The following is a 72,089-nucleotide window of genomic DNA, read 5'->3' on the forward strand; positions in this document are numbered from 1 at the left end:
TAGAGGAGAAAGCTGGGAGAGAGGCCACTTTGGACTGGGATGCTCAGTCCATGAAAATGGGATTTGAGCTATGTATGTAATGGGAGGTGTAAACTGTGAGGTTGGTCATGCAGAAAACTATCAATATCAGATTTTTAGGCACTGGAAAGTCAGCAGAAATATTATGAGAAGCCTAATTTGGATTGGAGAAAGATTGGAGGCAGAGTATGCAGTAAAGAATTATTAGAAAATATAGATTCAAAACTTTAGAAGTGCGTTAAATAGCTAGATCTCATTTAGGGATAAGAGAAAACTGTGACCCAAAGACATAAAGATAATTGCCTAAGAACACAGTGTAAGGCTTTTACTTTTGTTTTCAATTTTTAATTTTATTTCCGGATCATAAATTTGTGATTTTGAACAAATTTTGTTATGCTTTAAATTGAATTTAAAAGAAAAACACTGAGTCAAGGGCAATTCTACCAACTATCAAAGTATATTTTGGGGCTAGAAACATTAAAGGGCATAATGGAACTGATAGGAAAAAAAGCCTCAAGACTTGGCTATGCAGTATGTTATTTGTCTGAGATATTAAAACATCCTTTTACATTTATGGAAAACAGTATGCTAATAAATAACTCCTAGCTCTATTGCATTATTTGACAACCAGTCCCATGTTATTTTCATTACTTTAAATGGTAGCAGTAAACATGAAAATGATGTCTCATAATGCATTGATAAACTTTATCATTTTCTTGCTGAATTTATCACTAAGACAGCTCACATCATTTTCACTTCATTTAGTAGATTCAACATGTTCTCAAGGCTACTGACATTTCTGTTGGTTTTGAGTGGCTTCTAATGTTTATTTGCACTTGAGTAGGGACTGAAAAATCTCATTAAAAGACAGTTGCTCATTTCCATTAAGGGGCCATGAAATACAGATGGTGATATTTTTTTCATCTGAGTCCAAGGTGAACAAGAAGAAAGAATACTCATAGATCTGAAATACTGACCCATTTGCTCAAGAAATTTCCTGAGTGGTAATAACTTCTACCTGTTATTTCATTTGTTTTGAAATATGTGATAATTTCCAATGGCCAAAGATGACCAACAGAGAGTGATCTTAAACAAAGACCAGTTGCAATTTAACTTGCTGGAAAAGTATTCCAGAGTTTCTGCAATGTTGTTAAACTTCTTGGATATCATTTAAAGCATAAAATTGTATGAAATTTTATGTTTATGTGTTTATTCATTTATTCATATTTTTATCCAGTGACTGTTTATGGACTGCCTAAATAACTGTGATGTAAGATAAAAAAGTGAAAAATCAAAAAGAGAGATATATGGATAAAATGTTAATGGAAATAAAAACCCTGATGCTCTAAGTGTTCATGGCTGGAGGCTTAGGGACTTCTTTCCTAAACTCCTGTGAAATTATGAAAGTCCCTCAATTCTTTCACCAGGCCATATGGAAGTGATCTGGAAGAGTTCATGGACATTTGCAGTGTTGGTACACATCTAAGTGTTAAGTGCACTATTTGAAAGTATACTAGGAAAATGAAGACATTATCAAGGTCAATACTTAAGCTGCTAGCTCACAGCGATTTCTCTCTTTCTGCACATGTCATTGTAGTTAAGATCAAAAGTTTTGCCGTTTCTAGCCAAATTTGAAATTTGGGAGAAATGCTATAAAGATGGTTTGATGAAAATTTGGCCAACTTTGTTTAACTTGAAAATTAGTAACCTTGGACTGGAGTCAAAAAGATGTATGTGTGCATACATACATACAGAATTGTGGGGACTGAAGTCTTGCAGTTTTTATGGAAATGTGGATGAACGTTCTGGGCCTGCAAAGTGCACTAAGCCTCTATCTTCCAAGCAGCTTAATCCAAGAAAACTGTACCCCTAAATCCGTGTGTGTGTGTGTGTGTGTGTGTGTATGTGTACATGTTTGTGTGTGTGCACATGTGTGCATGCACTTTCCTTAGAGGCATGGTGAGTACTTCCCCTGAGTATCATTGATAAAGGGCTTTACAATATGCTTTGTCAGGTCTAATGCCTTAGGTTGATGACATTTCTGATTCAAATATGATTATTCTGAGAAGATTTTAGAATTTAGTTATGACAAGCCTATTCCACTTTTCCTTCCTTCCTTCCTTCCTTCCTTCCTTCCTTCCTTCCTTCTTTTTCTCTTTTTCTTTCCTTTCTTTCTTCCTTTTTCCTCTGCCCCCACCTTTTTCTTTTTTATTTACAAAACTTTGCCATAAGGGTATTATGAATGTAGGCAAAGGATATTGTCTAAAGATAAAGCAGGATTGGGGCGCCTGGGTGGCTCAGTCGGTTAAGCGGCCAACTTCGGCTCAGGTCATGATCTCACGGTCCACGGGTTCGAGCCCCGAGTTGGGCTCTGTGCTGACAGCTCAGAGCCTGGAGCCTGTTTCAGATTCTGTGTCTCCCTCTCTCTGACCCTCCCCCGTTCATGCTCTGTCTCTCTCTGTCTCAAAAATAAATAAATGTTAAAAAAAAAAATTTTTAAAGATAAATCAGGATTAAATTAGTTAAGAAAGACTGTGTAAAGATTAATTTAGTATTTTCTATTCAATTTCTACCTTATTATTATTCAGATATTTAATCCAGAAGTTGTTTGGGAATGTAAATTATCATTATTTTGGTACTTTACTGTATTTATTATGTAAAAACAGTCACCAAATGAAACTTTTAATGTACCAAAAATTATACAGAATACATGCATCACAGAAATTATTATTGAATATATTTATGGAAGTAATCATACTATGTACTATGTGCTATTGGGGCATACCCAAGGACAATCAGAAATTTCTGGACTGCTGTAAAGTACTTATCTTTTGTTTAAAAATCAAGATTTTTAGTTACTTTCAATACTTTTAAAAGGCTATACCCAATATATAGATAAATTAGATTTGAATACAAAGTGAGGAAAATTTTACCTCAAATTTTTCTCAGTACTTTGCCGTTAATTTGAGAAATGAAAATCAAAAGACCATGTTTACTATTATAATAAAAATATTTATTATAAAAATGGTTACATCTCATTGTACATAGAAACAAAAACACAATTTATACATCAATAACTTAAGTGGGCCTGAACATTCAGTATCCAACTGCTAGAATCCTAAAGTTCTTCCGCAGATTTTACAAATACCAATGTAGACTGTTTCTATTTCATAGAACTCCATTTACCCAGTTGATGTTATTGAGATATTAACATTTTTTTCTCTAGTATTTTAAAGATAGTTCACAGTGTTTGGGTTACTTAATCAACTGCTTTAAATCTTTGGTAAATACAAGTATTTATATGCAACGTTTAAATTTCAGTAAGTAAAAACTGAAAAGTCAAATAACCTATTGTAAATAGTTTTGTGTAATCGATAAATGCATGAGCCAGAGTCCCACCATCAAGAAAAGTTGCTATGCAGGACTTCTCATGATAAGTCTGACATCCACAACAAATTGTTTGAGGCCCTTTTGGCCACTACAAGAAACACCACAACTCTAAGCCACAAGAAAATTACACAAAAATGTTAAATTCAACATATACAAACATTACCGATTATTTAACAATGCAGAAGATTCTATATTTTTCTCTAAATCCTGGTTTATACATCAATTTGAACAGGTGAGTTTATTACCTCATTAAAGCCTATTATCTCACAAGAGTGAGAGAACCATTTAAAGAAGCCATTGTGTTTTGAAAGACATCCATTCATCCTCTTGCCAGTAATTTATCTATGAAAATATAGATAATTTCTTGAAATAATTTGTAGGGAAAAAAGCAAGATGCCTGCCTTCTGTTTCCTTCCTTCCTCCCTTTCTTTTCTCCTTCCCTCTTTCTTCCTTCTTTCCTTCCTTCCTTCTTTCCTTCCTTCCTTCATTTTTCCATTCCTTTTGTGGGAGTTATATAGTAGACTGGCCTGTCAACCTGCATATTATATTTGAGCTCCACAAATTTCCATATGCATTACAACTTTCATTTACCAGCCCTCTCTCAATGATTCAAATGAAAGTATCCTGGCATGAAAACCTCTTACTCCCAGGCTATTTGTTAAAAATATCCCCAAAAGTATTTAAATTCTAATGTTCTCAAGCCATTTGAAAATTAGAAATTGTTTTTATAGACATAGTAATGCAGGAGTGTAGAGGATATAATTAAATATAACAAAAATATATCTTGTTAAGCCTAGAAAATGGATACCATCATTGGATTACCACCACTACAGGGTAGAGAACAGCCCCTGCTACCGAGTTAGGTTCTGAATGCATGATTTCTTTCCCTAACATTGGCTTTTCCAACCTACCATTTCATTTAAAAATAAAGCAAGGTGAGAGATATCGTTGTTATCACTTTGGCAATTCTCCTCCCCTGCTAATTGCCGACATCCTGAATTCAGTGCATATTTTAAAACTCACTCAAGACTAGGCAGGCACCTGGCAATATTGTGTTGTTCACTTATTACATGAAGTGTGAACAGGAAAGCAGCATAATGAAGACACTATATCAGAAGAGGTTTTCTTCTGAGGTTTTTACACGGGCCCAATGCCTTGGGTGCAACTTTGAATGAAATGTCTTGATTCTTTCTTCCTCATTCAAATAACATTCAAAGTAAATGTTATTTAGTCACCAGCTTACCCCCACTGCAGCGCATAGAAATGTGTGAGATGTACATTTATGTACACGTCTAATCTCATAGCCTAAACTATGCCCCAGCCCTTTGATGGCAGGGGAATACTGGCATATTGACATTCGGTGTGCAATAAATACCAGTGTCTTTTGCCATCAACCAGAGGCCTAAATATCAGTCTATTGAAACTGTTAGCTTATATCTTCACTTTACTCTACTCCCATTCTTATTGATAAAGACATGGACACTTGAGGCTTTCTTCTGCTTCAGGATTTGATATAAGCTCATACGTTAGGCTACATTAAAAGAATAGAGACTGGCCATCTGTTAATGCCTACGTTACACTGTCCTGGGTCACGGAAACGGGTGTCGTTCCTCTTTGCACCACTGTTGTGATCAAGGGGTTGCTTTTGTTTGTTTTTGAGGAAACAGGAGTTCACACACAAACACTCAAGAAGCAGCACTGGCATAGGCCCACTTTGATCCCTTAGAGTGTCCTGAGTGTCCCTTTTCACAGAGCCATTTTCTCCTTTGCCAAGTTCCTTGGTTCCTTGCTTGGGATACACCAGTCATCAGCCTCAATGCTCATCTGATAATGTTTGAAGGCTGATTTGTTAAAGACGGGGAGTTTTTCTACAGACTCTGAAGATAAGGCCTGAAAGAAGACAGGGAAGAAAAATCAAACCAAAGAAGTTATTCATGGCGTAATTTGTATTTGAAGTGATTATTCAAAATTACTCAAACATTCAAATACATCTCTTGATTGATTCAGTAATAAAAACACACCACAATCCATAGTATGCTAGGCATGTATAAAAGAAAACTAAAAAAAGCAAATGTTATTTCTACCCTATAGGGGCTGAAACAGTATATATACAATTATAAATTGGGGAACAGAATTTGTATTCAATATTTACACATGCCCCTTGTTTGGATATTGCTGACGTGATAGAGCTGAATAGCAAAGCTCTTCTTTCTTTACAAAAACCTTTGTATCTGTGATAGAGCCCTAATCTGATACAATTAATTTATTAAAATCTGAGACTATAAATCTATAATCTCTTAATCTTTCCCAGTACTTTGAAGACTTTTGCTCATTTAAGAAATGAATACATTAACTATTTCAGGTAGTCAAAGTCCTCTTGGCAAATAATTCCCTTGCACAAAATGGGAGCCTGCAAGCTTAATGTTTTAGTCGCTAAAATCTGTAAATACATGTTCAGTCAAAACAGTTGGAAAATGATTAACGAATAAGGGCAGTGACCTTAACAAATAAATTGAGGCTTTATCAGAAATAGAAAAAACATGTACCAAGTTTTAAAGTTTAATCAGGAATTGCCAGACATCCCACTGACAGCTTGTGAGCAGTTAGTTTTTCCTTCCCTGGATTTCTAATAAGGTCAGCCTAACGTCTTCGGTGTGTTGATATCAGTTGTTTTCTAGGCTGGAACATTATTAGCATATACTCCCCACTATTCTCACAGATGCCAAAAGGTGTTGATTTTAAAAATTCACATGAGCATCTCCTCATTTGGAAACTTGCATGCTTCTTGAGAACTAATTTTGCTTCACTTGAGGCAGGGACCATGGCCCCACTTCCAGTTTGGTAAGTTACCATAGTAAATTTTAAATTATATACCTACACATACCAAACACAAAATAAAATGACTTGTAGTCATCATTATTTGCATTAACTCAGTTTGGGGTATTTACTGTGGACCATGGAACTCGGGTCTGTAAAGGAGGCATTGTTTTCAGAACTATGATTGTTTCTATTGCATTTAAAGGATACCTTTAAGTAGATGATGGCATCTGTTCCATATCCTGACAAAGAGTAGAGATTCAGATCTCCTTGAAAGTACTTGGCATAGAGACGAGAAATTGGCAAGCCGTAACCAAAACCAGCCTAGAGGGGAAAAATCAGTTATTGGCAAAGAAGTGTACCTGATCACTGAAATACAAAATGGAGGGAGGAGTTATCCTCCCTGAAACTGATGTTCTAGAACCTAGATAAATATTTTCTGCTTCCAATCAGACACCTCCTGTAGAATTGTTTTACCATTTTCAGCTGGCTGTATCATTCTTCCTCAAACCCCCCATGCCCAATTTAACTAAACGGACTAACTTGACTAAACACGTCCTTGTAATCCTTGCTTTACATTTAGAACTGAGTGGCTGGGATGAACTTAGTCATTTAATTGGTCTTACCAAAGGAGCATTCCGGGAATTATCCATCACAGGCGTTGGCGCAGTGGAGTATGTGTAACTAAAGAGGCGGTCGATGATCCTCAGGGGAACACCACCTCCTCTGTCTGAAATCTTAAGCAAACAAACAAGTCACCAAAGCTATACATGAAAAACAATGTGCATTTATCTATAGAAAAATATTTTTTCCTTCATTTAAAAATCACCTGGTATACATGCCTTTGATCTGTTGCTAAAAGCAGAGAGCTTGATTGTTATGGACACATTTTTACTTGTCTCAAGAGAGACTCAAAAGAAACGCAGAGAATGGTTACCTTAATTGTAAGGTCTTCTTTTCCCAAGACAACAATCACTTCAATTGGTGTAAGGGAAGGCCGATTTTCCTGGTGTTCAACTGTTGCTCTCATTGCATTCTAAGGAAATCAAAACCATAAGGAATTCAATGGCAGAAGAATGAGAAACAATAAATAACTGTTTTTTATGTTTAAAATAAAAGCAGCTCAGAGGGCAATTCAAAGTTCCTATTTTTTTTTAAGTTAGTAGTAAAACAGCTCTGTAAATAGCCATTTATGAATGTGTCATGCAGGATGTATAATGAAAAATATTCATTTACCATGTAATATAGCTCCTGGGAGTAATGTCTAATGGAAAAACAATTCTGCTAGCTGTCAAGTTCTTATTTGTAAGCTTAATTTAAATGTAGAAATTGGTTTTTATAGTCCATTTCCTGGCTCTCTCTTTTTTGTCTTTCCATTACATTTTACATCCAAGCACCAAAGACTATTACATAACAAATGAACAGTGAATCATTGAACCAATTTATTGGCTTTTATAAAACTTGCTGGGAAAGGTTGTTACTATTTAAAAGGATAGTAAATAATTCTAAATTAAATTTCAATTTGCATTTGATTATCATCTTAACTTTTACCAATGATGGCAAAATAACTCTAGGAGTTGGACTATTCAGTTTAAAAAATAAATGAAATTAACGAAAAAAGCATCTTTTGTCCTTCAACAGAAGAAGAAACTCAAACAAGTTTTCAGACAAATGCATGAATCTCAGGCAGATAAAGTTTTGGTTTATTTCACCCATTTTCCTCTCTAACCTTTTTGCAGTACATTATCTGCTTTCTGGTTTGTATATAATAGCAAGTTCTAATCATTAGCTGAAGTAAAAGAAAATAGATCAGATGTTTGTAGTACAATCGATACCTCATTGCACTAACATTAGAATAAGGTAAGAAACAGTGAGTCTGAGAAAAGCTATATCAGAATTAGAGGCAAATTTCACTTTTTTTAGGCTTCCTCCTCTTTCAGTCCAAGGGATTCTTGAAAAACATCACGGAGCTTTTTTTCGGTGTGAGCACAGTTTTAATTTGATGTTAAAACCCAGGACAGGATTTGATCCATAGTACCTGGCTACCCCAGACCAGTAACATTCACATCCTTTGCGAGCTTGTTAGAAATGCAAATTCTCAGATATACAGAATCGCAATATCTGGGGCTGAGGCTAAGAATCTGTGTTTTAACAGGGTTTCCAGATGATTCTAATACATACTGAAGTTTGAGAAGCACTGAACCACAGTCTTGCTATTGAAAGTGTGGAGTGTGGACCAGCAACATCACCTGTTGGCTTATTAAAAATTCTAAACCCCATAACAGTTCCACTGAATCAGAATTTGCATTTTTTTATCAGAAAATTTTTTTAATGTTTATTTTTGAGAGAGAGAGAGAGAGAGAGAGGCAGAGAGAGAGAGAGAGAGGGAGACACAGCATCTGAAGCAGGCTCCAGGCTCTGAGATGTCAGCACAGAGCCCGACGCAGGGCTCTGACTCAGGGCTCTGATTCACGAACTTTGAGATCATGACCTGAGCCCAAGGATGCTTAACCAACTGAGCTACCCAGGCGCCCCCAAAATTTGCATTTTTAACAAAACCCCAGGTGATTCATATGCATGTTAAAGCTGATCATGGAAGGAACTGCCTTCCCTGCCTTCTGAGTATATTCCAGACTCAGGTTGGAGCCCTGCCATGTCTAGATTTGGAGCTGGAGTGTCCTGTGGGGGTGGAGGTAACAAGGCCTCATTCACTGGAACATTTATCCAATGACCTTCCTTAACAAATGCATGAATGACTAGTGCTTTGTTGGACACCTGAGAAAATAATAAGAACAGGGAGCACTAAAGACATCGTGAATCATATTGTGCATTCTCAAGTATGTTTTAATGTTACAATGAACTGCATGTGCCCTTTCAAACATTAACTGGAGCTTCCTTCTGCTAGGAGTACTGAATCATGTTCGGGAGAAGGCAGTGATGCTCCCATTGAGTAGGAAATGATAAAGGAAATAAAAATGTAACCTGTGAATTAAAAATAAAAAAACCCACAAAATTGAAATTATATTGTGAAGTGTCATACCTTGAATAGTTCAAAGAGCATATGATGAAGGTGAGAAGGTACATACACAATGTGAATTGGCTGGCCTGGAAATTTCCCTAGAAAAAATTTAAACTCATTTAAAATCAGCAAGCAAATATTTCATTAAAACAAACTTCCATATCTATGTGAATTAACAGATACCCCTTATTCTCAAAATTAGAATACTCCCCATCTTTCTTTACTCCGAAACTCTCCCGAAGAAGCTTCCCTCTTAAACAGTAAACACAACTGGCTTATTATCAAAATGCTATTACAGTTGCTGTCTTGTGCTCTATGATTAAGTTTTTGCATTTCTCTAACAATGTATAAAGTCAGATGAAGTGTGTCACAAGGGTGATTATGAAATTAGATTATGTGGATTATTTGTTTCTGCTTTCATAACTTTTGTCCTGGGCAATTTCAGAGTTAAAATTATATGCATTTTAAGAAAGAAGAAAAAAATAAATATGTCCATAGCATAACATTGAAATTAATGTTAACTATAATTTTCATATTTTATGGGAAACAGCATATCTGATTATTCTTGATCTTTATCACCCAAACATTAAATCTTACAGGCAAAATATGCTTACATTTCACTGAGAGGTTAAAGAAAACAGAGAAACAAAAACCTCATAATACTGTTTGAGAAGAAAAATAAAAGTATTATTCTCTGGTGTTCCAGGCCTTGGCAAAGTCTGAATCAGAAAACAGAAGGTCTGGCACAATTCCCTCTTTATTTGATCAAACAGTTCAAGCAGTTTATCTACAAGTATTATGCAACAGTGCTGTTAATGCTTAGAGGTATTTTTCAATCTTTATTTGTATTCCTATTTTTAATTCAGCAATTATATTTACATATCCCCAGTCCATAAGTTAGGTCACTTTTAATTCCAACAACTTAATTTTTACTGTTTTTCTTTAAGAAGCACCATGGGATAAGATAAAAACAGAGCCTGACATTCATCATATTATCACTTCAAGGTGGGAAGACCCTGTCTTTTCAGGTGCCCTAGAGTTGAAGTCACTGAAGTATGCTTTGCTTCCAAAACAGTGGTGTATACTTATAGTGCAATTAAAATAATTTTATTTTTAATTTAAAAACATTTTTAAAAGAACATTTAACATGAGATCTACCTTCTTAAATATCTAAGCATACAACATAGTATTATTAACTGTAGGCATGGTGTTGTACAGCAGATCTCTAGAATTTACTAATCTTACGTAACTGAGATTTTACACCCATTAAATAGCAACTCCCCATTTCCCCCAGCCCCCAGCCTCTGACAACCACCATTCAACTCTTTGCCTCTCAGAGTTTGAATATTTTCTATACCTCAGATAAGTGGAATCATACAGTATTTGGCCTTCTAGGACTAGCTTATTTCTTACAGTAAATTTAAAGTGTTTTCCCCCCAGTTCTTATGAGTAACTTCTCCAGGAGGATACATCCACAACCAGTGGTTCCTCCTATTTCTGGCCTCCCCGACTCCTATATTCTGTAATAAGCTATCTTTTTGATCTAAGATACTGGAACTTTGTGGCTACTCTAAATCTTAAATTATTTGTTTAAACCATTCTTCTTTATGAATCAGCAGCAGCAACTGAATATGCTCAATTGGAACTTTCCAGTTGAGATAAAGAGAACCTTGGCTTCAAAAAAGAAGTGTACAAATTCTAGACAAGTTCACAAGGGAGAAAAGCAACACAGAAGTTGCTCTGTATTTACAAGAAGTAATCATACTGGGAGAGTAGTGAATTTTCTATAAATTAAAATATGTTTTATTTATAGCTTACCATTCACTTGTGTGAGTTTTAATTCTGGTGATGTTAAATAATACTGGTCACAAAGCATCTTTGAACATTCAAAGGCATCTGAAATAGAAGGTTTTTTTCATAATGATGAAAAACACTTATGCCAAGTAAAATTTTCATGTAATCTTTTCATGTAATCTTTCATGTAGTTAGTTGTGTACTACCTTTGTACCCTAAATATCTGAAATGTTCTTTAGAGTACGTGTTTATTTACCTGAAAAAATACCTTTTAAATATTTTATTGAAGAAAAAATTAAGGCAGTGGTTAAGTTATAGCTGTAGCAATAGGATTATGCACACTTCGGAGATCAAATAAATATATAAGAATATGGAGATTAGCCATTCACGTTTGGATTCTTATAATTTTATAAATGAATGTTTAAACCCCTGACTTTCCAAAGCAAATGACCTTCATGACAGTATTTATAAAATATAAATGGAACACTCTGAATACAAATTCATTCACAAAGTCATCTTAACTATAGACATGTCAATCATATCGCATGTATTTTTAATCAGAGGAATACAGAAATCTAGAAATTACCTTGGACCACAGCTGCCACGTCACAGTTTGGATCAATGCTTCCAATGTGACTTGGGTTTCCTGTCTGTGAGTCACTAAATATAAGAACTGTTGACAAATAAGAACAGTTGTTATAAACATCAGGATAGTAATAATTAAAGCTACCGTTGTAAACGAATGTGAGCCCCCAAATAACAGAACATCTGGTTGGGGTCTAGCTTATATTCTACACCCATCTCCGTATGCCATGAGCATGATGAACTAACTTACTGTGCTGGTTCATCAGCATCCGGGTAGAAATACGGTTCATATAAAATCGATCCAAGAAATACTGAAGATTTTGATTGGTGACTGGGTCAACTGTACAGCCATCTTTATATTCTATGATTCCTTGTGCCATTGTAGGAACCACATTGTGGTGTCTATTTCGAACTGTGATGAGAGTATCTACAAAACTAAGCCAAAACACATGAACAGTTAGTGAAAGTTCAAATAAGTTTCTTTCACTTATAGTCCTTAGATTATTTCAAAGAAAGCTAAAGCTTTTTGTAAGTACCCATCTAACAAACTCAAATGATAAAATGTTTGGATGAAGTTTTATTAAGGCTCTCACTACAGATTCTTTGACTATGTAGAGGAAATAGTATCACAAACAGATTTATTTAGCTTCTAACTTACATGTAAACGTACCAGCTTTCTAACTGGTGAATTCATTCTAAGAGTTCCTTATGCATTCTCTTTAAAAAATAATACTTAAAAAATAATTACTACGAAGGAGGATTCTAGAGTGCCATTGTGGGAAAAACTTTTGAATTTTCTTGTCAAATTTATAAAAAGATTCTTCTTTCTTATTCTTATAGTCAGAAACTGTCAGTGACTCTGAAGGGAAGTGTCTAATCTCCCGTGACAATGATATTTATTAATATTATGCAATAGTAAATCCACTTGCAAATCAGACTAAATTTATAGTAAAAATAGAATTCCTTAAAATAAAAAGTTCTCCGCACTTGTTCATACTCAGCATCATTTTCAATGCTATCATTCTTTATCAATTTTAAAAAACCAACAAGCCCAAACTTGTCATTTGTAAAGGGGAGATTATTTGTCATTCAGAGTTGTAGTTCCTTTAATTTATGTCTAAAAAAAAATCTGAGGAGTATGTCTGGAAATAGCCAAAGTTTTAGACTCTTATTCCAATGCATAGAACTTACTCTGATAATGCTTTCTGGTCCTCTGGGCTTTTCTCATGGAATTCTACCAAATCCATCAGGCTCTGGATATACCTATAAAGTGACATGTGTGCTTTAAGTTTCAAAATTGAGCAGTCAGATACAAGTGGCTAACTCATTTCAAAATGACTTTCAAAAAGAGAAAGAACTATGTTTAAAATTAAAACTTTCTTTCAAGGCATCTGGAAAACAATATAATTTTAAAAAAATACGAAGCTACAACTTTAACGTTCAACTTTCTAACGTAAAATTTATATTTCTTTAATCATTCCAAATCAGTAGTCAGTTTTTTGTTTTATCTGACAAATGTTTTCTTTTTCTATAGCATTTAGAAATAACTTTTTAAGGAAGACTTCGTCCTATTTTTTCCCACTATATTCATTCATAGGTGAGTAGAAGTCATGAAAGTCAGTAAATACTAGATTTAATATGAGTTTCAAACGGTAATTTTTTATGTGTGTTTCAGATTATAATTGCTTAATAATATAATATAATATAATATAATATAATATAATATAATATAATATAATACAATATGCATTTCTTGAATCAATGAACAAAAAGCTGCAGTCAGTGGATTAGAGTGATGTAAGGTGACTGTCTGCATACCTTGGTCCTTTTCTCTGAAAATCTTTTCCTTTGGGTGATTTACCCTCTCCAAGCCTCAGTATCCTTATCTTTAAAATGAGATGATAATAACACACTTACTAAGTGCTGCCTGTGTGCCAAGTACTATTTTAAGTACTTTAATGAATTAGCTCATTTAATTTCATTCACATATTCCTTTGAAGCATATACTTTGTTTTCCTCTATCACAGATGGAGGAATTAAGGCATAGAGAATCCTGCAGAGGCAGGATTTGAACCCAAAGCCTGCTGTTAATCAGTTTGTAAGTAACAAAGATTAGACCCTTTAAGTAGTCTGTTTCTCGAGTAGGATTTCTTTTGCAATATCAAACCCTGTCTTTTATTATTTAAAATACAATTATATTGTGAAAGTATGTACTTTTTCAGGATAAAATGTCTGTTTATAGCTTTATAACTGTCCTTATGATAACTTACTCTGAATTACTAAAAAATCTTTACATCTTTCAAAAATAGTTACTGTTCAGACCACCTGTTTTCCAATTATGATGTTAATAAATTATAAGAATTCATACTCAGATACTTGTCTTCAAAACAGAGACTGTTTTGGAATGATTGACCACTTACCAGCTTTTAACTAATTGCACTGAAGAGGTATTGACTAATCGATCAGGGAGGATGTCAATTTCCTTCAGGATATTGGCTAGCCTCACAGGCAATTCTTGTCGCAAAAATGCAAAGGAAGTTCTTTCACATGCATTTTCAGAACCTGTAATAAATAACATTTATTTAGTTTTTGGAGAAAAGTAGATCCAAATGATACATTTGAATAACATTAACTATACAATATTGAACACACACACATCATACAATTATAGTTCACCCTCAGTTGGATTATTATTTATAGGTAATTCAGAAGTAAGTATCTCCTTCTTCATTGTCTTTTTCTTTACTTTTTTTTTTAGATGACCAATATGAGAATTATTGTTTTCTTTTTTTGAAAGAGGATTAATTTCCATGAAGTCAGAATATACTGTAGCTCAGTCAACACCACTATGTTAACCAGACAACTTGGTTCAGAGAGTTCTAGATATGAAATTGGAGCAGAGGGATAAGAGGGTGGATAAGAGTCATGATGTTTCCAGATTAGTATTAAATAATATCACATTTAAATCCTTGAAATTTTCTTCATAAGATTACTGCAGAAAGTTTGTAAACATTTTTTGGCAGTAATGCAAATATATGGAAGAGACAAATTTGTCAGCAATGCAGATATACCCTGTGAACGGGTGGAAGGTGGTTAAGGGCTAAAATTTCAATTAATTTGAGGCTACTTTATAACATTAGGAATCTTCTCCAAAAAGTATTATGTTGTTGAGGAGGGGATAAAGTTTTTAATCCATTGTGAAATGGTGACTGAAAGCAAAAAGTATTTTGACTAGAAGGTTTGGACGGAAAGATGAGCTCAAACCATCCAGTATCAGCGGGTCAGCAAGTGGCCTTCACCTGTAAGCAACAAACTGTCAGAAATAAGGCAGATCTAGGAAAGGGCAGGGTGCACAGGCGTCGAGGCTCCAGGGTTCAGCAGGATTGGGGACCCCAGTTATTTTAAGCAGTGAGCGCAGCCCTCCCTGCACAAGGGCTGAAAGTTAAGGCAGCTCCCCAACCCCAGCGCCCCCACCCAGCCCTACTTCCCAGCTCACCAAAGTCCAGGAGCTGCTTCATGGACAGTGGGGACGGACTGTAGCGCGAAAAATGCTCGACCTCGCGGGGCACCAGGCTGGCGCCGCTCAGCGAGCCGGCGCTGCGCATCACGAAGCGGGCCGCTTTCATCTTGATGCCCACCCTGCCTGGCGAGCGCTGGGGCTGGCTTAAGGGACGTAGGCTGAGGAAAGCAAAACCAGGGACAGAGGAGGGGGCGGTGCGCGTCTAGGAAGAGAGGAGGGTGGGCTGGCTTGTGCACCTGGCCTGGGCTGAGTTTCGGGGGGTGCTTCCGAGTGGAGGTGGCCGGCAGTGAGTCGGAGGAACAGCGAGCGGCTGGAGACTCAAGTTCGCGTTTGGCCACCACCCGCCGCCTCCCGTGGTTTTATTTGTGTCCCCACACGCTCCCCCCAACTCCAAAGGGGAGGAGTCACTGGGACTTGGAGACGCGTCCAGAACTGGGGCCGTGCCAATCAGCTCAGATAAAGAACTTTGGGCCCCGCCCCCGGCCGCGGGGTCCTGTCGGTGGAGAGACCTGGCACCAGTACCCGAGGCTGTGAGGAGTAAGCGGGGGGAGGAGGAAAGGTGAAGCGGGCATTTGGAGGTACTTGGGGTCAAGATCATCAGCCCCTTGGGACAGGGTCGCCGATCGCGTAGGCTGGGGACCCGCCCAGACTCGTCCTTGTTTACAAGTGGGAGGCTGTCTCAATGTCACGCATTCTTGGCCAGAAACTATTTCCAAGAATCTGGGCTCCGGGATGTGATTGGTTCCTGCTCAGAGCGGGCTTTTACAGTAGCCAATCAGCTGCACTCAAAAGTATGAGCTTCCCTGCCTAGAAGAAATAAATAGCCTAAAGAGTTCTTCCAGCTTTTTCTCCAGGAGCAAAGGGTACAAGTCAGGAACTGAAAGTTCCTTTTGCTGGGACTCGGACTTGAATAACTGTCCCAAATACATTTTTTTTTTTCTTATGGCCATAAAAGGCCATCAATTTGTTTTTCTCCAGTAATACATTGTCTTCATTAGGTTTAACTCTCTTCATTAGGTTTAATGAAAAACAAAGTTAAAAAGGGATCAATATGTCAGTTTAACTTGCCTTCTTCTACCACCAGAGAATTTGCTCGCTCTGACCTCCTGTACAGAATGTCCTTAATCCAAATCTTTGCCTAAGACATTCTTTTCTACTCTTAAATGTCCAGCACAAACTATGTGCTGTGAGAGATCTTTCCTGATTGCCTCTCCTCCATTCTTCTCCCACTATGGACATTGTTACTTCTGTCATTATATTATAACTACTTATCCTATTATATTGTCCTCTCTGAACCCCCTTCCCTGTAGAAGATCAGGGTTCGGACCAAGTCTGATGCTCTCTTTGTGATTCCTACCCTGCTTATGCCTACTCAAGCTTAAACAGTTTTGGAAACACAGGGGAAGCTCCAAGTTGCATCTACACTTGGAGATAGGTTTTTGCTTTGTTTTGATTTTGTTTGTTTGTTTGTTTTTTAAAGTAGGCTTCATACCTAGCAGGGAGCCCAAAGCAGAACCCAAATTCACCATCCCAAGACCAAGACCCGAGCTGAGATCAAGAGTCCGACAGTTATCCGACTGAGCCGCCCATCTGCTCCTGGAGATAGGTTTTTGTACTCTGAATCCTTTATTCCATATTTGCATAGCTGGAGAAGCCAAAAGAGAAAGAGAGAAAAGGAAAAAGGAAAAAAGAAAAACAAAACAAAAACCATGTTCAAGAAGCCAGACAATGAAGTAAAACTCTCTCTGATGAAGCAAGTAAATTTAAGGTAAAAATCCCTTCTCACTTTTTCCCCCTGTATTACATCCTAAGAACAGAAGTGAAAGAATGCATTTGCTTTTCTTCCCATGTATGTGGGATTTGGAATAGGCAAAAATGTATATTATAAAGAATTATACTCTTTAATTTGCAGAGGAAAAACAATGGGAATGATGTATGACAGGCAGGTCTAATTTAGGAAAGCCCCACTGAGTGCTCTCCTGTCTTACCCAGCACTACTCTCCTGTGTGTTGTGGGATGATTAAAGATCAGGGGAAGTCATATGATGGCTCAGGGCTAAGTGTGTACTGAGGTCACCAAACTTTGTCTCCATGTCATCCCATCCAATAATATTTACCAGGTTACTCACACAGTGCATTACATTCTTCTATGTCATTTCTCTATGATAGAAACTGTTATAATTGGCAACATTTATGATAACTGGGTTGGAATAGCCTGGTAAAGTTGTTTACACAGTTGGCTGAAATGCTATGTATTACCATGATTACAGAGTGTCCTGGAAAGACACTGGCACTTGTATTCTCTGGCTGACCACAGATCCTGGAGGTTATCCAGTGGCTATGGAAGTAAAGGGAATTATTATTTGAGGGCAATGGGGATGGACAGATTTGTGCATTCATTCAAGTAAAGGTAAACCGTGAGAAGACTGTCAAATGATTTGGTGCTAATGAGCAGGGGGGAGGGCCAAAGCTTCCCCCTTGTACACAGTGCTGAACACAGCATCCCTGCTTGATGCACCTGATTCCTGAAATTTTCAGAAGTATGCTTACATATCGTCAAGTTAATTCTATTCAGCTTGCCCAGCAAAATCTAATAACATGAGGCCACTGGTAGAGATTTAAGAATGCAAGCCACACTTTTGTCAGAGGGCTAGACATATGGAATTTGACAAAATGCTTCAAGACTCTTAAAGAGATGCGTTTTCAATTTTTTCACTTCTAAGGACATATTGCACTGGAGCATTTAAATATATATCATGCATATACATATATTTGTATATATGTATATACATGATATATAATTATATTAATGTGTAATATGTATTTAATATATTTTAAAGATATATATATTTAAAAAGAACTTGTGTGTATGCATACATATATAATAGAATATATATACATATATAGAGAGAATATATATAGAATATTTCAAGTTAAAAAACTAATAGCAGATCTGGAGAAATTATTTACAAAACATGTAAGAGACAAATGATTAATTAACAAATGGCTGTTTCAGCAAAGAATAAAATAGTCATGTTCTATTCTTTCATGGAGATTACAGATCTGTGGTAAAAATAGGCATTAAAAAACAAATGGGCTAGAAGCATATGCATAAAATTAGAATGAGGGCTATGAAGAAAATGCACATGAAAAATATAATGGGGTGGAGCTATCTTAGATTTGGTAGGCAAGAAAAGTCTCTTTGACAAAGTGATAATTCTAGGAGATTGAGCAGTCTTCTTTTGGGGAATGAGAAGGGAATATTGGTGAAAGCATATTGATGAAGAGATTGGGGAAAGCAAGGCTTAAATCACCATTTGGTCTGTGATGTTTCTTGTAATTGGTATTTTTAGAGGCTCCTAGTGCCAGGAGTTGGACTAGATGCTTTGGTTGGTGGGAAAACATCTTCTTTCAAGTTTCTCAGGCTAATAATGGGTGATGGAAAGCAATGGCCAATTAAGAAACATTTTTTTTTTTTATTCATGGGACTTTCATTTAATCCTCGGAGCAAAAAAAAAATTACAATTAAATGCATTTAAAAATAGTTTATAAAAGAGATTTGATCAATGTGTCATGTTAATGGTGATAATAATGGTGCTCAGGTGTGTACGGAAGTAAGTCAGGTGTTGGGGATCAGAAAACACCTCTTCTAAGAACTGGCTTTGGAGGTGGCTTGAGAAACACGAGCAAGATTTGCGCAAATTATTGGTAGACAGTGAGGAAGGATGTCTAAACCTAAGCAAAAGCACAGATGTGGGAGCTAGGGATATAGTGGAGAAATAATGACTAGTTTGGTCTAGCTGCCATCATGAGTACCCAAAGGAAGGACGAAATGGGAGCTTAGGGTTATATCATGAAATCCTTAAATGCTGGTGTGAGGACTTTGAGATTCCTGAGGTAGGCAACATTGGAACTGTTGGAGCTCAAATTTGTTAGCAGTTAATTCAATGCAACGGAACTTCATTTAACACCCATTTTGTACCAGACACTATGATAGGTGCTGGAGAAATAAAGATGAAAAAAAGCATAGTCCCTGTTTTCAAGAATGGGAGAAAGACATGTAAATAATCTAAAGAAAAAATAATGAGGTATCTATAAGATATGTGTTGGGGCTGGGGGAGGTCAGGAAAGACTTCCTTGGAGGAGTAGACATGTTGTCTGAGATGAAGATCGAATGAAGCTCATAGGCACACAAAAAGGAAAGGTATTGGGTCCTGGGAAGAGAGAATGAAAAGAGCTATTTTACTGGTAGGATCTCCAGCTTTTGCAAATCTGAGAAAGAAGAATTAGAGTTCTATGATGTTCTAACCCTATACTACTGGGAGGGGGTGATTTCATTAACAGAAGCAGGGAAGTCAAAGGGTCAGGAGGAAAGGGTAAGTTGACTGAGGAGGGGGAACACAAAATGAGAGTTTGTTTGGGAACACTTTGAGCTAATGAGAAACCACTGGGGAAACAGTCATGTTAGTGGTAACTGGGGAAGAGAAGATGAGAATCAAAAGCTGTTAGGCCATTACTGAGAAGTGAAGATAAATGGGGGAGCCTCTCGCCAGTTCCTTTACACAAGGCTCCCCTGTTCTACCGGCCTACAGCTCTAGCTCATTCTTTTTTCTATGTACAATACTTCCTTCTGGAGAAGCCCTTGGTTTCATTCTTCACCTCTACACTTATAAAGGTTAAAATCCTTCCCCCCACTAAAGTAACACCAAAGTAAAACAGTTCATTTTTCCTTTTTGGCACCTATAGCTTCAATGTTATCAGAAAACAAGCAAGTGAATCCTGAAGCTAACACATCATGCCTTTTGGGGGAAGAATGAATATATGCTTCAGCCCCAAATATGGGCTAAGTATTCTTTCTCTCCACCACCCAAGAAATTTCTTAATTGTGTCTGATATTTGTGTTGAGAAACCAATAAAGGAAGAAAGGAATTTAAAAATTAACTAAAGAGGGGCATCCGGGTGGTTCAGTCAGCTAATCTTCCGACTGGCTTAGGTCACGATCTCATGGTTCATGAGTTCGAGCCCCGCATCCAGCTCTCTCCTGTCAGCACAGAGCCTTCTTCAGATCCTCTGTCCTTCTCTCTCTGTGCCCCTCCCCACCTCAAAAAAAAAAACAAAAAAAAAAACAAACCCAAAACATTAAAAAATTAACTAAAGGAGAAAGCAAATGTGTAATGAACATATAGAAATATGCTCGAACTAATGAGTGAGTAGGAAAACAAAAAGTAATAAGATAATGATACATTAGAGTTCTTCCAGCAGATTGGCAAATGATGAAAAAGACTAATAACAGCTTTTCATGTTGGCAAGTCTTGGGGAAATAAGCATTCTCCTATACTATTTGTGGGAGTGCATAATTGGCGATTTTTTTTGGAAGGCTACTATCAGAATCTATAAAAATTGTAAGGATAGTCACCACATGTTTCAGTCATTTCACTTGTAGAAACATATCCTAGAGTTTTACCAATAGAGAGCATAAAGATAGGTGTACAAGATTGTTCATTGCAGTATTGCCTGTAAGAACAAAATTTTGAAAATGACGTGTTTTCTCAAGAGGGAACGGATAAAAGTAAACGACAGGCCGGTGCACTAAAATACCAACTGTTAATTGCAAGGAGGCAGTTGGCTGACAGCATCCTGCTGCAGCACCTGTGGGATCCGTGCAGTATTTGAGCCAAGGCCATATTCTTCCCACGTGGCCTCCAGTGATGGATAAGTACCTCGGCTGGCCATTTCTTCTCAATGGGGACTCTGCTAATGGGAATTCTTTGCTCCGAGGACCTCTTCTGGTTGGCCATGCCTTTGTCACATTTGCATTGTGGTGTGAGTCTGTCCCAGCTCAATTCTGCTTCCTGCTCCCCCTTTCCTTCCACAGATGTCACCTATGCCCCACCGTCTGCCAGCTTTCTCTATCCAATACTGCTTCCTCCCTCTTAGCCTTTCACAGGCCATCCCTCAGCCAACCCAGCTGGGAGCTCCAGAGCAGGCATTCCATTAGAGGAGTCCTGCGCTGGGCAGAGACAGAGGTCGTTCACCTGCTCCTGGAATATATATATAACTGGGATTTACAAACATGGCAATTGGCATTTGGAAAAATCCCACATCAGGTCCGTGGACTGTCAGGTTAGAGAGCTGTCATAGTGGGGAGGGCCAAATATAAACTTCTGAAATTGGCCCCAAAGAAGGTAGCAAACAGAAGCCAATAGAGTATCCTGTGGGGAATGATGGAGATTAGTTCCATCCTTATAAGTATTTCAGGAGGGTTGGTTCCATCATATGTGTACTGAATTCATCTGTGGAAACTGGGTGATTCCTTGAAAATTACCCTAGACTATTATAAACCAATGGAGTCGGAACCCTGCTGTGTTACACATGGTATTTGTGCTAAAGCAGATTAATATGGCTCCAGGTACATATTATACGGCCACTGATTTGGTGAATGTATGCTTTTGTTTCTCTCCAAACCTCCAAAATCCCCAAAAACCCCAAATCAAAAAACTCAGACCCTCTTGTACTACTCTCTCAGCATCTGCTTACCAGAGGACCTAGACTGACATCATCTATGTTAGAAAATTGTCCTCTATATTTTGTTAATTGTAAAACATAACATTGACCAACATGTATATACTAAGGTCAAATTTTTATTTAGGAAAAAAAAAAGAAAAACTATATATGTGAATATAGGTTGATGTATGCATGTAAAGAGACCGGGAAGGAACCACACCCAACACCCAATCATGATATTGAAGGCGTGTATAATTGGGCAATAACTCTCACTTCTTACTTTATACCTCTGTATTACATTGTCCATGCTGTATGACCTAGTGCTTTATACACTAAAGCCAAGAATAGTGCTTGGCCAATGAACAATATATAAAATACACTGTTCTGGGAAAGGTTGTCCCCCTTCACTTATTTGACCTTACTTTTTTCTTCTCCCAGGGGATTATGGATGAAGACACAGTGGACTGAAGCACCTAGGACCTAGACCATCATTATTGCTAACTGCATGACTGCCAGTTCCAGCATGACTATATTATCCCTGAGTGCAGGGGTTCAGGAGGGTACAGTGGTGAGAGCATTTTGAGAAATAAATGCCATGCAATGATGATGATGGTCCAGCAATGGGTATGTTGGACTACTGTCACTAAATTGAAAGGCAGAATTGGGGATCTGGAAAGCAGATCCTAGGCAAATTCAAAGGCCAGGTGGATGAATTGTTTAGCTCTCTGTCCTCCTAGTTCCTTGAACTCTTTAATCTCAGTGATTTGACACCCATTGCATTTCTGTTACCAATGTCCCTTTCACGTGCCTGATCACCAGTGGGGACAGCCTCATCCCCGAAAACGTGAAAGCCAGAGTGATTTCCTTTTCCTTGATCCTAACTCATTGTCTTTTTTTTTTTTCTTTCAATTTGGCTCATTTCCTCACTCTTTCTAGTTCTTTTGTGGCTTTCACGAAGATCTTCCGGCTGTAACGACACCTTTTGCTAATGATAGGTCATTCACCTGCTACTTTCCATTTTTTCTTTACCCCTTTTACCCCTAGATCCCCTACTTCATTAGTTCTTTCATTCTCACCGTCTTATTCTTATCCTCTTCTTGTGCCACTGCTGTTTCTGTCTTACTATCTCTTAACCAAGGAAGAGGCATCATTACTTCCCCTGTGAGATTGTTTTCCCCTGGAGAGAATATTGACTCAGGTCTTCCTAAGCCTGTGTTCCTGATGGGATCATTTTCAGGACCCTTCTTCTCCAGGCTGTCATAACATATCTAGGTACAACAGTGAATAGTGGCCATCTGGTTTTACATAGTTCAGCTAAGTGGCTCTCTAGGCTCTATGTTGTACTGTAGGACCTCAGAGTCTACCAGGACCAGTCCTCTCATGCCTCAAGTCCTGATTTAACTCAGGTAAGACTTGACGTTTCTTCCCCTCAGTTCATCCAACTTTGACTAGTTTCTTCTCCTGATTGATTTGTGACTTAACGTCTCACTCTCTTTGCTCATCTTCAAAGGATATCTGTTTTGCCTTCTGGAACTCAGCATTAGTCTTCAAGCTTCTTACATCCCCAGTTTCTTCTTTGACTATTCCCTTTATATTCTCCTCACAACTTGTGAACATCGTGGCTCACAAAACTTTTTTTTTTTTTTTAGTTTATTTATTTATTTTGAGAAAGAGAGAGAGAGAGAGTCCCAAGTAGGCTTCCCACTGTCAGTGCAGAGGCTGACCTGAGGCTTGAGCTCAGGAACCATGAGATCATGACCTGAGCTGAAACCAAGGGTCAGATGCTTAATTGGTGCGCCTAGGTTGCTCAGTCGGTTAAGCATCCGACTTCAGCTCAGGTCATAATCTCACAGTTCGTGAGTTTGAGTCCCATGTCAGGCTCTGTGCTGACAGCTCAGAGCCTGGAGCCTGCTTCAAATTCTGTGTCTCCCTCTCTCTCTCTCTCTCTGTCCCTCCCCTGCTCATGCTCTGTCTCTGTCTCTCAAAAATAAGTAAATGTTAAAAAAAATTAAAAAGAGTCAGATGCTTAACGACTGAGCCACCCAGCACCCCTGTCTTATACAACTTGTTAAGTGTAGATGGCTTTTCTTCTCAACTCCAAGTATTTCGTGGCCTGAAGGCAAGATAGGTATCATCCTCTTCCCACACCTGGTTTGCTTTGTCTCTGCATTCAAAACATTACTCAGCCATTCTCCTTTAAAATCACTGGACCTTTGAAGACAAGGTCCAAGATCAAGTAACACCACTAGCTACCTTTTTATCACTGCCCTTTATCGAGTACTTGGTTACTTCCTTAACAGCATGATTCCTGTCATCATTCTTGTTGATTTCAACATCACTGTGAATGATCCACCTATACTTTCACACCTTGATTCATCCATCTCTTCAACTTATCAATATCTATCTACAGTTCGTCTTAGTTATCCATTTCCATAACCACACCTTAGAACTTTTCTTCACGAATAATACCACCACATCCAAAATATCAAAAACAAACATGTCATTTCCTGTATGCCACCTCCCATTCTCCTACAGTGTTTGACTCGCCTAGCAAACTCACCGAAACTCCTGTTTTGCCTTTTTTCATACTTTATATGCCATCTCTTCTCTTCTTACCCAGTGTGGACTCCATGGTCCAACACCATGATTATAGTCTTAGGAAAACTCCTAACTCTCTCTCTGTTTCACCTACTGGGTGAATCAATCCTAGTTAAATCATTCTAAATATATAAAGTATGTACAAATTTCAGTCCAAATATGCAGTTGTTGACATTTTTCCTTTTGCTTTCCTATACGTCAGTTTAATGTCTATTCTGAGGCCCTTTAGTTAATGTAGGATTTTACCATGCTTTCCCCCAAGACTGCATCTGTGTTCCCAGTAGCTCATATAGGCCCAAAGTATCAAGGCAAGTGGACATCAAGTGCTTGGTGTCATCTAGCCATGCTAGCATCCACTGAGATGTTTCTCATTGAATCTGGTCCTAGATAGTTGGTTAATGCAAATTGCAGCTCCATTATCCTTCATTCCCATCCAAAAGACCTATTTGAGTCTAGTTCTCTCTCTCTCTGTGTAGCCCTTATCTACTCTGGGGTGCATGGGGACCATTTCATTCTGTTGTTCTTGAAACATACTGGACCATCGTCTCATATCCCATCCTCTTCAGTGCCCCTTTGTTATGACTGTGCACACTGGGCTGCAGAAAACTCTAGAAGGCTGATTTAGGCCTGTCTGCCTCATTCCACCTGCAGCCATTTCTACCCTTGCTGTGTTTTGGTAAAGAAAATGAGTTTCAAAGGCCTAAGCCTTGAAGAGATTTGGAGCATAATAAATACACAATAAATCACATCAAGGTGATTACCTATTACTTATTGAACTAAAAGAGAATCTCTGGTTTGGGGGTCGCAAAAGAGAAAAAAAAGTTGAAGAAAACTTGACAAGAGCTCAAATGAAACTTAAAAGGGGATTAGTGGGTAGATTATAGAAATCATACATAGGTTTTTATGGATCTGAGAAAAAGAAAACATGTGTCATAATACCTCAGTAAAACAGATGTCCCAAACATGTATAGGTATTTTTGGCTTCCTTTGTGAATCATGGTCCAGCTGCCCAAAGAGGGAAGGGGTCATGGGATAATAAGAAATGTTAACATACATGGTTAATATTTTTAGTACTTATATGCACAGACATATGAACAAACATATGTATAAAGAAAATACCCCCCAAATGTCCATAGTGGTTATTGCGGGTGGCGGGTGGGGGGGTAAATATATTAGTGTTTACATTTATTTTTCTTGTGCCTTTCCAAATGTTAAACGATGAAACATGTGTACTTATTAATTATAAGAAAAACAAATGTGGGGTGCCTGGGTGGCTTAGTCAGTTGAGCGTCTGACTTAGGCTCAGGTCATGAACTTATAGTTCGTGAGTTTGAGCCCCGCGTCAGCCCCAGCTCAGAGCCTAGAGCCTGCTTCGGATTCTGTGTCTCCCTCTCTCTCTCTGTTCCTCTCCTGCTGGCACTCTGTCTCTCTGTCTCTTAAAAATAGGTAAAGATCAAAAAAAGAAAAAGAAAAAAAGAAAAACATGTTATTTCAAAAGTTGAAATGTAGCAAAAGAATAGGTGAAAGTATTTGGCAAATATCCATTCAGAATAGGCTTTTGACCGAACTGGAAGGCAGAATCAGGACAGGGAATTGGATCTGTGCTCTCCTGCCTTCTGTTCTAACCCCACTGGGTATACTGAGAGGCGTGGAGTTTCCAGGCCTGAAGAGCCCAAAATTAGCTCTTTCTCTCCCTTATCATCCCTGCCCATTGCCTTCTGTGGACTGACATTGAACTACAGTCAGCTGAAACTTTACTTCCATGCCTGTGGCTTCTTCCTTTTCTCTGATTACTGATCATTGCCTAAATTTCCTGAGATTATCACCAAGTAGGACATTTCTTCTCCTTCTAATCCTCATTTGCTCCTAGCCCCTCACCACACACAGTATCCAAACAGGAATCTCTCGTTTGGAAAATCAAAGCACTGAAAGTGAAAACTAAAGTTCAGTCTTGGTTTGTGTAGAGCTGATTGGGTTCCAGACAATAAAAGGAACACAAATCAGGCACCAGGTCATCTGGAAGACAAATTTTAGAGGTCACTTCCGTTTGTGATTTCTTTGCTTAACCCACTGCAAGGGGTGGTCAAAACCATGTCAACATCTCACTGAATATCCACTTAAACATGAGAAAAATTAGTCAGGGATACACACATTCCTTATTGCCTGGTTAATTCAATCAATTCTTGGGTACTGGCCTATTAGTATGTGCAATGCATTGTTTGTCTATATGCTGCTAGAAAAACACAATTCCAACTGAGTAAATTGTGAAGATCTATTTGGTTTTATTACATGATTCATGAACTGGACAGCATCCCATCTAGCAAGTAGAGGGAAGCTCTGAGGACTTGCACAAAGTGGAAGGCTTTTATAGAAAGAGCCTGGGGACAGAAAGTACCTAGCAAAGGAAAAGGATTCCAGTGGAGGGAAAAGCCAGGGGTCTGTCTTATCATGCAGATCACCTCATCTTCCTTGGGGGAGCCTGGCGGGGATGAAGAGAGCCCAAGTGGCAGACTCGTTTTCACTGAAGGGAAACTCCTGACTGTCCGGGGTTAAGACTGCATTTCTGGGGAGACTGAAATTGCAATTAGGTTAGATACTAAGTCCGGGTTTGGGAACTCAGTCTTCGTGAGGCTGTTTTGGGCCTGTGGTTTTTCTTTTTCACGATGCTTAGCAGTTAAAAGGACAGCCAGCCAGATGTCATACTAAAACTGTGTTTGTTTGAAAATAACTAGTTTAAGCAAGCACACGTTGTACAAGTTCTTCCCTCTCCAGCGGTGGCCAACACCACCACCAATAGATCATAACATCCTTTCCTGTTTGGTCTGGTTTGGCCCAGAATTCTTAGTATAGCACTCTAAAGACCGGTGAATCAGTGAGTGGGGTTTGGAAGATGCAACCCCTGGTTATTCCAGGGCTAGAGGTCCAAGCAGCCTCCACTTTTCGGCCTGCAACCCCTGCCTCCACTCTCCTTTTTCCTTTGGGAAAAGCTGCTCCTGAGTGACAAACTGTTAACTGCAAACATGACGGTCCTTCATTTCATCCAGCACTTTCACGTGCAGAGGAAAAACTGAGGCAGGGGAGTCATTAAGTCACCCAGGACACATAGCTAGTAGGAAACATGAGTTTTCTAAATCTCAGTTTAAACGGGAATCTTTGCCACACTCTTCTGGGGTTTGGGAAGTCTAAGACTTTTTACATTAGCCTTTCTGACTCTTTAGAACTAACAATGCCTGTTTGTCCTCCTGGCCCACACCAGGAAACTGTGTAAAACTGAGCTCAAAAACAAACCAAAAAGATGTTGGAAACTCAACAGCTTGTTTCTTCAAGGATGCTGACTTTTTTTTTTCTGGTGTCCTTCATATGTACAGCATCAGGTAGACTTCACTGGAGAGAAAACTATACTCTCTTGAGCTTTAACGGTAATCACACGTTAAAGACACACATTCCTTTCTGCTTTCAATCTTTTGGAAAATAAACAGGAACATCCGGGAACATCGGGCAATGCTGAGTTCGGGTGACATGTTTATGCTCTTGGTGGAAGAAAGGGGCCTGGCCGTGTTTCACTCGTCTGTGTTCTTTCTTTCAGCCCTTTTGCAATAGGGTTCTCCCACAGCTTCTTGCAGCAAACAGGCACCTCAAAATGCACTGCCTATTGGAACAAAAAAGGATTGTTTTTTTCTGCCAGAGCCCTAATTCATAGTTACACTTCTTGTTTGAAAATAAAAATTAAGTAACTCTCTGCCACACGGTTTTCATCAACATTGTGTTGGAAGGAAGAAATACAGCCCATCCTGCAGAAGCTCGCAGATGCAGGGCCTCTCTCCCGTTAAGTGGGTGAAAGGTCGGTCCCACACCCACAGCCTGGGCTGTTCCGGCTGGGGATGGAGTCAACAAGGGGAAGTTTAGTAGGTGAAGGGTCACTGCTATGGCCCAGCAGTCACTTTCCATGCGTCAGCTCTCAGGCATCTAGTTTCTGTTCATGGAAATTAAGCTTACTAGGGGAAAGGTCACACAGACCAGAGGCGGCTCTGTAATAACCGTGCCTGCCTCCACGTGGTGTCCAAGGCAAGAGGCCAAGCGCTCAGGGTTCCTGGCCTTTAAGAATTCTGCTGCTCAAGTGGAAAAACAAGAGATTGTAAAGTGCTTTAAAGATCATCCTGTACTGAATGTGGCAAACTGATAAACAACCTATGGAGTGACAAATTTGTAGTACGTAAAATGACTTTACAAGGAGAGATTCTTTGGACAAGTGTACTGCAGTAAGGGATCTTGTAGGTTTTCTTATTAGTTGCTCTACACTAAAGCAATGGTTCCTAATCCTGGCCACACATTAGAAATACTTAGAGACTTTTACAAATGACTGCTGCTTGGTACCAGTTGAATCCGGTTCTCCAGTCAGGGGACTGAGCCACCTTAACTTTTATAGTGTCTCAGGTGGCCCTCGTGTAGAGCAGTGCTTTAGAATCTCTAAAACACGGGCGTTGGAAATGACCTCAGATTAGGAGAGAAATTCTCCATGCTCTAGAGCAGTGCTTTTTAGATTACAGGTCGTGACCAATTAATGGATCATGGAAACAGTTTAATTGGTCACGACTAGCATTAAAATGCAATAGAATGGAGAAAAAGCCATACTTGTGTTAAGTGAGGTTTTGAGGAGAGGGGGTCAAACTTGTTTCAGATCTGTCTGGGTCATGATGTAAGAATACCAATCTTCTATCCTAGATTCTAGGAATAAATAGGTTCCTGCCTTGAGCCCCCATGGAATTGTTCTAATTCAAATTGGTTGTTGGCTTTTTAAACAGTTTAGCTGATTCCACAGGATGTTGTGGCTGTGAATTGGGAACCCTGCCATGATGTTACTTTGAAAAGGGTTATGCAAACACTTCCTTCCAGATGGTGCCCAGAGTTAGTTCAGTATGAGCATCTCTTCTTGAAATATCAGGGATGTAAAGAGAGATGTCATGACCAACACTCCAGGGTGAATTAATGGTGAAAGAAGTTGGTTGCTTAGAAGTCTGGATGGAGACTTGCACAATGTGAGCTCTGCTCTAAGAAGACTGAGCTAGCTAAGAAACAGCAATGATAGCCCTTCTGACCTGTGATATTATGGGGTGGGAAACAGGATGTCACTGAAAATCATGTCTAGAATCAGCCAAATGGTAAGATTCAGAGTCTGAGAAGAAGAGGTGCCTCTAATAGAGATGCTGATCAACAGAAGAGAGGATTGTCGAGTTGCTATTAGAAAATGAACCCAAGGGTGCCTGGGTGGCTCAGTCGGTTAAGTGTCTGACTCCTGTTCAGGTCACAATCTCCTGGGTTTGGCAGTTCAAGCCCTGCATCAGGCTCTGTGCTGACAGCTCCAAGCCTGGACCCTGCTTCAGATTCTGTGTCTCCCCCTCTCTCTGCCCTTCTCACTCTCTGTCTCTCTCTGTCTCAAAAAGAAATACACATTAAATAAAAAAATTTTTTTAAAGAAAATGAACCCAGAAATCATGCAGAGAGAACTATAATAGTGATGAGGGGCTTCAATTTTTGCATAGCCTCTTTTTCCCTGTCCATCAATGTCCTTTATTCTTCTTTCTTATTTTTCTTTTGATTTTCTTTGTTTTTTAAGTTTTTTTTTTAACGTTTATTTATCTGCAGAGAGAAAGAGAGAGAGCCTGAACAGGGAGGGGCAGAGAGAGAGAGGGAGAGAGAGAATCTGCACTGTCAGTGCAGAGACTGACTCAGAGCTTGAACCCACAAAGTGTGAGATCATGACCTGAGCCAAAATCAGGAGTTGGCCGCTTAACCAACTGAGCCACCCAGGCACCCCTCTTTTGATTTTCTTTTAAATGAATGTTTCTGGGTTATGCTATACCCTTGGTTGCTAAAAGATTCTATGTTTCAAGATGGGAGAAGTTAGAGAATCTATACCCTATATCAATTTGAAAGCAAGTGGGAGGCTAGATTTGACATATACATGAAGTATCTGAATGACCGAAGTTTCCATGTTTTATCTTGATATTTGACACAACATTTAAGGAAATCCTTATTTTTTTCTGCCTCTACAATAAGGAGAAAGAATTAATGTAATATACTCTGTCATTCAGAGAATGCTGTCTCATGGTTTAAACCACTAGTTTCAATATTTTGATTTATTAAAGAATTGAACAAAATCAGTGTCTAGTATGTTTGCCCTTCTTTCTCAAGAAAAAGGAGGATTTGCTGTGTTCTGGCAACCAAAGGACTAATTAAAGCTAATTTCTCCATGGACCTTGAAAAAAGTGGCAACAAATAATGGATTTGTCCTTCCAAAAATGTTTCAAGCAAACATCTTATCAGTCACTTATCAGCCACAAATCCATTTAAGGCAGTAGCAGACTGGCCATGGGTGATTTTTCTCATTAAAGTAGTATTTAAACTGTTGTTTCCAGATGACATAGGAGACATATCAGACACACAACACCCGAAAGAAGAATTGGTGAAAGATTGATTTTTCATCAGTCAAAAAGTTTACTAAGCAGATGAAAAATAATTTGCCTTCACAGTGACATTTTCCTAAGGTCTTGCTAATAGTTAAAGGCATTGTTTTTCCTTAAACACTCAAACTTTAATTACCAGAAAAGGTTAGCATCAAAACCAAGGACATGCTGGCAAATTAGAGGTCATATCAGAAAAAGAAATTCATTTAGGTTTGAATGGATTTTTTTATCTTGTCTTTACCTCCCCCCTTAACTTCCTCCCTGCCCCCACATGATCATACTTTTCTGTGTTCACATTCATTCTGTTAACAACAATACATCGACATGGGGATCTCAGTATATTTATATTAGTGAGATTTCCAGTTGAAAAAGGAAGCAGTATTTAATTTTTATTTATTTATTTTAACAGAGAGAGAGAGAGAGAGAGAGAGACAGAGACAGAGAACTCCAAGCAGGCTCTGCACTGTTAACGCAGAGCCCAATGCTGGGCTTGAACTCACGAATGGTGAGAGCATGATCTGAGCTGAAACCAAGAGCCAGACGCTCAACCAACTGAGCCACCAAGGTGCTCCAGGAAGCTGTATTTTATAATAGAGAAGGATAGGTTAAAGGCATGGAGATCCTGGGTTCTATGTTTCTTCTGATACTGCCAGGGAGGAAGAATTTCCTCTGCCCTTTAAGGTCCTTCTAGCCAGACTAAGAATCAAATCAGCATGAGACCGATTAACAGCAGAAAATCAAATTTAATTTTGTATAAATAAGGAATCCACATAGACATGAAAATTCCAAAGACAATCAGGCACAATGAGGTATATATGTCACTCTGAACTAGGAAGAAGAGAGGGTAGGAGTCTGAGACTTCAAAAGGGAAAGAATGCAATTCACAGGAAGATGAAAAAGTAAATGTTTGGTTAGCAAAAGTTCATAGGGCCACACAGAAAGAGTGGGACACACACAGAAGACTTTGATCAAACAGGACTTGCTAGGTTCTTCCCTGTCTACCATACCTAGTTTGTATTATAATGTCATTATCTATGGTGATAGTTCTAGAGCAGTCCTAGAGCAGGTCCTCTATTGAAATTCTTTTAGGCAGCTGTGGAATGGTAAACAGCTTTTTCTTAGTCATTTGGGGTTTGATTGCTTTTAACTCAAAATTGTCTTCATGCCAAAATGGCCCATCTTGGGGAAGCCTGCCCTTGGCCCCTACACTTTTCATTCACTGAGAATCTGTGAAAAAAATTCATGTGATTACTCTAGGTCCCACTTTCCATGTTGATAAAGATTAATTGTTATAGATTACCTCTAAGGTGCATTCCATTCCTAAAATCTTCTTGTCTTTTATTTTATTATTTTATTTTATTTTATTTTATTTTATTTTATTTTATTTTATTTTTTAAAAATTTTATTCCATTATTGATTTTAAAGTTCTCACTGAATGAGACTGAGTAATTATCCCCTTTCCAAATTGAGAAAGAATCTTTGATAAAAGTTCATTTAGTATAAACCCCTTCTTCAAGCAGGGATATCCCTAGGGATATCCTAGGGTCCTAGGCCAATAACCATCTCATTACTGCTATTTCTGGTTTTTGGAAGAACTCAGAATAAATCCAACCAGGGCCAGGCACATGATTTGGGTCCAAATTTTTTGCCATCAAGTGCAGTGTTGAATTGTGAGTGAGTGCTGCAAATGCAAGAACATGGGATGGGTGCTGGTCATTCACCATTAATGATAGAGGCAGGGCTGTAGGGACAAGGTTTGTCCTGTGTGTGACCCCCACTGGGCTTCTGGTCACACTGTCCCTGAGTTCCCGCCATCCTTTCTGAACCTGGTCTTCCCATGTTCTGTGGATTTTGTGAACAAATTTCTAATTAAAATAGGCCTAGTTAGGTTCAATTGGAGCTTTTAAAAATAGGTCTAGAATCTGGCAATCGAGATGCTTGAATGACATTCCATGAAATTTCCCCACGTATTTGGAGGCAAATACTATAATGATGGCATGTTCTTTTCCCCAGATTTTGGACACTATTCCTTTGGCATTATTCTCAGATCTTTCTCTGTCTTGTAGATCTACAGTGGTACTTATTTATAATGGTTCTCTTTTTGTTCTTGACATCATTCTTTTAATAGTGTGGACTAAGGATGAATTGTTTTTTAATGGTGCAATATTATACTTTTGGTTGAGTTTATTGTCAACTAAAACTCCAAAGCCTGCTCTCCTCTGTCCCCCACAAAACATATATATTTTAACTAATTGATTTTCCAAACCTAATAGTTTTTTTAAATCTAATCCATATTGCCTATCCAAGATCTTAGTAAATTCAAACTCTGTAATATTCATAGATTATCATTAAAAAAAATAGTTTGTGTCATCTAAAAATTTGACAATCTAGCTTTTGCCATTTGGCCAAGTTGTTTTTAAGGATAGAGTCAAGGACCAAGCTCTTTGTAAGAACCCTAAAAAAATTATTTTTGTAAGAAAATGGAATGGAACACCAATTTTATAATAGGCAGCTGAAAATGAGTACTGTGCTCAAATACATGTGGAAAATGTTACATACTAAACCACCTTTTTTAAGATAAAAAACATATATGGATGATTAAAAACTCTAAGACACTTCCCTCCAGATTTACATTGATCAACTAATATAGAATTTCCCAAACTGTGTTCCACTAGGTATTCCTCATAGGATTTTCAGAACCAAATTTATGGTAAATATAATGTGACTGTACAGGTAGAGGATCCAGTCTTTTTCTACAATCTACTGGATCAGAGAGACTTTTTCTTCACAGAACTTCTTTCAAAGCAAATTTAGTAAAACCAGTTCAGTCAATTTTGGAGACTATGGCTATTATATTGGCTCCATGTCTGCCTAATTTTCCAATCTAAAATTTTGTGAATTGATTCAATGAATGACACACCTATACCAGCACTATAAGCAAACATTAAGACTACTTTTTGAAAGAAGCAAGTTTTTAAAAAATCAACCTTATTGTGTCAAAATCAACATTATTATTATTTACATACACTAAAATGTGATTCTTTGAAGTGTAGTGTACATTTTAGAGTTTTGACAGATGTATACATACACCTCTGTAACCACCATATTACAAAACATTTTCATCACCTCCAAAATTTTCCATATACCCTTTTACAGTCAATCCATTCTGAACCCCAACTCCAGCAACCCTGATCTGCTTTTTATCACTGTAGATTATATTTCCTTTTTTCTAGAATCTCATATATATGGTATCACACAGCATATACTTTTGTGCCTGGCGTATTTTGAATCTGAGATCCATCCGTGTTGTTGAATGCATTAGTAGCTCATTTTATTGCTGAATAGTATTCCAGTTTATGGATATAGTACAACTTGTTTATCTATTTGCCTATGATGAGCAGTAGGTTTCTGTTTGTAGCTATTATGAATAAAGGTTTTATGAACATTGTATACAAGTTTGTGTGTGTATCAGCATTGTAAGAGACTTCCAGTTTTTCCCATGCTCACCAACACTTGGTGTGGTTACTCTTCCATCTCAGCCATTCTAGTGGGTTGTGAAGGGATATCTCATTGTGCTTTTAATTTGTATTTGATGACTCATGGTGTTGACCATGTTTTCGTGTACAATTGGCCTTTTGTGTATCCTCCTTTGTGAAGTACCTATTCAAACCTTTTGTTCATTTAAAAATTGAGTTGTTTCTCTTCTTCTTACTGATATCTAAGAGTTCTTTATATGTTCCATACATGTCCTTTTTCAGATATATATGAAATATGATACACACATATGTCCTATATGTATATATGCACACATATACATATAAATACATATATGTATACACATATATGTATACATACATGTATACACATAATATTGGGTATACACACAAATACACATATGTATTTTGTATATATATTAGATATCTTCTCTTAGTCTGTGGTCTCCCGTTTCCTATTTTAAGTGATGTCTTTCTAAGCGCAAAAGCTTTGAATTTTTGATGAAATCCAAGTTTTCAACTATTTCTTTAATATTCTTGCTTTTTTACCCTTCCTAAGGAATTTGCTTATGCCATGGTCATAAATGAAGAAGTGAGTTTTCTCCTGGTATTCTTTTTTTTTTTTTTTTATTTCTTTATTTTGAGAGAGATAAAGAACAAGCTGGGGAGGGGCAAAGAGAAGGGGGCACAGAGGATCCGAAGTAGGCTCTGTGCTGACAGCAGAGAGTCTGATGCGGGGTTTGAACTCATGAACCGTGAGATCACTTCACTGACTGAGCACCCAGGCTCCCCACTCCTGGTATTCTTATGTTGGCTTATTTCAGCCATCGTGCTAAGAATTTCCTCCACTCCTTTCCTTTCCCTTCCTTGTCACAGACTTATCATGAGTTGGCTGGAAAAGAAAGTTCCATTAGCTAATGTGACAGGAGTCTGGTTAGACCCAATTTAAAAAGAACAAAGAGAGCATTTGCAACATGAATAAAACCTTAGGCCAGAAGAATACTCTGAAAGGCCTTTCTTAATCACCCTACTAAATGATGCTTCTCAAGTTCCTCCCTGTCATATCACCTTGGAAATTTTCTTCCAGGCACAATTATCTTTGTGATGTTTATTTGTTTACCTGTATCTCATCTGACCCCCATATTACACTGTAAGCTTTTTCGTCTTGTTCACATGTGATGAGTGAATGGTTGAACCAAGAAAGGCCAGGTTGCAATGTGGCTGACAGAATTGACATCAATTTGGGGTTTGCGGCTACCACCCTTTCGGCCCCCAGAAGCTTACCCTGCCTGTCACTTTCAACCACTACAATTGTAAATTACTATATGGGGGTAAAACCTTTGCCTAGAACCCTTAAGCCCATTCCTTTAGAGAGGCAATCTCTTTTTTTACTTTAATGAGAACTGGGATTCTCTGAAACTTCTGTGCTCATCCTTTCATGGGTAAGAGATGATTCAGGTTTGGGTAATGGGGGAATTATTAAGAAGATTGCTTCTTTCTGTAATTTCCTCTCTCGCCTCTTAGATGGGTAATTAGCAACAGAATATTGGTTTTCTTAGGTTGTTGCCTAGTAGCATAAACTTGGCTAACGCAGTCCTACTGGCTTTCTAGAAAAGGGTTTCTTTTACTGGTGTTTATCATTCAGCTGCTGAAATTCACACTGGGTGAAACTTGGCATGACAGCTCTCAGCTCAGTTGCAACTTAGAAGAAAACAGATTCTGCTTTGCTTAAATTGTTTTCGATTGACTGGGTAAGAATAAATTAAAGGTTCTTGTAGGTAATAGCTTCTGAATTCAATTAAAAATATCATCAGGCAGCTGCTTCTTTTTTTTCTGAAAGTACAGAAATGATTTTGAGCTACTTAATTGATTTTCTTATGAAGTTTTATGACTGGCAGATTTAGCTTAATTCTTTCTCAACATTTTTCACTCACACCAATATAGGAATAGAAAGTGGGAATGAGAAAAAAAATTCTAATTATCCTGCTATGGTGAGAATCTCAGAGTTATAAAATCTTAAAGGTCAGCCAATCCATCTCTTCATTTGCTCACTCATTCAAACATTGATTCATTGATCAAACATTTATCTTTTAATTTGGGCCAGGTTCACTGAACAAGCATTAAATACTTATCATGCTCAAGATTTTTTTGTTTACAAGAGCTCCTAGTTTGCTAGTCCACAAGTTTCAAGCAGGCTGGGGCCATGTCTGTTTTATTTACTACTGTATAATAAGTGCCAAAATAGTGGATGGTGCATAGTAGACTTTCAGTAAGCATTTAGTGGAGAAAAGAAGGAAGGAAGGAAGGAAGGAAGGGAGGAGGAAGGAAGGGCAGGCTCTTTTTGCTAGGCTTAATGGGGTTGTCTGCATCTTGGTCAAGTCACTGAGACATGCCTAAACTTACTTGACCCTTGGCTTTGTAGGTTCACAAAGTGAGTATTATAAGCTAACCAGTATCTGAGAGTCAAATGCAAGAAGCTCAAACTTGGCCATGCCACACTCTTCTGTGGAATGGCAAACATGCTCTCACATTTGTACCTACTGCAACCCTCTGCCTATAACCCTTTCTCTGATCACTTATGTGACTCTCTCCCTCTTCATTCAGATTTTAAGTGTCACCTTAATATATGCTTGGTCATTTTTTGTTAAATGAATGGAGTGTCTCCCTAAATGTGTCCTCTTTGCTCATTCTCTTCCTCTAGAAAATTTGGGGGGGGGGGGGCAGGTGATCAAGAAAAGGAAGTATTGTTCTGTTTATGTGATTTTAGAGACAGCTTAGTCTATCTTACTAACTAAGTAAGGGCTCTGGAGGCCAAAAAGTTTCTTGTAGCTCTTTTAAATATTTCATGAAGACTGATGAAACCTTGTAGCTATCCTTAATAAGGCTGTGGGGGAAAACTAAAATAGATAATCCAGAGGTTGTAAAACTTTTCTGGATCACAGTGATTTGGTAATTTTTTCATAGCATTCCTAGGTCTAAAGAAATTTCTTTTTTTTTTTAATTTTTTTTTTAACGTTCATTTATTTTTGAGACAGAGAGAGACAGAGCATGAACAGGGGAGGAGCAGAGAGAGAAGGAGACACAGAATCTGAAACAGGCTCCAGGCTCTGAGCTGTCAGCACAGAGCCCGACAGGGGGCTCGAACTCACGGACCGTGAGATCATGACCTGAGCCAAAGTCGGACGCTTAACTGACCAAGCCACCCAGGTGCCCCTCGAAAGAAACTTCTAATAGTTCTGTTTATTAAATATTTATATCCACACAAATTGATAGTTTATGTGGTATCCAAGAGAAATTGCTATGTTTTCCTGGAATATTTAAAATGTCTTTCTGTGTGCTCTTGTGAATTTGTTGTAATATTCTGGGGTGCCTTGGCACACAATTTGGGAACCATGGACCTGACCAAAGCTTCTAAATTGTGTGTTGATCATATTACTAAGACCAAGTTATTACAATTACTGCTTAATTTGGCCATCAATGACATCAAAGAAATAGTTAAGAGAAGAGTACTAAGACAAATGAAACTCTCAGAAGTCATATGGTTTTATTTATTAAAAAAATTTTTTTTTTACTGTTTGAGAGACAGAGAGACAGAGAGACAGAGCATGAGTGGGGGAAAGGCAGAGAAAGAGAGGGAGACACAGAATCTGAAGCAGGGTCCAGGCTCTGAACTGTCAGCACAGAGCCCAATGTGGGGCTTGAACCCAAGAGCTGCAAGATCATGACCTGATCTAAAAAGTCAGGGACTTAACCAACTGAGCAACCCAGGCACCCAAGTCATCTGGTTTTAGTGTTTGACTTAAACGGGTTGAATCTGCCACGATGATGACCAATATTAAGCAACCAAGAGTTCTGTGTTCTAAAAGACTGGATTACTAGTTATCTTATTTATTAATAACCTCTCAGCTCTTATGGCAATTTATGTGAGTTCATTATACCACCATAAACTTTGCTATTAATAAATCATTTGCAAACTACATTAATACTGACCAAAAAAAAAAAAAATAGTAATAATGCAGGCAGAACAAATTGTGTGTTGCTTAAAACATATGCAGCTTTTTTAGTAGACAAAATCTTTTAAAGATTCCACTGACATGGGGGCACAGTTGAAACAAATTTTGAAAAGTTGCATTGGTGGTGAAAAGTTTGTGAACAATTGCTCTAGTCCTTTGGTGATATGGGATTCACCTTTGTCTGACTAGTGAAGCATTTATAAACTCACTTTAGGGAGAGAGAAAAGGTAGAAGCTATACCTCCATAGAAGACTACTTGATTTCATTATGTGGTGATTTTGATGAGGAGTGCTGTCAGGGGGTGATATTTTTTGATCTAACTCCAAGGCTTTGGATTCAAGATTGCTATACAGATGGTCCCTGACTGACAATGGTTAGACTTATAATTTTTCAATTTTATGATGCTATGAAAGAGATATGCATTCAATAGGACCCATACTTCAAATTTTGAATTTGGATCTTTTCCCGGGCTGATGATATGTGGTGGGATATTCTCAAGAATGCTGGGCAACAGCAGTAACCCACAGCTCCCAGGCAGCCATGCGATCAGGAGGGAAACACCTGATACACTTACATCCATTCTGTATCCATATAGCTATTCTGGTTTTCACTTTCAGTACAATAGTCAATAAATTACATGATATTTGACACTTTAATAGGCTTTGTGTTAGATGATTTTGCCCAACTGTATACTAACTTAAGTGTTCTGAGCACATTTGAGGTAGGCTAGGATAAGTTGTGATGTTTGGTAGTTTAGGTATGTTAAATGTAGTTTCAACTGAAGATATTTTAATTTGTGATTGGTTTATTGGGATATAACCCCACAGAAAGTCAAGGAAGATCAGTACACATAAACCAACTTCCGTGGTGGGTGATTAAACTTGAGAGTCTAAGGACAGTTTAAGGCAATAATTAGCTTCCTTTAGTATGAGTTTGAGGCTTTGCTTATTTTCACTCATAAGACTGAATTTTGAACAAGATAGCTTATGCTTCCCTTCTCATTTCAGTGCTGTAATGAAGATTACAGCAGAAATTAATGAAATAGAGAATAGGGGAAAAATAGAGAAAAATCAATGAAATCAAATGAAAAATTAACAAAATTGGTAAAACTTAGACTATACCGAGCAAGGGAAAAAGGAGGACTCAACTTATTAAAATCAGAAAAGAAAGTGGGGACATGACTATCCTTACAGAAATAAAAAAAGAATTAAAAAGAAATAATAGGAGTAATTGTATGCCAATAAGTTAGATAACTTACAAAGGCACAAGCTACAAAAACTCATTCAATAAGAAATACAAAGTCTAAATTGACCTATAACAAGAAAAGAAATCTAATTAGACATCAAAAAAAACTATGCACAGAGAAAAATCCAAGCCTAGACAGTTTTACTTTTGAATGCCACCAAACATTTAAAGAATTAATACCCAATTCTTCATACACTTTCTAAAAAATAGAAGAGTGGGGAACAATTCTTAATTCGTTCTATGAGACCATTTGTATGCTGATACCAAACCCAAAGACATTAGAAGAAAGGAAAACATGGGCCAATATCTCTTATAAATGTAGTTTCAGTCCTCAACAAAATACTAGCAAACCAAATTCAACAACATATGAGAAGAATTAAACACCTTGACCAAGTAGGATTAATGCAAGGTTAGTTTTTGCATCTGAAAATCAATAATATGTCATATTAATAAAATAAAGGACAAAATCCTACATAATCATCTGAATAAATGCAGCAGAAATTTGACAAAATCCAATACCTTTTCATGACAAAGACACTTAAAAAATTAGGAATAGAAGGGCACTTTCCCAACCTGATAAGGGACACCAAGAAAAAAGTCATAGCTTATCAGCTATGTTCAAGCTATCAGCTTATCAAGTTCAAGCTATCAGTCAAGCTTATCAGCTATGTTCAATATATCAAGCTATATTGTTCAAGACTGAAGGTTTCCCCCCTAAAATCAGAAATAAGGCAAAGATGTCTTATCTCATCATCTCTAGTCAACATTGTACTGGAGATTCTTGCCAGTGCATTTGACCAAGAAAGTGAAATAGGGGCACCTGGGTGTCTCAGTCAGTTGAGCGTCTGACTTTGGCTCAGGTCATGATCTCACAGTTTGTGGGTTCGAGCCCTGTGACATGGGGAACTGACAACTCAGAGCCTGGAGCCTACTCTAGATTCTGTTGTCTCCCTCTTTCCCTGCCCCTCACCTGCTTGCTCCCATTCTCTCTCTCTCTTTCTCAAAAATAAATAAAACCATTAAAAAAAATTTTTTTAAAGAAAGTGAAATAAAATCTTCAGGATTGTGTGTGTGTGTGTGTGTGTGTGTGTGTGTGTGTGTGTGTGTAGCAGAGAGGTAGGGACTGAGGTTGAGGGGAGACCAGCTGGCTGGCAAGTCTTTCCTCCTCCAGTTAGGGAATTTGTGGCCAGAAGAAGACCAAATTATTAAGTGCAGGCACCATGTTCTCAGTACTGTTTATTCCCATGGTACTTTACCTCCTCCCTCCATTCTCCAGGTCTACACTTCTCACTCCTGTTCTCTATCCCTATTGGTAGTGAGCCTCTCACTGATTTGTAAACACTGGGTGTGGAACAAAACAGCTATTCAGTATGTCAGTGTCATGGCACCATTTGATGGTTAGTTATATCTAATATAGAATCACTGACAATTATTAAACATAGATCTTTGCCTCTTTAAAATCGTAGTGTATTCAATACATAGCTTGAATATGAGAGGAAATGGCCAACTATTGGCTCTATCTTGGAGAAACAGGTCTCCTGTAAATTATACAATGTACCTAGCTCAAAGGCTCCAAGAATACATGGATCATTGCTCTTCTGATATTAATATAATACTGTTAAGTGCCTCTTCACATCACCCACCAAGTTCCCATGTAACTCCCTTTTAGGAAACCTCCCTCTACCAGGGTCCAAAGTGTGGCTTCACTGGATGGTAACTGTTGGTATAGAGAAGTGATTCATAATTCTTGCCTCAATGACCCAATTCATTGCCTCATGCCTCATTCTCTTTTTCAGGTCACCTGTTTACTTTTTTCTTCTACCTGGTGAAGGACTACTGCTTCCACAGCATGCCTCATTTTGAGCATTGACGTCAATGACTTGGTGGCTGCCAGGCAGTTGGTGGAGAACAGCTCACAGTTCTATCACTCATCTGCCTGAACGATCACAAACAGAAAGCCAAACAGACCCCTTTCCGCACTTGTGCTATATTTATTCTTAGCACTCTACTGAGACTTGGCAACAGCAAATGGAACCAGGAGATATTTTGTTTGGATTAAGTCAACAGTCATCTTCTGAGATTTTCATCTATCTTGTTTGTTATGGAGCATTGGTCTGTGTTCCAACATTCCATCCAAATCACAAATGGCGTGGATAAACCCATCTTGATAAATGATGGAGAGAGCTGAATCACTAATATTTATTTACTTCTCCAATTCACATTTCAATCAATAATTATTAATAAAATGGCATTGATGTATGTCCACCAACATTATTTCCTAGTTAAGAAAATATGGATGCAAACTCAAAGAATTCCAGTTTCCCTAAATTATCCAGAGATGTGGAAGTATGTGGCTACTTAAAAACACCATTCTTACTGCTCTTAGAATTTCAGTTATTCTGAAGAAGGAACTATTATTTGTTTTATATATATATTAAGTTTGGTACTCTTTTCTTCTTAAAGAAAGAAAATAGGGAAATGAGATATACTGTAACAAAGGCAACTGGTTCCTCTTCTGAAAGTTCCTGTGTAGGTCTCTGGCCATACTTTGTATTTTGACTTTCATGTGTTTCTTCTCTTCACAAATATTGATCTCCTATATCAGATATTCAAACTGTTTTATGGGTTCTAGTGCCTTCCAATATACCTCTCATTCCATCAATCATGTCACCCACCTCACCTTACTACACAATACTTCGCTCTTCAGTTTCTGGTATCTACTTTGGTTTTCACAACAATCTTTGTGAGGTAGGACTACCAGATACTGTGTGCCTTTCCAATTTACCTTCAATGTGAAAAGTCTTGCTTCTTATAATTAGTGTATTTATAAGAAAATTAATTGTGCTTCAAGAATTTTATAAAGACCAGTGAGATACCAGAAGAAATGGTAAGGTTTTACAAAAACAGATTGAAGAATTTTTTACATAAGAGTCAGAGCCATCTTAGATATACAGCAAAATAAACCTGGAACCCAGCTAATGAGAAAGAGGGTGGCATATGTAAATGCCAAAAGAATCCTAGAATTGCACATAAAACAATGCCATATTAGGTGCCTTGGCCTCTTCCTTGTTTCATGCAAGCCTCTTAGGCCACATGTTGATCTTTAAGTAAACATCATTCACACTCACATTTCCACTGGCCAAAACTAGTTATGACATCCCAAACTAATTACGGCGCTGAGAAATACAGAGGAGTGTGTAGAGTGTTTGGTGAATACGAACTATCTGCTATGCATGTACAGAATGATTTTGATTCTCAGAGAGTCAGAGCTGAAAAAGATTTTAGACAATATCTAGTGTGGTCTATTTCCCTATAGAAACAGAGGTTAGAGCCATTGCATGACTTGGCCAAAGTTGCATATCCGAAGAGTGGCAGAGGGATGAGTCGCTTTCATAATAACTGGTATTTATTAAGCTTTTGTTATGCCAGCCAGTACGCGAACACATTGTTGTGCCTTATCTCCCTAAGCCCTCCCACTAACCCCATGAGACAGTCACTATTCTTATCTTCATTTTAAAGATGAGAAAATTAAAGCTTAAAGAAGACAAGTAAAACAACTAAGGTCACACAGTTAATACATGGTAGAAGGGAGATTTAAACCCAGACTGCCTATGATCAAAATGCCAACGTGAAACCTATAACTTGTGGGCCACTCTTTTGGCTCTGGTCTCCAAATCCTGCTTCAGACTGCATGGCCAACGGACTGCATGGCTTTGGGATTAAATATAAAAGTCTTCATGAAAAAACGATGCTACAGGAACTTTAAAACCGAAACTGCTCCAATATCCTTACTTGTCTAGAAGACATATCGAAGTTGCTTGTGAAAGCAGAGGGCAAGCAGTGCTGACACACATAGGCAAATTGTACTGTATTATCAGGCTGTTTCTTGTAAGGCATATGAGTATTTTCTATCTCATGAGAAGTGGCCATTACAGAGCACCGGGTAACAAACATTAGCATATGCCCACAAAGTAGATGAATAGAGAAAACAAACGTTGCAGTGTATGTTTAAGAGGCAAATATAAGGGCGCCTGGGTGGCTCAGCCGGTTAAGCATCCGACTTTGGCTCAGGTCATGAACTCGAGGTTTCTGAGTTCAAGCCACGCATCAGGTTCTGTGCTGACAGCTTGGAGCCTGCTTCGGATTCTGTGTCTCCCTCTCTCTCTGCCCCTCCCCTGCTCATGCTCTGTCTCTCAAAAATAAATAAATGTTAAAAAAAAAAAAAAAGAGGCAAATACAAAATCAGGGTGTCTGGGTGGCTCAGTCAGTTAAGCGTTAGACTTCATTCACCTCAGGTCACGATCTCACAGCTCATGGGTTTGAGCCCCGCGTCAGGCTCTGTGCTGACAGCTCAGAGCCTGGAGCCTGCTTTGGATTCTGCATCTCCCTCTCTCTGCCTCTCCCCGGCTGGTTCTCTCTCTCTCTCTCATAAATAAACATTAAAAGAAAAATAAAAAAAAAAAAGAAGAGGCAAATACAAAATCAAATATCACAGTCATTTCTTGTGAGTCTTGTTCTTCCATGTGACAGCAATGCTTGGAGTTTCAGTTATAATTGTTCACATCTGCTCAATTAATTCAGGGAGTAGGCACCAACGCCTTGAGTTTTTGTTTTTGTAAGTTAGATATTTTGTCATGAACACAAAATTCTTTGTTTATAGTGAAAAAGACAAAGATAGATTACAAAATTGTTTCTAATTAAGATTAAATTATATGACGTGCTTAGCACGGTACCTGCAATACAGTAAGCACTCAATAAATAGAAGTTGATGCTATTGTTCTTCTTCTTCTTCCACATCTTAGCCAGAGAAGCACTACAGAATCAGTTTTCCCCTACTTTCAACCTCTATGTCATTGCAAAATTCTTTACACCAGTACAGAGTGAAAGTTTCACTGAGGGGAGGTGGGGTAGGACATAAAACTACCCATCTTATTTATTTAACTGAAATGATTGCTTGCCTGTGTGAATTCACCAAACTGCCAGGTGGTTTCAGACCTGGCTTGCAGTTAGAGGCCACCAGTAGGAAGGCATGGGCCCACATAGCTTTCAAGACATATGGATACAGGCCAGGAGAAGCATGAGATAATTAACTGAATATCAGTCCAAATAACTGTTTTGGAGGAAAAATCAGTTTCTGTTATCTAGTCTTGATGAGGTCTCCTGGGGAAGGAAACATGCTGTCCAGGAAAAACCCGTGTCGTTGCCATCAGAAGGGTGGTAGGAGTTCCAACTCTTGTTACTAGTTTGTTAAGAACTTTACTTTCTTCAGAAGTGTCTGGTCTGATTTTTGTTTTGTTTTGTTTTGGGTTTTTGTTGTTATTGTTGTTGTTGTTGTTGTTGTTGTTGTTGTTGTTTAGTGTTAAAGGGGTAGTTATTTTGAGAGTGCTAGTCCATATTAAAGGGCTTTAAAAATAATTCCATATTCATATAAAACCCCATCATAACATAAGTGAGGTCTAAAACTTCAGTTATGTAAGACACTGATTAATTTTAGTGTGTGATAAATGCAAGAAGTTCCAGGGCCAGAGTATACCATCCATATTTGCCTTTGACCTGCTGAAGTTTGAAGTCTTGAAGTTTCCCAAGTACATGGTCAGTTTGGACCAGGAAAATATTCAGGATTCAGGAATCCATTTTCCTCTTCCTTCTTTCCTCAAGTTGAGATTATTTCCTCTTTTCCTTTCTGTATTCACCTTCTTTTTATCCCACCCAAATAAACTTTAGCTTTCTTTGATTGAGACGGGGCTGATCAGAGTCTGGAAGTCATAGCCAATCATCATATACCCATTTTGACCCTATAGAGTGACTTTCACTGTATTCCTTTAAATAGGTTAAGTAAGTTTCACATGGTCAATGTGTAATGGAATAGAGAAAAGTTTATTCTGCTGATTGTGTTAAGGGAAAGCACCACATTTATTGAAGGAAATAATTTGACATGCTGCATTCCATGTTTTGCATGAACCCAGAGAAGGAATTGTCATTGCTGCTGCAGGGATGGTGAGGTTTGAGGAGGGGTATAGGGTGGAGAGAACACAGAAAGGAGAATACAAGAAAAGACAGTAAGAAGAAAGGGGCTTAGGAACTATCAGAATGCCCTTCTCTAGGTTCCCAGTAATCCCTGGATCTTCCATATGTGTACCAAGTCCCAATATATACTTGAAGTCATTGGAAATGATTTGTGGAAATCTGGGAAGAGTTTGAATTCCAAATATGGGTTTCCACTTGGCTCATATAGGAAAAGCATAGATAAACACAGACATCTAGACCCCCTCTGACATCTGACTTATTTGTGAAATGTCCCAACGCTACTTAATAATTACTCTTGACCAAGTCATTTAAAATGTACACTGGAATCTCTATGAAATGGTCTCAGTTTAACATCAACTTTGAGTGTGGGTCCATATAATCCATAGAAAGCATAATTTATGTCTTCCGTTTGACCCAATTCTAGAATATGGTAAACTTTTGAGACTTAGAACTGAAAATACTACTTTCTTTAAATCCTTTTAGATTAGAAACTAAGACAGAATCCAAGATAGGTTCCTCCACTGCACATCAAATAAGCAGAGGTCTATGGAGTAGCATCTTGGAATTCTTAGAACTCTTTGCATGAAATTGAAACTGCAGAGAACGCCATTTTATGGAAATAAATCCATCCTATGGCTATTGCATATAAATTTTCTACTTTGTTCTTTTTTTTTATCATTCCATCTAATTTATTAGATTATATTTTATAGTATTAGATTATTATTTTTTTTAAATATATAAAATTTGTCAATTTTTTTATCATTCCATCTAATTTATTAGATTATATTTTATAGTATTAGGTTATTATTATTATTTTTTTCAATATATGAATCTACTTTGTTCTTAAGCCATAGAAGGCATATTATTTTCAGCTCTTGGTCTACATTGAGTTGATGCATATGGAAAAAAACTCACTTTAATAGTATATAAATATTTATTATCTAGGTTATTAAAACATTACTGACAACCAATGGTTAATACTTTGCCCCAGTACCACCTGGAAGATATCACACATTCTCATCAGTAACAGTGACTTCCCAAGGCAAGATACTCCTTTAGGAAATGGGTTAAGGAGGGGAAGAAAGAGGGACTCCTGTCCATTGGAAAGAAATGTGTGAGGAGCCAACCTAAAACCAAACCAATCAGAATTTTCAGGGCTTTGTGTACAGTTGAAAATAGCTCCTCCTGCTCATCTTGAGAATCTGACTGTTATGAGTTGAATTGTGCCCCCCCAAAACTCATGTGTTGAAGTCCTAACCTGCTAGCATCTCAGAATGTGACTTTATTTGGAGATAGGGTCATTATAGAAATAATTAGGTTAAAATGGAGTCTATAGGGTGAACCTTAATCCAGTATGACTGGTATCATTATGAAAATGGAAAATCAGAAGACAGAAGGAAGACAAGGGAAACAAAACAGGTATACATGAAGATGGCCATCTATAAGCCAAGAAATGTCTGGAACAGTTTCTTCCCTTTCAGCCCTCAGAAGGAACCAACTCTGCCAATATCTTAAATTTGAACTTCTAGTCTTCAGACCTAGGAGATAAAACATTTCTATTGTTTAAGCCACCTGTTCTGTGATGAGTGTTACAGAAGCCACCCAGTCTGTGGTATGTGTTACAGCAACCAGTCAGCCTGTGGTATGTGTAATGGCAGTCCTAGCAAACAAATACACTAATGTTCCCTCATTGAGGAAAACAAGAGGTACAAAAATAACTATGTTTCAGTTTTCATAATTTGGTGAGTAGGAAACTTCTAGAAGATAAATCATGAAATTTGCTCTAGGTGACTGACGTCCAATGGGTAGGCTTCACTAAGACTACAGGTAAAAAAACCATTCATTCATTTATAATTTTAACTACACCATTCCATTTATATTGCAAAAATAATACAATTGTAATATTGTGTTACTCCAATTCTGATATTTTCCCTACAGATTTTTTGCTTATTAAGAATTTATAAGTTGTTTTTAAACAGTAAATTTATAAATTGTTTATTAAGAAATTACAAGTATAATATGTTACTCCAATTCTGATATTTTTTCTACAGATTTCTGTTTATTAAGAATTTATAAACTTATATTAAGAATTTATATTCAGAATCCCACTACCTTAATAAATCAATGTTCTTATTTTTTTTTTTTGTTTAATCTTTGTCCTGATCTAGAAGCATACCTAATTTCATTAGATTTAATTATAGTATAGAAGCGATTTTGTAGTTTGATTTTCCCCTTTAACAATAGTCCTCAACCTGGGTATTTTTCCACACTCCGCTCACAGACTGGAACTTTTGGCACTATCTGGAGACATTTTTAGTAGCCACAGCTGGGGTGGTGGTGCTATAAGCATCTAGGGGTAGAGATCAGTGGTGCTGATGAACATCCTACAGTGCACAGAAGAGCCCCCCACTCCCAAGGACAATGATCTGCCCCTGAATGTCAATAGTGTTGAGCTTGAGAAACCTTGCCTTTTAATAAGATATCTTAAGTGTTTTCTATATTGTTGCTACATGGTCTTCATAATCTCCACTTTTATGGCTGCAAAATATTCTATTGATTGATATGTTTAACCAATAAACATATAATGTGTTTAGATGGTTTCTAACTTTTCACTATTCTAAATAATAGTGCAAGTATCTTTTAATTTATATAGATTTTTATATGATATTGAAGAAGCACATATATATTTATATATAATATATATATATACACTCTCTCTATATATATATAGAGAGAGTGTATATATATATATATATATATGTGTGTATATATATATATATATATGTGTGTGTGTGTGTGTATATATATATATATATATATATATACTTTCCTTTCTAAGGAAACACTATTGTTTTTCTGTGCTGCTTGAAAACTTTGACACCTGAGATCCAGGATTGGCCCCAACTCTTCTTCACACCTAAAGAAGGAGTAATCTTATCAAAATTTCTGTTTTCTAAGACCATTAAATGCTCATTATTTCATTGTAGAGGTCACCTTGGCTTAGTTTTCATTGATTCAATCATGACCGTTCCTTGCAATGCAACCAGGTAAGATCTACTTGATTCCTGTGCACTCCTAACTCACACAAAATCTAGAGTTAACTTATTGCAAGTTATCACAGGCTAACTTCTTAAAGGAGTTTCTCCCTTTGCCTTTGAAATAATGTAAACGTTCTTTTACATTACAAAAGAATAACACGACAAATTACAAAGCACTAGCCTTGAACGTCTTAAGAGTATTAAAATGTGAGTAGGTTGCTAGCCAGAACAAACAAACAAGGACCTTCATCCTTTATTCTTGCTACTAAAAACTCCTCTCCAATCACTTAGACATTGCATCAAAGATAAAACACATAGTTAAAGATGATGAAAGGTGATTTTTCTGTGGCCCTGGGAAATAAACCACCACTTCACACCCTGTGCAGACCCTCAGACACTCTTAACTAAGCAAAAGATTGTGATAGCCAGCTTTATGGGCAGGAGATATCCAGCACCACCTGCAGGAATGGAACCAGAATGGAGATGGCTGCTAAAAGATGACTGTGAAAGTGAACAAAGGTAGAGTGACAACACAGGTAGAAAGAAACTTGCAGTCACTGGCCAGATGGGAAGGGGCACTATTCTAACATTAAAACTTGGAATTGGACTATTCTAGCTATTGGTTATATTGATTACTTACATATTGGTTACATTGCCCTCATCACAATTGGCTACTGAGGTACATCCTAACTACTTACCTTTAACCTTTGACCCACAATTCCTATTTCCATGGATTCCCAGAAACCAGGCAGCAACAGCAGAGGACAAACTCCAAGGCTTGACTGTCCTCAGACATCTCAGATTCCTCCTGTTTTGTTTTAAAGCATGCGTTAACAGTCAGAATTTCCTAGAGAGAAGGGACAACTCTGGTAAACTTGACATTAGATTCTATCAGAACCATCTCATATAATCCATAAAAACAAGTGCCAAGCATAAAAATAAGTCAACATACTAAATTAGAATAAATGAAAAGCCAGATTTAAAGTAAAATTCAAAGGTAAGTGGGAATTTCTGTTTACTTTAAATTATCAACAACAAAACCAAGTACAGATATTTTTAACATCTATACGTTATTTTTAAAAATGAAAATATGAAGCAAATTAATTAGAGATTCATCTACATGACAATATTTTATGTCAGGCAATGAAGAGGTGTAAAGGACAATTTGTCATGCCATATGCTTAGATCCCTTGTAGGTTTCTTGAGGGAGGGGTTATAAAAGAAGCATAACAAAATAAAAACCAAACTATTTTATGTGTAAAACTGTTGTTTCACTACTTAAGGTATTGTTTGCTTAGCCTTGCTTTCCCCTCAAAAAGCAAGGGCTTGTGTGCACGTAGTTTATTTTGGGAAGTGGTCTCAAGAAACAGCAGCAGAGCCTGGATGGCTCAGTTGGTTAAGCATCCAACTTCAGCTCAGGTCATTATCTCATAGTTGTCTCGTGAGTTTGAGCCTGGCGTCAGGCTGTCTGCTGTCAGTGCAGAACTGGCTTTGGATATTCTGTCTCCCTCTCTCTCTACCCTTCCCGCCCACTCAAAAATAAATAAACAATTAAAAAAAAAAAAGGAAAAGAAAGCAGCAGAGGGCAGTGGATAGTAAAGGACAGAAGGAGTGGGAGCTAGCACAAGGGTGTTTTCTTACTTTGGTCACTGCTGTTGACATCTGGGACTCTCTGACAAGCAGTGTAGACTGGGCTTCAGAGTGGATTACCCAGGAGATGGAAAAAGGGGACATGGGGCCTTTTCCCACTAGCCTGTATCCCTCATTGGTCAAGAGTTGCCCTATGAGTATTAACTCCCTTGTGTTTCCTGGCTGTACATGTGAGAGTGTATGACAGATTCCCAAAGGGTCCTTCATGGTGGTGGCAGAAAAACCGTAGGTCAGAAAGCAAGAGATAAGTGGTGGAACCAATGTGAGGTACTATCAGGATGTACCTGTGAGCAGATGTACTGGCTGCAGCAATGTCTGCAGTAAAAGGTGAACCCAGGGGAAGAGTCCACTACATCTCACATCCTAGTCCTAACTGACTCGTAGTGGCTGCTGGGAGTCTGATATTGAGAAGAAGCCATAAACAAAGAACTCAATGTCTGTGAGGTAGGAGATATGGCATTTCTCAAGTTTATCTTCATTTTATGTCATCTGGATATACAGAGTCAGAACTTTGTCTTCTTGCTTCCATCTTTGAAAGGAATGAAGTTAAGGAGGAGTGTAGCTAATGGAGCAGCCAGAAACCAACACGACTTAGTTTTAAGATGCTCTTCTTCATAGGAATGTTTAGATACCACTATAAGATGTAACACAGAACGAAATTCTTTTGTCAGTGTCTAACAAAACAAATCTTTCATGAGTTGGATTGGCAGAGAAGAACCAATTCCTTTGGATTCATTTCCTTTGGATTAAAGAGAATAAACTGTAAGAAGCATGGCAATGAGTGATTTCCGCATAAGTATCATCAGAAGGTGACATGATATTGACTTTTTAGAGAAGAAAAAAGAAAAAAAATGTGGGTTATGCATAATTCATAGATTTCTGAGTCTTCTAGCATTCTGGGCACATGTCTTATTTGAGCTACATCCCCATGCCATATAGTGTTGGGAAGGTCGGCTCCTTCTCTACTGCTTGTGAGGTTCCTTGGATGGGAGAAGGATACATCCTTCAGATTGCTTTTTGTTGTATGTCCCCCAGAATGCCTTCCCTTGCTTTACCTCTGCCACCCATGTATGTTTTGTTAACACTCTTGCTTGCTGACTTCTGTCTCCTTCCTTCAGGCACAAGCCACCCTCTCTTTCATTCCCCATAGCAGCTCTATCACAAAGCTGTATTGTCACAGGATTTTTAAAAAGATTTGGGGGTAACAGAGAGATGAAGAAGGTACCTGGATGACTGACTTCATTATTCCTAAAGAACTTGGCCAGTTTCTCTACAGGGAAATCTATTAGCTGACATCTTTCTCTGAGGCCACAAATGCCTCAGGTTGCTGGGGTCTGCAAATTCCCATCTTCCCACTTCCTACATTTTGTGGGGCCCCTAATACTTTCTTTCCTTCTAGCTGCCACAGGACAAGTTGAGAATCACTGTAATTTTATCATGCAACACAATCTAGCTCCTGCCTTTTCTCAATATCATTCTTCCAGACTAGCCCACAGGCAGTTCTTCAACAGAATGACAATAAGATTCTGAAACAAATCTTCCCAAAGAAAAGTGATAAATCCTGCTGCTCAGTTCAAAACACAGCTCTAGTGTTTTCACTTAAAAACAATTTTTAAGGCAATTTTATTTTCCTTGTATATAAACAAAAGTGCAACTCTCCCAAATAAGCCTGCACCTAGTTTAAGTTTGAAGCCTAAGGAATATTGCAGAGAAATGTCAGAATTTTGGAGAGCCACAGAGGGTGAGGCTGGTGGAAAAAGATTTTTTAATGGAAGAATATTTAAACTTATCTCCAAACCAGAACAGAGGAGGGACATGAGGACCTTCCCACTGCTGCCCAGAATACTGGAGAGAACGAAGCGTGGGAAATTATAATTATGATGACTTTATTGACAGATTTAATGGCTTAGGGATGTCATGTGCAATAAAGCAAAGACATTTTAAAATACATTGAGTATTTAACCAGGTAAAATAAAGGGTGAATAGAAGAAACACGCAACAGTATTAATTAAAGTCTTGCGTTGTGAACTAAGACCTTAAACCTTTTACACTGGGATTAGAAAGTCCAGTTATTTCCCCCAAGAGTTTGCTCCCCATTCCAACTTGAAATGAAATAAACCCCTGATGTGGGAGGTAGAATTTGAGAGGATTTACTTCTTCTCAAGTTGAAGGGAATATGGAAAAAGCAGACCTTTCTTATTAATGCTCAAAGGAACCAGGTGTTTTATTTGGCATTGCTGCTGATGAATAAAAGAGATTACGAGTGACAGAGAAAGCTACCTGTGTTACCAAATGTAAAATCACAGCACTCTTTGGGGCCCTGAGTAATGAATCGTGTTTAGGCCAAGTGAAAAACTGCATCCCAAACCATAATGCATGTGCTGAAATTAATTAAAGCTATAGAGGAAACCTAAATGGGCTGCAAGCAAATATTGACTCTATTAGAACATTTCCAATGTCCTCAGTGAGAGGTAAACTAGGAAGAAAAATGGTCTTGAAAGAGTGATTCTGAAATTAGATTAGTTTCAAGAAATACAACTGTATTCCCTTCAAAGTGATTTTCCAAGTCAACAATACTTCTAGAACTCTTCATAATACTTTGAAATGACACACTCTTCTGCACAGCACTCTTTTATAAAATTGATTTTTATTCCTCAAACACCAAACTTGCATTCAGCATAGCCAGGAACTTGGGGGCAGACATCTTTGTGAACAGCATTTTGCTCTATCATTCCTAAGAATCAGTAGCGAAGCGGCTCAGACTAAGGAGTGTGGGTTTGTAATTGGGCATGCCATGGGCACCAACCTCCCTGTGGGCTCCATAGCCAACTCTGCCATTCTGAAAATGAGTTGCGCTCGGCTCCTTGGAGATAAAGCCCCCTCTTTTTTGCAGCAAAGTCCTTGCACAGTGGTATTAAGTAAATTCTGTGGCTTTGATTGTTCCCATCTACATGTTGTTTCTCAAGATGTCACACATCATATAAATTGCAATCTGTGGAAAACTTTGCTGGCACAGATAGCACTCCAGGTTTCACACCTGCTTTCCATCCTAATGCCTAGGACTCTGCCTGGCCCTGTTCTGGATGGTGCAACTGGCCAGCATCTAGCTCTTGCCCAGCATGCTGCCTCACAGAACTTTTCCCTCTGCTCTGTGCACTCTATCTCCAGGTTAAGCAATGCTCCATCTTCTTGCCAGTGTGAGTTCCCCAGACATTGTACCCTAGGTCAGCTTGGAGGTCCTGAACATTCTTGTCTCAGAGAAGAGCATGATTACTTCAGTCTGGTTAGAACACTGAAAAAGCCAAAGTCGGCTCTGCCATCTGTCAGCCTTGCCATGATCTTGTGGCCTCTCGCTCTGAGGATGTGATTAATGCTTAGACTTGTGCCACAGTTCCACCATCTAAGACCCACATCTTATCTGCCTCACGGCTACATCTGGTTTGGAGTCCTCATCTTGATTACTCTTCCACCCAAGTTTCTCTGGGACTGACTGGCAGTTCTGCTTCTTCCTACCCTCCTTTCCAGTGAATAGAGATCTGTCTTTAGGTACAAGTCCCCAAGTCTGAGTGGCTGATGCCCACGAACAGACCAATCCAAGGCTAGTTTCCTTCCTGCCTGGCACGTTTCCTTATTTCACCATAGCCAGCACCCTCGTAGCAAGGTTGCTACTCCTCTGTGCCCACTTGCCTCAGCTCATGCCAATGAACTATAACCATGGCTTCTCCTTGTCCCCAGAGTCTTGCTGGCTCCTTGTCTTAGCCATTTTTGATTTTACTTTTTTAATAGTGCCTCAACATCCAGTAACAATAACGTTATGCAAGCTTTATAGAACACTTCTTAATTGCCAACATTAGGCTTATCATCTCTAAGTTTCATCACATCTTCAGGTAACGTCTCCTCATCCCATTTTGTAAATGAGAAAAATGAGTCTTGGAGACCATATAACCAGAAGGTGGCCAAGCTGGAATCAGGCTGGGTCTACCATCAAAGCCAAGCTCCTCCATTTTACTAAACTGGCCCGCTTTGAGAAGAGCTGTAGTATTTTACCTTTAATCATCACCAGTACTGTTATCTTCATTTACAGGTGAGTATACCGAGACTCAGGGACCTCATGAGTGAGAAGGGCAATATACGAGTCAAATCTGACTCTGAAAACTTTGCTCTTACCACTACAGGCTGCTGTCTTCCACGATGGCACTCACTTTTTTATAAGTTGCGTACTTGCTTCGTAAACACTCAGAGTTTAGCCTGCAACCAGTTTAAGTGCCTCTATCATAAAGTCTTTTGTTAAATAAATAAATAAATAAATAAAGTCTTTTGTTATTGCATCTGAATTGTGGCTTTGGACGACTTCTTCCCTTCTGCTTTTCTGCCTCCTTCTCAGCTTCCCCCTCCACTTGTCCTTGGAATGATTCATCTTTCCATCTTCTCTTCAGCAGGCATAGATTGTCCCTGAGGATGCTTACAGAACTTAAAATATCAGCCAGAATGCCAGCTTTAAATTACAGTGAGAAATGGAGCTATCAGGCTCTCCGGTGACTCATGTTTGTTGATCGGTACCCTCTCTCCCTGTGGGCAAATCTACGTGGGATATTAAATTTATAATTGGGAGATGAATTGGAACAAGAGAAATTAGGTGAGGTGACTGAGTGTGACAGGTTACAATGGTCTGATGCATTCATTTCTGCATTTGGGATTTTGCTGCCACAGGCTTCAGCTGGTTAAATCCTTGGACTGGGACACAGACTCTCAGATGGTGCTCGTGTAGGGTGTTGAAAAGTTGTCACTGGGCCTGATATATCTAAACAACTTGAAACTTTTTAGAACTGAGATGTGCAGTCAAAATGAAAATATTTATGGAATATGTGTAAGGTGTAAAGAATGAATGCAGTGAACATCCACTTATCCACTGTCTGGGGAAGAAACAGAATATCACCAAGAATGTCGAAGCTTCTTGTGTGTCCCATTTCTTTTCTCAAATAATTATGAGCCAGCAGTTAAATTATAAATGTTTTGTGTTTAGAATTGCTTTCTTTTTCATGATAGCATTACCTTTTCCTTGGCTCCCTAAACAACATATTGGCTTTCTGTGAATATAATCATGCCATATATATTTTTTATCAAATTGTTCTTTTTAACTTCATGTTGTTTGATGTAGCTGAAATTTATTAAATGTCACTAGCGCATAGTAATCCATTATAGTTTCACACAGCTTATTTATGTACTCCATTGTTGATAGGTATTTGGATTGTTCAGAATTTGTCGAAATAGTAAACAGTGCTGCTATGTACAATTTTGGGTATTTGTCTTGGTGCACATGTGTGAGGATTTCCAGGAGTGGAATTCTTGGGTCATGGGATATGCACATTTTCAATATTACTAGAAAATGACAAATTGCATTTGGTGGTAGCAACTATAGATACTACTATCAGCAGTAAAAAATCCTTGCTTTTCGCACATTCTCACCAGTGTGCAATGTTGCCAGACTCTAATTTCCATTGTGGGTATGATATTTTATCTCATTGTAGTTTGAATTTACACTTCATCATTTATGATAAAGTCAAGCATGTTTTCCCATGTTTGTTTCCATTTATGATTACTCATCTGTAGAGTTCATGCTCAAAATTTTGTCCTTCGTTTTTTAATTGTTTTGTTTTTAATTGATTTTTAGGAGGGTTTTTGGTTTGTTTTTCATTTTTCAACATATTTTGGATGGTAATCTTTTGTCAGATTTATGTGTCAAAAAATCTCTTTTCCTTTTTCTCTTTTGTGCATTTTTCCTTTAATCATTTTTATATCTTTTTGAATTAAATGGTAGAATTTAACTTTTCCTTTATGGCTTGTGTATTTTAAGAAACCCTCTTCTATACAGAAGCCATAACAATATTCTCCAATGTTGTTAGTTTTGCCTTTCTCATCTAAGACTTTAATTTAGTGGAACTGATTTTTAAATACAGTACGTGATAAGGATATAATTTTATTTTACTTACTTGTGGATACCCAGGTGTACCAAGATAATTCATTGAAAAGTACATTCTTTCTCCCACGACCAGTTAATATCAAAGATCCACATATAAGTAGATCTGTTTGGGGCTTTGTATTCTGTTTCATTTGATGATCCTGTGACAATACCCTCTGTTGTAATTATTATGGCTTTATAATAATTCTAAGTATGTGATAAAGAGAGTGCCCCTTTTTCTTCTTCATCTTAGCCCTTTTCTCTTCCATATAAATTTTTAAATCAGTTTGCCAAGTACCATAAAGTGTCTTTTGGGATTTTGATGGGAATACCATTGAAATTACCAATCCTTTTGGGAAGAATTGGTGTTTAAATGGTATCAACTCTTCTCATGTATGTATATGGTGTACATACCTATGTTTATTTAGGTTTTCTTTGTCTTTCAATAAAGCTTTATAATTTTCTTCATAATGTTCTTGGATAATTTTGTTATATTTATTCCTAGGTATTCTATAATTTTGTTGTTATTGTATATATCTCCTAAAAAAATTATGTTTGTTGACATTTATTTTTGTATATTGAGTTTTATATCTTGCAACTGTGCTAAATCATTTTATTAACTTTAATTTATCTGTAGCTTTTTTTTTAGGTTTCTAATTCACAGATTATATCCACAAGTAATGACAGTTTTCTTTCTCTCTTTCCAATTGGCACACCCTTTATTACTTTTTTTTGCCTGATTACTGGCTATGCCCTCTATATAATATTATACATATGGTGCTAAAAGATGCCCTTGTCTTGTTCTTAAGCTCCAAGAGAAAGCTTTAAATATTTCACCATTAAATATGATGCCACCTATAGGTTTTCTGTAGTTACCCTTTATCAGTTTAAAGAACTTCTCTTTTCTTTCTAACTTATTTTCTTTTAGTTTAAGAAAGGATGTGGAATTTTATCAAATGCTTTTTCTATTGAGATAATTATATGATTTTTCCTTTCACTAATAAAATGATTATATAGTAATTGATTTCTTATGTAAAATCAAACATGCAACCCTGGGATCATCCAAATGATGCATTATCTTAAAGTGTGCATACACACCCACACACCCACACTTATGGATTGTGTTTGCTAATCCATAATAATAGTCTAATATTTGTATCTAATATTCTAATTTTTGTATCTATGTTCATGAGCAAGATTGGTCTATAATTTTGTTTTCATGCTTCACTGTGTTTTGTATCAAATTTTAAGTGGCTTAATAAAGTAAGCTAGGGATAATCCCATTTTTCTATACACTGAGATAGCTTGTATGAGGTAGAAATTATTTTTCCTTGAATGTTTGAAGACATTTCTTTTTTTATCTATTTTCTGGAAATTCCTGGCAACACTGACTGGGCCTGGTTTTTCCATAGGAAGGTTTTAAACTTCTGATTCAATTTCTTTTATGGTGATATGACTGTTGACATTTCTTGTTTCTTCCTTAGTAAATTTTGGTAAGTCATATTTTTTTTCTGGAGGTTTATTCATGTCATCTGATGCATTATATCAGGTTGTTCATAATATCTACTTATTATCTTTTTAATCTTGAAAGCATTGTTTTTTATTCCTAATGTTGTTTATTAGTGTCTTTTTACCTTTTCAAAAATGCATCTTCAGAGATATTTGTCCATTTTTTGTGTTCTGTCAAAGAACCGTGGTATATTTTTTATCTCGGCATTTTTCCAGGTAAGTTTTCCATTCTTACAAAACCATTTTCTCTCTCAAGCAATGGCATTCAGGATTAGATATTATATTGGATGCTTGAAAAATCACTTTTTCTCTCACAGTATGTTAAATGCTTCTTAAGTATGAATTTGGTTTGAACTCCACTTGGAAAAATAATTATGAAACCAGTTTAACCGAGGATTTAGGATATTAAATGTTCCCCGTACAGTCTTAAGTAGGAGACGGATTGGGTGCTTATACAAACCTCGCACTGCTTGACATCCATGAGCTTTTGCAAACATGTCTGAACTGGTTGGTGTTCAAATCCTCTCAGCAATCTACCAGTACAAAACACAGCAACCACCAGAAGAGGACAAACGGAACGCTGGCTGCTGCAACCAGTGGGCAAAGATGAAGGGTGGATTAGGTCTGAAGGTCATAGAATCTATGTTTCCAACATTATGTTGTTCTGCACTCCCTTGCCTTCCCCATTAGCTAACCAGAACCATATATTGGTATTCAGAGGGGACCTGCACTTTCTTGCTTCACTTCAGTTGTTTCCTCTGCATGGAATTCTTTTCTCATATCTCTTTTGCCCAAAACATATCTATCCTGAAAACATGCCACGGACACTTAGGTTTTCTGGCTAGCCTATACCCCTCCTTTTTGCAGTTCCTTTCACCCTCTGCTCACATTAGTGGTTTCTGCTGCTTTGCTTGTTATACTCAACCCCTCCACCCTTACCCTTGCTAATATGACCAGAGTTGACCCCTGAAGTAGAGTGATTAAGCAAAGACTGCACTGTATTTTGAGAAAGTACCTCAATTTTTTTCTTGGAAAGAGAGAGAGGCAAACCAAAAAACAGACTTTTAACTACAGGGAATAAACTGATGGTTACCAGACGGGAGGTAGTTGGGGGTGGGGGTGGGGGGTGAAATAGGTGATGGGGATTAAAGAGTGCACTGCTGATGAGAAACGGGTGATGTACAGAATTGTTGAATCACTATATTGTACACCTGAAACTAATATAACACTATATGTTACCTATACTGGAATTTAAAAAAAAAAAAATTTTTTTTCCCTTGGGCTGGTTAGTTTTTCCAAGGAGAAATCTAATATCCTGCTTGGGGGTATAAGTGTGATTGCCAGTATTCTGGGAGTCCAACAAGCTTTCCCTGAAAACATCTGTTCTAAGTTTCAGAGCCTTATTCATACCTTCAGTTATACCTGTATTTCCACAGCCTTCTGGTCCTTCTCACCGAAGTATAAGCGCCCAGTCTTCTGCTGAGGTTGGGGGCAAGTGAGTTCAGTTTTTGGAAGTTCATCTATAGGTCTAATTATTTCTTATATTATCTTTTAACAGTTGTTCTGTTTTTAGTCCTCCAAACCCAGGTCCATTTTTTAGTTGGGTTGCCTTTTTATATTATTGTGTTGTAAAATTTCTTTACATATTTAAAAATTTGTTTAATGTTTATTTATTTTTGAGAGAAAGTGAGACAGAGCATGAGTGGGAAAGGGGCAGAGAGAGGGAGACACAGAATCCGAAGCAGGCTCCAGGCTCTGAGCTGTCAGCACAGAGCCTGACGTGGGGCTTGAACTCACAGACTGCAAGATCGTGACCTGAGCTGAAGTCAGACGCTCAACCAACTGAGCCACCCAGGTGCCCCTTTACACGTTTTAAATATAACTCCCTCATCATCTATATGATTTTCAAACATTCCCTCCCATTCTGTGATTGTCTTCTCCCTTTCTTGAGGAGGTCCTCTGAGGTACAGAAGTTTTTAATTTGATGACGTTCAACTAGCTCATTTCCTTTTGCTTTGTGCTTTTGGTGTCATATTGAAGAATCCATTGCCAAACCCAAAGTAAGGAAGATTTACACTTAACATTTAGGATTTCTTCTAAGAGTTTTGTTGTTTGGGTTCTTATGTTTATGTTTTTGTTCCATTTTGAGTGAATTTTTTAATATGATATAAGGTAAGAGCTGAACTTCATTCTTCTGCATGTGGCTATTCAGATGTCTTTGCACCACCTGTTGAAAAGGCAATTCTTTCCCCATTGAATGGTGTTGGCATCCTTGTTGAAAATCAATTGACCAGAAATAAATGGGTTAATTCTGTGCCTCTTTATTTTATTCTATTGATCTCTATGTCTGCACTTATGTCAGTGCCACACTGTCTTGATTGTTGATACTTCGGAGTAAGTTTTGAAATTGGGAGTTTTAAGCCCTCCAGTTTTGTTCCCCCAGCCCCAAGATTTTTGTTTTATTTTATTTTATTTTATTTTATTTTATTTTATTTTATTTCATTTCATTTCATTTTATATTTTATTTTATTTTATTTTGTTTTATGCTATTTTATGTTATTTTATTCTGGGTCTCTTGAATTTTTTTAATATGAGCTTGTCAATTTCTGCAAAGAAACCAAGTATAATTGTGATAGATTGCATTGAATCTGTTTATCAATATGAGTTCCTCAGCTTTTTCTTCCATTTCTTCCATGAACTGTCTCTTGTCTAGAGTGATATGTATGTCTCCCTTCATAAGAAATTTTGGAATGAAGGTAGAAAAAAATCAAATTCTGACTTTAAAATTTAAAACCTTTAACAGCAGAGAAAATTGTAGGAATAGAAAAACATATTTTTTAAAAATCTCATATTTTAAATTAAAGAGGTGTTATTACATGGTATTTTTCCAGAATCTACCATTTTTCATATGGGCCAGAATATGGAGCACAGAATTTGAAATGGGGAAATTATCATATTAAATATATGTAAATCTTGTCCTTTTTAGGGAGGAATATATGTAATTTATAATTCAGTTTGTGTTCTGAATGAAGATTATCCTTTTATTTTTTATTATTTTTTTTTAATTTTTATTTTATTTTTGAGAGACAGAATGTGAGCAGAGGACGGGTAGGGAGAGAGGGAAACACAGAATCCAAAGCAGGCTCTAGGCTCTGAGCTCTCAGCACAGAGCCCCAAGCTGGGCTCAAACCGCAAACCAGGAGATCATGATCTGAGCCGAAGTCAAGTCAGATGTTTAACTGACTGATCCACCCAGGTGCCTCTGAAGATTATTCTTTTAAAACTTTCTTTTTTTTTTTTAAAACTTTTTAAAACATTTATTTATTACTGAGAGACAGAAAGAAACAGAGCATGAGCATGGGAGGGGCAGAGAGAGGGGGAGACACAGAATATGAAGCAGGTTCCAGGCTCTGAACTGTCAGCACAGAGCCTGACCTGGGGCTCAAACCCACCTACTGTGAGATCATAACCTGAGCCAAAGTCGGACTTAACTGACTGAGTCACCCAGGAGTCCCAAAAACTTTATTACCAAAGGAGTGAAATGCTAGAAATCTCATAAAGCTTGGCTAAAGGAATACTTTCAAGAGATCGTAAATATCATTAGTTGCATTTCAACATTGTTAACAGTGATAAGAATAACACCATTATTTACATAATCTTCCACAGTTTATGAACTAAGTTCACATATGTTGTATCTATACGTTGTACTTCCTCCCTCTATTTTAAATTAATTGTATTTCACCACCACAACAAATAGGCCCTTTTGTATCTGTGTTATTAAATTTCTAGAAATGTGTGTTTTGAGGCTGTTGTCTTCTGTTTGACCTGCAGTATCCCAGCATGTGGAGGAAAACTTATTAACCAATTTCATGCCATGGACATTTTAGCAGTATGAGATAGAATCCTAATCAGAAAAATACATTTAAATGCACAAAGTAAAATACATAGGATTATAAAGAATACCAATTATATTCAATTTATACTCAAATACAATTATATTCAAATTGAAATATGTAAAACCCTATTTTTTGCATAGTAATATATAAGTGAAAGACTAAAAAAATTATCTCCAAGTATGAAAATCACCTTTATGTAATCTTTAATGCAATGTCTACACTAAATAAATATTATTTATTAGCTAGTACAGCACCTAGTGTTGCCCCAGGATTTCATAATCCAAATTCAAGTTTAAAGTCAGGGTAGCCTTGACTGAGGTAAAGGAAAATGGAATGAAAGGGAGAACCTAGTAGGCAAGAAATAAAATAAGCAAAAATTAGTTCAAATCTTTCCTTGGGCTTCCATGGACAGTATACAGAAGACAGAAAATGTTAAAACCTGCAATAGATTGTGTTTTCCAAGCAAAAACTTAATTCAAACCTGGAATATACTTACAAACAAATAAACAAATTAACCGAAGGCATGTAATTTTGTTATATTTAGACCCTTTGAGATTGTGTTATGGAGAATATTACAAAGGACATCTCTGTAGGGTCAGGATTCAAAGCAGCATGTGACATGAACAGACACATAATATTTTCTTTGCTTTTGTCTTCCTTCCTTCCTACCTGCACAATACATAAATTAATCAACAAACACTCTTTAGAATGTGACTTAACAGGAGCATTGGATGGACAAACATGTCAACCCTTCCAATTTGTCCTTTGATCTTTATGATTTCATTCTTTTGGACGCTGATGTTCTTTAAAACAAAAACAAAAAAACCCGACCAGTTTCCAGATTTTTCAGTGACTCTGGGAAGCATTAAGTCTAAGCACCTATCATTAATTATCATATAACTTCTAGCAGATTAATTAATAGGTAGCTGGCAGCTAGATTCTTAGGATCATGAGGTAGCAAAGAAATGTCTGATAGGAAGGATACTGGGTGTATATCCAGATGACTTGCACCAAATTCTTTGCTGCACTACTTTCTTTGAGCCTTGGTTTCTTAACTTTTGAAAGAGTATTGATTATAAAATACTCAGAAGTCACAGAGTTATGGATGGTATTATCCTATTTCATTGGGTCTCCTTCCATTCAACACTTTCAAAAAAATTTTTTTAACATTTATTTATTTTTGAGACAGAGAGAGACAGAACATGAACGGGGGAGGGTCCGAGAGAGGGAGACACAGAATCTGAAACAGGCCCCAGGCTCTGAGCTGTCAGCACAGAGCCCGACGCCGGGCTCAAACTCACGGACCACGAGATCATGACCTGAGCCAAAGTTGGCTGCTTAACCGACTGAGCCACCCAGGCGCCCCGTACACTTTCAAAGCACTGTTCCCAAAATGTTCAGGCCCTAATTAAAGAGATCTTTCTCTGTTGAAAAACCCAAAATTTCCTCGAGGCATGGAAGAGATCATTTTTGTGACAGAAACTAGAAGATTATCTGACCAATCCTTAACGTATGCATGCATGTATTTGTTACTTATTTACTGGGTAAGAGCAACGTAGAAAGTAGCATGAGTGTGTGACATATGGAGGGATGTATGGCAATGCGGAAAATCACTGGGAAATCATTAAAAACAAACAATAGATAGTTCTCATTTCAATGCATTTGAAGGTGCTCACACAAAGACTGCAGTAAAATGATCAAAATCAAATTAATTGGAACTACAGAAAAATTATCTGTTGGACGCCACACACTAGTCTTAGATGGCCATTCCAAAGTCAAATATGCGAAGATAAAACATTACAATTTTACGCAGTTTGAAGAACACGATTTTAGTGTTTTCTCCTTGTCTCTCCTTTCATTTTACATTACACTCACCTAGTCACAAACTCCATTGGAGAAGGTAAGACACGAAAATATAATATAAAAATATAATTAAAAATATTGCAATGTTTTTTGTCTGCCTTTTGCATAAAAAGAAATATTAGAGAATAATAGTAGGAATTGGAAAATGTCTGTGTCATTTAACCCCTCTAAATATCTCTAAAAATGGCAAGAAGCAAATCTTGCCTTCCTAATCCATGAGGTTGTGAAGATCAAATAAAATTATCATGAGAAGACTTATTTTTTTCACCAAAAAAGAGTCATGCAAGTATAAAGTATTATTATTTTATTATTGGTTTGATTGGTGTGCTCTGAACTTCTCAGTCTGTTGTTTCATTTGATGTGTTTTTTTCCTCATTGTGCCCCTTTTAGAAGCTGCTCCATGGAATAGAAATAGATCTTCTTTTATTGATCGTTATATCTAACTGTCTAATGGAAATGTAGTGCCACGTATGCTGGAGACGATCGCCATCATGCCGAGGACAGAGTAGTGTAACCTTGTTATAAAGAGTGTCACTGTTCGCAGGTTATGTGAGGATTCAGCCCTGTCTTCTGTCTGCAGGATGATTTACAGTGCATGCTATAATGGGAGATTATAATGCCACAATCAGAGAACAGAGCTCCCACTTGCATTACAGAATAGGCCATACATAATTCTGTTCACACGATGCACCATCTTCCCTTAACGGTCTGAATAATATTGTAGGAGAACAGCAAAAGAAAGTAATTTGGGAAATAAAACCAACCTGTTATTAAGTGATGCATAACACCAATAGTTCTCAAAGTACTCTTTGTTCTCATTACGTTTTTATCTTTCTATGACAGAAATTAACAACGGTAATACCTTATGTATGCATGCTATATTGCACCTTATAAAGAGCTTTTATGAACTATATTTTAATCCCCACTGCATATTGATAAAGTAAAAGGAGCATAGTCTCATTTTAACTTTATAGAAAGGAAGATAAGGTTAAAAAATAGGTTCAAGAGCCTGCCAAAGATTATACACCTCATTAGTAGTAATTGTAAATCAAACAGTCTGATTGTTTGTTTTTCTTTTTCCCCAGCAAACATGTTCTAAAAGCTTCTGTGACACTGTAAACACCCCAAATGGCCATTAAATATACATCTGAGAGTTCTTCTGGTTTATAATAGTAGAGATGCTAGAGTTTATCCACCAGCGGTACAACACACACACAAACCTGAGCAAATTAAGAGGAAAGTAACCACAATCTCACACACCCGCACAGAAAACATCACCACAATTTTTTTTTAAGTAATTGTGTCAAAAGGCAAGACTCCTAATTTTCCAGGTGGATATGTCTCAGTTCGTTGAGTCAAGTATCAAAGTTGTAATCATCTTTTTCAGTTATTGTTAAATTATTCCCGTTCTGCAGGTGTACGAAATGTACTCATTTTATCTTAAGAGGGAGGGTTGTGGGAGACTAGCACTGAGCTCAGAGTACATTCTTTGTTTCCCTGGAGATAAAAAGCTTCAGCCATAAGGACAGCTCTGTCAAGTGAAGTAGCCAAATCACAAACGGAGGAGGATTTTTGCCTTCCAGTTCAGAGTCTTTATTGCAGATACTACTAAAACAATCTTAGAACAGTCCCGTTCATATTTATCTTTGAACACCGTCCTTCGTTACATAAGAGGGCAAAGCAGGGGCACTGCTTTTATGGCATCAGAGAAATCCTTGCTAATGGCTCTGTTCCACGCTTATGTAATATTAGGCAGTTCTAAGGAACAGTAGGGACATGGCAGAAAGGATTGCTTTAAAAATAGTAAAAAGTTTGTGTGGAAAGGGTATGTTACGCATCAAGATTCGTTGTTCTTCCTTTTACATTATGCTGCATTCACACAGCCTAAGTACGATGGAGATTTGGCAATTATCTAGGTAATGTGATCAATGTTAATGGACAATCTGGTTAATCCGGCTTTTAAAAGGAGATTTTTAGTAACAAGAAGTGAAATGCCAAGAGAGCTCTTAAATGAATTTCCTTTAATTTTTAAGTTAAATTGCAATCCCTGACTTTATTTTCCAATTACCATATGATGTTTCAATAGTCTTTTTGCCATAATATCACTTTGTTCTTAAGGAGTCCCTTGTATTCAATTAGTTCAAAGTACATTTGAGTATATGTAGGCTATCAGTTTCCATCCAGCTTTATAAAGTGAATTTGAGCTGCAAGCATTGGTAACTCTTGATACTTTCACTGTCCTTATTCTTCTTTGAATTCTAGCCAGAGTGATTTCTGATTTCTTTGAGCAATTTCATATATATATGAAGATTGTGTACATATGCACATATTTCTTCATACATCTAGAAGGATAAATTTTATATTCCTTACTCCAAAAGTATTAAGTTAGACTTCTCTTCTTCCACTGATGGACCATATTGCATTTATTTTTATAAAACTGTTCATTCACTCATTTAAGTGAATATTTATTTGTTTTTTTAATGTTTATTTATTTTTCAGAGAGGGGGAGACAGAGCGTGAGCAGGGGAGAGGCAGAGAGAGAGGGAGACACAGAATCAGAAGCAGGCTCCAGGCTCTGAGCTGTCAGCACGGAGCAAGATGTGGGGCTTGAACCCAGGAACTGCAAGATTATGACCTGAGCTGAAGTAGGACACTTAACCAACTAAGCCACCCAGGTGCCCCTTAGGTGAATATTTATTAGGCACATGCTGATTGTTTGCAAAGTGTTGCACTAGGTTTTAGGTTGACTTCTATGAAATTGACAACATACAACTGCTTTTGGCCTATAAAAGCTTCAATCTCATGTCTTCAGTCTGGTATATAAGAGAGGTTGTTGAGTATTAGCAGGAAAAAAATCTAGGATGAAGAGGAAAGTTGATTTGGAGGCAGTGACATTTAGAATTTGGCCCACCACGAATTAGACTTCAAGAGAGATAGAGTTAACAGACTATTCCAGAACATAAACAGAATGTACAAGAGTAGAGAAGTAGAAAAATACACAGTGTGTCCCGAGATTCACAAGTTGTTGAGTCGGTTTGATGGGTTTGATGCCTGAAGGGGAACCTGAAAAGAAAACCTGGAGGAGGATCATGAAAAATTTACATGACAACAGAGCTGGGCTTTTGCTGTTGTCTCTTGCCCTTGGAAGCTGTGTTTACCTACCGGCCCTTGTGAAGATCTGCAGTCTGCTTTCACATCATCCAAGAAGTTCAAAAAACATCAAACCGTGAATTTAGTTTAATATTAATCAAAATAGGTCTTAGACCAAGGCCTCAAAGATTCTCCACAAATAACATTTCAAGGACAATATACAGCCCACAGTCTAAAATCACAAGGCACACAAGCAAAGGAGATAAGTGTGTATGAAAAAGTAAAAAAAAAAAATAGCAGAAACAGAGCCATAAGACAAGGGATGAGAAGTGTAAGCAAATATTTTACAATAACTTGGTAAGTTTAAATAAAGGAAAAGCTTACAAAAAACTTCAGGGAATAGGAAACTATAATAAATTAGCAAGGCAGATTTTTAAAAGGATCAAATATAACTTTTAGAAATAGAAATTATAATAACAACATTAACAATTAAGTGGACAAACTCTTAAAACCTAACACTGAGAAAACAACAGGATAATTAAAAAGTGGGCAAAAGATCTTAACAGAAACTTCCCAAAGACATGCAGATGGTAATCAAACATATGGAAAGCTGCTCCACACCCTGCGTTATTAGGGAATTACAAACTAAAAAAAACAATGAGATACCACTATGCGTCTATTAGAATTCTAGGCCCAGATCCGAAACATTAATGCTAAGTACTGGCTGGCTAGTATGTGGAGCAGTAGGAGATCTCAGTGATTACTGGTGAGAGTGAGGAATGGTACAGCCACTTGGGAAGACGGTTGGACGTTTCTTATAAAACCACACACACTCTTACCATACAGTCCACGCACTCCTAAGTATATACCTACATGAGTTGAAAACTTAGGTCCTCACAAAACCTGCACGCAAATGTTCATAGCAACTTTATTTATAATTGCCAAAACTTGGTAGCAACCAAGATATCCCTGAGTAGGTGAACAAATGAACTGGTGTTTCTGTATGATGGAATATTAGTCAGTCGTAAAAAGAAATGAGGGGCGCTTGGGTGGCTAAGTTGGTTAAGCTACTGACTCTTGATTTCAGCTCAGGTCATGATCTTGCAGTTCGTGAGATCGAGCCTTGCATCAGGCTGTGCACAGACAGCACAGAGCTTGCTTGAGATTCTCTCTCACCCTCTCTCTGTGCCCCTCTTCTGCTAGTGCTCTCTCTCCCTCTCTCTCTCTCTCAAAATAAATAAATAAACATTAAAAAAAAAAAAAAAAGAGGAGCTCCTCAGTGGCTCAGTCGGTTAAGCATCCGACTTCAGCTCAGGCCATGATCTCAAGGTTGGTGAGTTTGAGCCCCGTGTCAGGCTCTGCACTGACAGCTGGAGCCTACTTCGGATTCTGTGTCTCCCTCTTTCCCTGCTCCTCCCCTGCTCATGCTCTGCCTCTCTCTCAAAAGATAAACATTAAAAAAAAAAATAATGAAAGCAAAAACACCCCCAAAAAACAGTAGGAAAGAAATGAGCTATCAAGCCACGAAAACACATGAAGGAATGTTCCTTGCATATTCCAAAGTAAAGGAAGCAAGTCTGAAATACGATATTTTGGAAAAGGCAAAACTATAGATATGTAAAAAGATCAGTGACTGCCGGGGCCCAGGGATGGAAGGAAGGGGAAGAGGGGTGAATAGGTGGAGCAGAGGGGATTTTCAGGGCAGTAGAACTAGTAGGTATGCTACTGTAATGGTGGAGACGCCACTTTATGCGCTTGTCAAAACTCATAGAACTGCAAGACACGAAGAGTGAATACTGATACGAACTATGGACTATAGTTAATGACAATGTACAAGCATTGGTCCTCAACTGTAACGGATGTGCCAGTACACTAATGCAAAATGTTAATAATGGGGGAGAAAGGGGTGTATGAAAACTCTGCCCTCCACTCAATTTTTCTGTAAACCTAAAGCTTCTCTAAAAACTAAATTCTACTTACTTAAAAAAATTTTTTGGGGGCGCCTGGGTGGCGCAGTCGGTTAAGCGTCCGACTTCAGCCAGGTCACGATCTCGCGGTCTGTGAGTTCGAGCCCCGCGTCAGGCTCTGGGCTGATGGCTCGGAGCCTGGAGCCTGTTTCCGATTCTGTGTCTCCCTCTCTCTCTGCCCCTCCCCCGTTCATGCTCTGTCTCTCTCTGTCCCAAAAATAAATAAAAAACGTTGAAAAAAAAATTTAAAAAAAAAATTTTTTTTAACTACCCAGATTGAAATGTAGATTAGGCACAGCTGAAAAGAAAATTAATAACCTGGAATATAGGTTAGGAGAAATCTCCAGAATTGAGCAGAGGAAGGAATAAAGACATAAAATATAAAAAAGAAGTTAACTGTCACCAAAGTTAGAGTGAGAAAATGTGGCACACTTTTTCAAAAATAGACTTTATTTGTTGAGCAGTTTTTGGCCTATAGCAAAATCAATGGGAGGTATAGAGATTTCCCACATATTTCTACCCACTTTCTATGCACAGCCACCTCCACTGTCAAACTCCCACACCATACTGGTACATTTGTTAGGACTGATGAACCTACGTTGACATATCATTGTTACCCAAAGCCCTTAGTTTACATGAGGGATCACTTTTGGTGTTGTACATCTTGTGGGTTTTGTCAGATGTATACTGACATGTATCCACCACTATAATATCATACAGAGTAGTTTCCCTGACTTAAAAATCCCCTGTGCTATACCTATTTATTTCACCTTCCCCCTAACCCCTAGTAACCACTGACCCTTTTACTGTCTCCATAGTTTTGCCTTTTTCAGAATGTCATACAGTTGGTACCATACAGTATGTAGCTTTGTCAGATTGGTCTCTTTGACTTAGTAATATGCATTTAAGATTCTTCCATGCCTTTTTTCATGGCATAATAGCTTATTTCTTTTTAAGGCTGAATAATATTCCACTGTTCATTCACTTACCAAAGGACATCTTGGTTGCTTCCAAGCTGAGGCGATTATGAATAAAGCTACCACATAAATGTTTGTGTGCAGATTTTTGTGTGGATATAAGCTTTCAAATCTTGGTACAAACCAAGGAGCACAACTGCTGGATTGTATGGTAAGAGTATGTTTGCTTTTGTAAGAAACCATAAACTCTACCAAAGCATCTGTACCATTTGCATTCCCACTAGCAATGAATGAGAGTCCTGTTGCTCCACATCCTGGCCAGTATTTTGTGTTTTTAGTGTTTTGGAGCTTGGCCATTCTAATATATCTGTAGTGGTGTGGCACTGTTGTTTTAATTTGTAATTCGTGATACATGAGGTGGAGCATCTTCCCATATGCTTATTTGCCATCTGTGTATCTTCTTTGGTGAGGTGTCTGTTCAGGTCTTTTGCCTATTTTTTTCAATTAATTAATTAATTTATTTATTTATTTATTTATTTTTTAAATTTCTTAATGTTTATTTCTGAGAGAGACAGAGACAGAGTGCGAGTGGGGGAGGGCCAGAGAGAGGGTGACACAGAATCCAGAGCAGGCTCCAGGCTCTGAGCTGTCAGCACAGAGCCCGATGAGGGGCTTGAACTCACCAATCATGAAATCATGACCCGATTTGAACTTGAACGCTTAACTGACTGAGCCACCCAGGCACCCCAGGTCCTTTGCTCATTTTTAAAGTGGATTGTTTTGTTATCGTTGAGTTTTAAGAGTTCTTTATATATATATAATATATATGTATTTTTTTTACATTTATTTATTTTTGAGAAACAGAGTGAGACAAAGCGTGAGCCGGGGAGAGGCAGAGAGAGAAGGAGACACAGAATCTAAAGCAGGATCCAGGCTCTGAGCAAGAGGTCAGCACAGAGCCCAATGCAGGGCTCGAACCCACGAACTGTGAGATAATGACCTGAGCTGAAGTCGGATGCTCAACTGACTGAGCCACCCACGCACCCCTCTTTATATGTTTTAAATAACAGTCATTTATAAGATATGTTTTTTGCAAATATTTCCTCCAAACCTGTGGCTTGTCTTTTCATTGTCTGGACAGGGTCTTTCATAGCGCACAAATTTGTAATTTTAATGAAGTCCAACTTATTAATTCTTTTATCATAGATTTTGTCTTTGGTATTGTATCTAAAAAGTCATGGCCATACCCAAGGTCACTTAGGTTTGCTCCTATGTAATATTCTAGGAGTTTCTAATACACTTTTTGTTGTTCGATTGGGATAGGAAAAAGAGAACAGTTTAGAGGCAATGCTTGGAGAGAAAATGGCTAAGAATTTTTCCAAAATGAAGGCGGAGGGAAAGGGTACCAGAGGAATAGAACCACTGACTATGTATTCACTGTAAATTACTTCTGTGCAGGAATTAGCAGTAGGAGAATGCAGAGTTAAATGGTATGAACTTTTTTCTCTATTCCTGTTCCTTAGAATGGAAGAGTTTAAAAAGCCTGTCTGAGATCCATTCACTTTCATTTAGGGTGTTGGGACAAACTAGGCCAGGGAGAAGGAAATAGGCAGATTAATCCAGTCTAATCTCCTTGTCATCTAGAATTCCAGGTAAGTAGACTAATAATACTTACCAAAAGATATTATTTGGGGGGTTCTTACCCATAGAATGCTTTAGCAGGATGTCCTTGTTAAGGATTACTTAGTAAATAAACCCAGAGTCTATAGATCTATGATGCATGGTTCCCTAAAGAAGCTCACATAAGTTACTTAAGTCTCTGGAGTATAAAATGGAGATATTTCATAATTTAAGCACTCTTCCTGCCCTGTGAGGTAAACCACAAAACCTTATCAGAAGCCTAATCTATCATTCTGGGTCAGAGAGTACATGTCTGATGTGGGAAGAAAGGACCCATGGAGCCACCACTGACATCCCAGACCACTGCCTGCTTTGTCCTTGCCTCTTGATTTCTCATGTCCTGAAATTATTAATAGATCTTGTTACGGTGTGGATACACTTCAGATGTGTCTGATTTGACAATCCAATCTTGTGTATTAGCCCACTCATGAAATCAACAAAGGAAGTTTTGAAATAAAATACATGGTGCTATAGAATGCTTCATTCTATTGAACCATGTGGGGAGACTAAAGAGAATTGCAATAGGCAGCAAATATTAGCCCTCAGAAATTTTTCTGCAACACTCTAGAATCTGTGAATATCTCTGTGTTCACTCTGCTATAAAATCAATGTATATGATATGATATACCAAGTTAAGAAAATATCCTTAAAAAAGATTGCAAAGACATATGTCAAAACAGGATTAGTAGTTATCTGTGGGTAGTGGCATATGGGGTAATACTCACTTTTTTCCTGTATTTTATCTATTTTCCCAAAATATTTTGTAATTGAATGCATATTTCCTTTTATAAATCATAAATGACAAACTTCAAAAACTATAATCAATCTTGTATGGTATAAATTTATTGCAACTATGTTAAAAAGTTACCCAGCAAAAAGACTGAACAGAAATACACCATATGTTACCTAAGCTTTTCTTGAAATTGCTGGGATTTGAATGATCTGTTTATATTTTTCATTGTTTCCAAAATTTGTATAATGAACTTGAATTATCTTTATAATGAAAAAAGCTAATTTCTCATGGAAGAGTATT

The 72,089-nt window shown here is 37.7% G+C and overlaps 1 protein-coding gene across 1 annotated transcript; it reads right to left on the reverse strand.

The window, feature by feature from the left end:
* Positions 1-3,009: 3,009 nt before the first annotated feature.
* Positions 3,010-15,471, reverse strand: PDK4 (pyruvate dehydrogenase kinase 4). The gene is made up of 11 exons (XM_019443381.2): positions 15,120-15,471; positions 14,044-14,185; positions 12,815-12,886; positions 11,874-12,058; positions 11,625-11,711; positions 11,063-11,140; positions 9,266-9,342; positions 7,163-7,261; positions 6,852-6,962; positions 6,436-6,549; positions 3,010-5,298 (listed from the first exon to the last, which is right to left on the reverse strand). The coding sequence occupies exons 1-11, from the start codon at positions 15,247-15,249 to the stop codon at positions 5,155-5,157; spliced, it is 1,239 nt and encodes a 412-aa protein (XP_019298926.1). The 5' UTR covers positions 15,250-15,471; the 3' UTR covers positions 3,010-5,154.
* Positions 15,472-72,089: the final 56,618 nt, after the last annotated feature.

This window comes from Panthera pardus, unplaced genomic scaffold (genome assembly GCF_024362965.1).
Source record: "Panthera pardus isolate Hobbes unplaced genomic scaffold, ASM2436296v1 HiC_scaffold_8, whole genome shotgun sequence".
NCBI lineage: Eukaryota > Metazoa > Chordata > Mammalia > Carnivora > Felidae > Panthera > Panthera pardus.

What these genes read in the sequence shown, in the direction of transcription:
- PDK4 (XM_019443381.2), bottom strand. Translation starts at nt 15,249, where the DNA reads ATGAAAGCGGCCCGCTTCGTGATGCGCAGCGCCGGCTCGCTGAGCGGC. An exon ending in GAAGCAGCTCCTGGACTTTG is followed by an intron (nt 14,186 to 15,119) that starts GTGAGCTGGGAA and finishes TATTTATTACAG; the next exon opens with GTTCTGAAAATGCATGTGAA. An exon ending in CGTGGCAGCTGTGGTCCAAG is followed by an intron (nt 11,141 to 11,624) that starts GTAATTTCTAGA and finishes CTTCTATTTCAG; the next exon opens with ATGCCTTTGAATGTTCAAAG.